Genomic DNA, 72,089 nt, shown 5'->3' with positions numbered 1-72,089 from the left:
CCTCCCTAAATTTTTCAAAGGTTATTTTGCTCCTTTGACCAACTGCAGCAAGAAATAAAACAGTCTCAGCAATATGCTGGTATGCAGACATTAAAAACAATGGTGGGGAGGCTCCCAAAAAGAAAGCAGCACCCCCCAGAACAAAGGTCAGTCAAAAAATTAGAATGAGTATGTAAAGAGGGCTTGTCCCACCTCCCACCCTAGCAGTCTCTTAACCTTTCCAGAAAGTCAGATTCTCAATTTCTCTGTCTTTGGTAATAGGTTGTTTCAAACAAATGGGTTATGAGACTGACTCAGTGGGAAGAGATCCCTCCTTTGCATGGAATTATTCCACATCCCCAGACCAAACCCCCTCTGTTCCCTCCTTTCCTGCAGCACATGCTTTATCGGGGGAGGGGGGTAATAGAACTAGTTCCTTTTTCTCAGTGGAGAAAAGGTTTTTATTCAAGAATGTTTCTAATGCCAAAAAAACAAAAAAGCCTGAAGATGAGTTATGGACCTTTTTCTTAAACTAGTTTGTGATAATGCCCAAGTTCAAGATCCTTTCACAACACAATCTCTAACCCCTTCTTCCCCTGTTGAGTTATTTTGGTAACCTTAGATTTAAAGGACCCTAATCATCACATTCCTATCCATTAAAGCTTCAGATGTTTCTTAAGGTTTTATGCATCTGGATCACATTATCCGTTCTCTGCTTTACCCTTTGGGCTAGCCACTACCCCAAGAGTGTTCACAAAGTGTCTAATTCCAGTTATAGCACATTGCAGGCTACATGGTATCCACATTTTCCATATTTAGGTGTCTTGCTTATCTATGCAGACACTTTTTCAAAGTATCAGGGACCTCTCTCTTTGGTGAGAGATCTCATGTGCAGGCTGGGATTCCAAGAGAACCTCAGTACAAAAGGGTTTTCCTCCACAGGAAAAAATATATATACATTTAGATATAGTCCATTTTTCCCCAATCCCTCTGGTGTTACACATACAGTCATTATGGATTAGGTATTAGCAATGCCTTCTGTGACTGTTGGGGTCACCTTAATGGGCAAGTAAGGGATTACCTCAGGATTCTGAGTCTTATTGCATCTTTGATTCTCATGATACCTCTGGCAAGACTCCACATGAGAAAGATACAATGTTATCTGAAGTCTCTTTGGTCTCAGCACCAATACCCATTATATTTTCAGATTCCAGTTCTGGGATGTGTGAGAAGAGAAATCACTTGGTGGAGACATCAAGTACCCTGAATCCAGATCTCTCCCTCTCCCTTTCTGCTCCAAAACAATCAGTCACTACAATTACCTTGCACTTTGCTAGGGAGAATAAAAGTGCAAGGCATCTGGGACAACAAACAGAGATGTAAGCACATAAATGTAAAACAGAAGTTTGCCATTATGAAGGCACTCAACTCTCTAAATCATCTTTGGTCCCCAGGACCAGTTCAAGTTGTTACTGACAATACCACAGTGATGTGGAACATAAAAAAGCAAGGGAAAACCAGGTTTTATCCCCTTTGCAGACTAGAAATGTTATCATGGGAAATAGCTTTGCAGCAGAATCTCACTCTACATCCTACATTCTGTCATAGCAATTTGTGTGGCAGACAAGCTGGGCCGGCAAGGCAGACCTTCATGAAAGGATATTACATCATCGGTCTTCCAAGACCTGATCCATCTGTAGGGAGTTCCTCAAATAGACCGTTTTGCCTTCCCAATGAACAATCAGCTGCTCCAAGACATCATGCAAGAAGGCCTGGAAGACAAGTGCCTTTTCCTTTCCTTGGGCAGGAATATTCCTGTATGCTTTTCTACCCTTTCTGCTATTTAAGGTAATTCTGAAGATTTAGAAGGAATCCCCCAAGATAATTCTGGTGACTCCCTTCTGGCCTAGGCAACAGTGTTTATCCCTTCTTTTGGAATTGGCCAGAGGCAGTTCATAGGTTCATAGGTTCATAGGTTCATACTAGGCTATCTGCCCTAGGGCATTTATAAGTCTAGCCAGAATGTGTTTGGCTTTCGCCACCCATTTTAAATTTATTTTGCTATGCCCTTTTTCGAGGTTAGTATACTGTGCCTCTGTCTAACAGTGACACAGAAGTGATACCCGGGGTAAACCTATGATCTCCCATCCACTCATCAAGATTCCTCTTGAAGAGAGTCAATGAGGGACTCTGCCTAACCTGGACTGGGATTTTATTCCAGAGTGAAGGGAGCCTCTGGGTTATGAATCTGTCCCTCCAGCATGTCCTATTTATTTCAGTGCTGAGGTTCAAGTCTCGAGCACGTAGCTCAATGGGATTTGGATTTTCTGAGGTGCAGCATGTCCATTAATTCCGGGTTGGACATGGCTTTATACGTCAGGCACAGATCGCCTCTGAACAGGCGGTATGCCACTGAGTAGAGCTGGAGTTTCTTTAACCGGGCAGCATATGGCATCTGTTTGAGCCCTTTGATCCACTTGGCGAGGTACTTTTGGGGTCTTTCCAGTTGCTGCAGGTGTCTGGTAAGGTACATCCCAAAAGGGGCATTGTACTCAATTATGGGCCTGATGAGGGATGAGTAAAGAGGCACGATGACCTCCCCTGATCTAGATGTGAATCCCTTCATGATTAGGTGGGCTATATAAAATGTTTTTCTAACCACTTTGGCCACGTGGTTGTCAAATGAGAGATTGCTATCAACTTGGGTCCCCAGGTCCCTAATTACTTCTTCTGTACTTAATGGATTACCACCTATGTGGTAATTTGTGGGCACTTTGTTTTTGCCAAAGGGGATGACTATACACTTTTGGCATTTAGCTTGAGGCCATGGCTCTGGCACCAGTTGTCTGTTTCTATGAGGCCCTTTTGGAGGATGCTTGTGTCGGCTGGAGAGTCGATTATGGCCCAGTTTGCAGTCATCTGCGAACTTGGTCAGCCACAGTCCTTCCGTGTTGGCCTGTACCTCCGAGAAATATATACCGAACAAGAGAGGTCCCAGGACTGAGCCTTGTGGGACACCACTTGTAACTGGTTTGGAGTCTGACATGGCTCCAGCAATTCTAACCATGCGGGTTCTGTCCTTGAGCCAGTTTGCAATCCATCTAGTGACATAGGGGTTTATATTTAAGCTGGTGAGCTTATCTATAATGCCCGAGTGGGGTATTGTATCGAAGGCTTTTGCGAGGTCCAGGTAGGCTGTGTGGACCACCTTCCCCTCGTCAATGGCCTTGGTGACTGTTTCAAAGAAATCAACCAGGTTTAAGAGGCAGGATCTGCCCTTAACAAAGCCTAACTGGGTAGGATCCAGTGTTTGTAGGTCCCCAATATCTTTATTTATGAGGTCCATGATGATCCTTTCCATAGCTTTGCAGACCAAGCTAGCCAGGCTTATGGGGCGATAGTTTCCAGGATCCGTTGAGGCACCACCTTTATGGAGAGGGACCACTGTTGCTGTACGCCACTCTTTGGGCACATATCCTGTAGTAAGGCTGAGATTGAACAGTAGTTTTATGTTTGGGTTTAGCTCTTCTTGGAGTTCATGTAGGACGCAGCCCGGGACACCATCTGGTCCCATTGATGCTGCGTTTTTTGCTTTGGAGAGGGCGGCTCTTACCTGGGCATCTGAGATGTCAGGGGGGCAGCACTCTGCTGGGATAGATATTTGCCCTTTTGGTGGGGGGGGGGGGAGAAGTTTGCGCTGAACCTGTCAGCTAGGATGTTGGCAATGTCTGTGGGTTTGGTGTATTTTTTGTCATTTTGGACTAATTCTGAGCATATCTGGGAATTACCACCCAGGTTCCTAACATAACTAAAGAAAGCCTTGTGATTATCCTTAGTGTCCTGTGCAATTTTTCTCTCGAAGATGGCCTTAGACAATTTTATGTGTGCCCGTAGTTTTTTGCTAATACTGATCAGTGATGCCTTCCCTTTTTGGGATTTTGCTCTATCATTTAGTAGCTTCCTCCTTCTATTGTATAGTTTGTTTATGGCTGGGGTCCACCAGCCAGGACGTCTGCCTTTGGAGGATTGGGTCTTGGTTTTATTTGGGATCGCATGATCCATGCATTCCTGAAGGTGTTCATAGAATGCGTTTATAAAGGATTCTGCAGTCTGGGCTGTATTTTCCACAGGCCCGGGGGCTTTGAAGGATTCCACCTCAGTTTTTAGGAGTGTGAAATTTGCTTTAGAGAAGTTTCCAACTGTGGTTTTCTGTGCAGGGGTGGGGTTGGGATGTGAATATCCAGTGAGATTAGTTTATGGTCTGATCTTACCAGTGAGGGATACACTTCTGGTCTGGAGCATAGAGTCCCCATGTTGGTGATGATCAGGTCCAGTATGTTTTCCCCTCTTGTGGGAGTGGTAACAAGTTGTTCCATAGCATTTGAGTTTATAAATTCTAGGAACCTTTGGGCTAGGGTGTTGGAGCTAGAGTAATGCTCCCAGTCTATGTTAGGGTAGTTGAAGTCACCCAATATAATGGTGTTTGGAGAGACCTTCATATTTTCCAGTGTTCTCAGGAAGGCCGAGTGGGGTTCCTGGGTTTGTGAGGGTGGTCTGTAGCAGGCTATAAACTGGAAGGCAGTTTTACCCACTGTTAGTTGCACATGGATAGTCTCTGATGCTTCGTGCTTTGCCACCAACCTGGAGGGGTGGGTATCTTTGATGAATATCGATACTCCCCCTCCTTTTGTGGTTCGGTCCAAGTTTTGGGTCCGAAAAGCATGGTATAAGGTATAACCTGGTAGTGCTGGGGTGCTCTCGGGAGCCCTGAACCAGGTTTCTGTTACTGCACAGATATCAATGTTCTCCATGCTAAGGAGAGTTTCGAGTGCGTGCATCTTGAGGTTTAGACTTCTGGCATTGAGTAGCATTACTCTTAGTTTCTTATCCCTTGTGATACCTATGGAGGTGGGTTTGTCTTTTGAGCCTTGCCTAAAAAAGGCACTATGGGGGTAGCAAGAGCCTTTGCCAATATCCGAAAGCCCAGGGGTGACAGGTGCAAGCCGTCCCTAGCGAAGCATCGTGGCTTGTCGAGCATATCATCCCAAGCTGACAGGCATTGGATCCCCTTTGAATGACACCAGTACTTAAGCCAATTGTTGAAATTGATCATCTTGTCTTCATACTGTGGCATCATTCTTGGTGAGGGTAAGATGCTACTCAAGGTCAGGGTCATACCGGCCTGGGCTACATGCTCAGAGAGCTCCTTTATGTCTCTTTTCATGTAGTCCAGGGAGGTATGTCTCAGGTCATTCACACCAGCATGGACAATGACTGAGTCATATTTGTACTTGCCTTGGAGTGACCTGAGTGCTTGTGTTATGTGGCAGATCCTAGCGGCTGACAGGCTGCTCACCGTGACCCTCTCCTTGTTCAGCCTGGTGAGCGGGACGTCAGTGTGCCTGACGATAGAGTCACCTATTACAAGTGTTTCAGGTGTGTTGTTTAGTCTTAAGGGCTGTGACTGTTTGGCGCACTGGCTTTGTGAGATATGTGTTGCACGTGTTTTGTTTTGGGGTAGCGGCTGCTTGGGTGTCTGCTTCGGAGGTCTCTGCTGCTTCAGCAGATCTTTATTTAGAGCCTCCGAGTATGTTTTTGTGTGATTATGTGTTTGGTTTGCTGTCGTGGTAGGTCTATGTGAGACTGGAATTGTAGTGAGTGTGGTTTCCTTCTCCTCCTGACTGGTTATGCCAGTACTGAGTTGAGAGAGCTTAGCCTCCAGTTTGGCTATATGGTTGCATCTCTCACATGTGTTAGAATTTGTTGGGAGGAGGAGAGGGTTGTCTGTGTACATGAGGCAGTTGTAACATTGCCTCAAGATTCCCAGATTCACCAGCTGGACAGGAGAGGAGATTGACAACTGACCTTTGGACATGCTAGAATAATATTGGGAATTCCTTAATAATTGAAAACCAGGGCCAGTGGGGAGTGAGGGTGTAGTGCTTTTAATTTTTAGTGCTGACTTATATAATTGCTTTAGTGAGCAAGTGCCAGGTAACTTAAGTGCAATGTGTTACAGGTAACTTAAATGCAAAAACGACAAACAGTAACTTTCTTTCAAGTGAAACAAGGAAATAAGTACAGTAAGCAATGCAGATATTACTAGTGATCCACAGAAGTGCTGAGAAGCCGCGTATTAGGTGGAATTAGCGTTCCAGGGAACTAACAAGCAACAAACAACAAGCATATAAACAAAGCTAGATTCAGCAGGCCTGGATCTAGTCTATGCTACAGCAAACAAGGTGTACCAATTTCAGTAAGATACAGTTCAAATATTCAGGCACTATAAACCTTTAACCAGAAATTCCCAGCTCAGAAGGGCAGAGTCCAGCCTCTTCTCCCACAAGAGTGCAGACCACAAACCTTCTTAATGTAAAATAACTGGCCTGAAGCCCAAGTGCTTAAACCAGAACTAATACACTTTAAGAATAACAGACACTGGGCTGTCAATCAGCAGTTCCCAACTTAGAAGGATGAAAGCTATCTGTCCTGCCACCACAGTGCATGCCACAAACCTTCCTAATGTAAAACAACTGGTCTGAAGCCCAAGTGCTTAATCCAAAAGACTTAAAATGATAGCTACACTTTAATCAAGTTACTACCAAGCAGTAATAAATACAATTGAATACTTTAGAGAATGCCTGGATTAGTGCTTAAGTTACACAAACAAAGCTAGATCCAGCAGGCCCGAATCCAGTCTATGCCACAGCAAACAAGGCGCACCAACTTCCCAAGTTTCCTCACAGACTGGATCTAGTCACCCAAGAACAGAGATGAAAGAGTTAATTGGAAACATATTTTTGTTGGATTGCAATGAGTTGGCAGACTTTAAAAATTAATAACCAAAACACCACAAGGACTTGTGCCCAAGGACAGATCCAAAGAATAATATCCAAAAAATAGTCAATAAAACAAACTTTTCCAGAAAATAATTTTATTAGTCAATAAAACGATCTTCAGTCTTTTGGATATTATTCTTCGGATCTGGGGACCTTTTGGATATTATTCTTTGGATCTGGCCTTGGGCATGAGGCCTTGTGGTGTTTTATTTTTTGGTTATAAGTTTTAATTTCACTAAGGGCTGCTAGTGCTGCTTCTGCATTGGTTATTTAGACTTTAAAAATTCCATGCAGACTACTATATCAGAAATACTGCTTGAGCAAATTGGTATAACTATGGAAATTATTATTTTTTATCTATGATACAGAATCAGAATTGCCTAAATATAGTAAGGCCTTCCTGAGTTTAATTCTGGTAGCTGCCAAAAAAAGCATTTAGTAGAAGATGGAAATTCAAAGCCTAAACCAGCTGTACTAGAAGTAGTGAATATAGTAACAGAGATAAAGCAACTGGAAGTGGGAACTTTTGAAAAGGGTAGGAACAAATGACAAGGAAAAAATAGGAATGGTTGGAACAATACATGCAGAATAATGTTTTGAAGGAGGATTGAGGGGTGCATAGAAAGTTACTGTTATATTTTTGAATGGGAGAGGGCAGCCACTTTTTGCAGATATGCTTTATGTATTCTTGTAAGCATTTGTCTTCTCACTTTATTGGGAAATATTATTTTTTCAGCTTTGAACATTCAGCCTTGGCCACAACTTCTTTCATCCTTGAAAGAAAATAATACTGACTTTTTTTCCTTAGTTAAGATGTTTATTCACATCATCATTGATCCAAAGGTTGGAAAAAATATAAAATGCACCTCAGCATATCTAGAACTCCCCTGGGTCCCATGGGCATAGTGTCCTTGGACCCCCATCTTAATCATTTCAATTCATTCTTGGTCAAGCTTACTGTTCAGCTTAAAGCAAGCTATGAAATTACAAGAAAGAAGTCTTTCTGATGGTGTGATCAAGGTGTGTGTGTGTGTGTGTGTGTGTGTGTGTGTGTGTGTGTGTGTGTGTGTGTGTGTGTGTGTGTGTGTGTGGGTGTGCAGTGCAAGGAAGATAAGCAAGAATTATCACCGTGGACTAAATGTAATAACTAGTAGAAGTCCTCATACGCCTTTGATGTCTACATGACATTTATTTGCAGTATAACATCTGCATTTTCAAATGGGTAGAACATGAAAATAAACTGAGGGGGGTGAGTGCACCAAGAAGTTAGATTATGTAGTACTGAATGGCTACTGATATTCATAAAAAGTCAAAAACAGATAGGGCTCACCACGGCTGATAAAAAACTCCTTTATTACTGCAGTACAAGTAAGTGCTTTCACGTTCTCTCAATGCTTCATCAGATTTCAAATCTTTGAAATCTGATGAAGCGTTGAGAGAACGTGAAAGCGCTTACTTGTACTGCAGTAATAAAGGAGTTTTTTTATCAGCCGTGGTGAGCCCTATCTGTTTTTGACTTTTTACTAGTATTGGATCTGAAAGGGCTCCTTATCCAGGACTGTTTGCTGTGTTTTTCCTACTGATATTCATGTTTGGTCAACAGTAGCTCCTCCATGTGTTTGTTCTGGATCTGCCACTGCTTTTCACACTTCATACTTCAGAGTTGATAGCAGCTCGGAGGACATGGCTAGGTTTTACATTTTTAACAAAAAATAATCTTCAAAACCATAACTTTTATAATAAGAAATAGAAGATGAAGAAAATTCAGCAAGAAAACAGAGTTTTGAAGACTTTCTATTTATTTAATCATGTCAGAAGTTAATCTAAATAAGTGTAGTCATGAGTCCCCTTAAAGCTTCCTCACAGGAAAATGGAATTAAGAAGGAAATACAGACTCTTGTTGTTAGTATGCAGGAGATATCAGTCAAAACAGACAAACCTGAAAACAAAACCGATACAATAAAACAAGAAAATAAGAGACAAATAGATTTACTGAATGAAATAATAAAAAAAACATTCAGATCAAATCACTTCCATAGAGGAATCACTAAACAAGATGGATGGCAGATTAAATGAAAATCAAACCCAGGTGAAATTCCTGTTGAAACAAAACACTACTCTTTTGTACAGAATAAATGATCTTGAAAGCAGGTCAAGATGAAACAATATAATAATCTATGGTGTTCCTGAAAAAGAAGAAGGAAATAACATGATACAATTCCTGGATACTTGGTTACCAAAAATCCTGAATCTGACTGAAGCACTTTCTTTTGGAATTGAAAGAGCACATAGATCTCTTTCAAATGCTGCAGTAACAAAAATTCATATTCACTGGGATCAATTATTGTCAGATTTCTTTCTACATAGGATAAAGACTTGATACTGAAAACAGCATGGTCAAACTCTCCAATAAATTTAATGACAAAACAATACGATTTGACATTGCCTATACTTCTGCAGTAATAGCTAATAGGAAAGCCTGTGTGCCATTAATTAAAAGACATTAGAAATCAAACATTAAAGCTGAAATCTTATTTCCTGCAATAATAATGATATTTTTACCTGAAGGGCAAACGATATTCAACTCATTGGATGAAGCACTGGACTGTGCTCAGAAGAATAAACTCCTAGATAACCAAGAAGAAATGGACTGGTGCTTAGTAAGTTTAAAAAGATATGTGGTCAAGAATGGATGGTCAACAAAAGGAAATAACAGCAAAAAAATTAAAGAAAAATAATAATGAACCTTTTCTTTTTCATTAGACCTGTTCTTATTATTTCTAACAATGTCAGCATAATATATAAAAAAAACACAGCTTCAACTGTTACTGAATTGTCACAATATTTTTAAGGTAAAACCTTTTCATTTATCTAAGTTGTAGAAATAACAGTTGAAATAGATATAATGGCATTCATCTCAGTACTATGTGTATTTATAATATATTAGTACTTGCTAGAAATGCATAGTAATGTAGAATGTATATCTTATATCTTTATATATATTCATATAAGCGTATTAGAGGCAGAAAAAATATTATTTATCTAAGTATCGGCATGTTAAAGTGTTTTCAATAATTTGGGAAAAAACAGGCAGCAGTGAATTTTATTCTAGATATAAAACAGTGCTTATATGTGTGATATGGTATGGCTGTTACTTAGCAGTCTTTTTTTTTTGTTGTTGTTTTTATTTATTATTTTCTTCTTTTCTTTTTATTTTTTTCACTAAGTAAATATGCAAATAATGTAGGTTTTATGTTATAAATTGACTTATAGGTATTGTAGAATGTTTGTAATATGTTGGTGAGCATTTTGTTGTCTTCACTGTCTCTGTGAATGGTTTGCTGTGTCCATTGGTATTTTTGAAAGTTTAACTCGCAGGCTAATAGTCATGAGTGTTTTTTCAGTTAAATATAATCTTTTAGCAACATGTCCTGCATCTAAGGATAAAATTCTTACCTGTTTAATGACTGATTCACGAGCCATTCTTCATAAGTAAAAGGGAAACTGCAACTGTATGAACACCCAGAAGCACCAGAAAGCTGAGGATGACCTCTGACCTTAAAACTACAGCTTCTAAATGGAATACTGCACTGGAACGATGAGAAATAGACTTGTAGTAAAATTAAACTGTTCCTTAATTAAATACTAGTAATTTAATTGTAATATCTTTATTACAATACTAGAATTAAAAGAATTCAAAACTATAAAAGTCATGTAAATGTATAATTAATAGATGATAGAAGAAAATGGCACATCTGTACAGCTAGTACTGTGTTAAACTATAGTAAGAATATTTAAAGGGAAACTCACAATTTATAAGTCTAATATGAATTGCAATATTATTCTGTCAATATTCCTCTTACCTAAGGAGAGTATTAGTTATGATTAATACACATAATTAAAGGTATGCTAATTACAAGTTCAATATGGACAAAACATATAATTATTAGAAGTTATATTTGCATTTATAGATGTCTTTGAAGCAATGCAATATGCAGTTTAAAGGCAAAGCATATTGTTAGCAAGCATTAAGAGAAAATTGTTATGAATGTGATATATGAAAGTTAACAAAATGAATATTTATAATACCTTAATGTTTTGATGAAATGGCACATATATTTTGAAATCAACAAGCTTACTTTGTCATACTTTATAATGAAAGACATACCTTTTAACTATAGAGGTTTTTGCAGAATATCTGGATTTTGGCCTCAGAGTTTTAATCCATTTTTCATTAACCTGTAGTTTTATGACAAATTAGTGTTAAACTATTACAAAGCAAAGTTAGAAAATGATGACAGTTGCATGTGTTTTGGACTTTGTGTACTTTGGATGATTTATGCTGGTGTGAAGCTTGTTGTTATACTGACTTTCTAGGAATGTGGTAGCAGTGATAAGACAGTGATCCTACTGTTGGGCCTTTGTCTGACCCTTGTTTGTGGCTTTGTTCAGATTTCTTGTTCTAAGAGGCTGGCATGTATGGGGAATGTTGATAATATGTTACAAGGAAACCACATACTAACTGATCTCTAATATAAACTAAATGTTAGCTAGCTGTTATCAGGTATATACACAGAATCTGAGTAGGATGACAAATTTAAAATGGTAATGCATGTCACTAACCTTAATTAAAATATAAATATAGAAATAAAATACTAATCCATAGATTAGGTAATATTTGGTTTATTAAACAGATGGATGACATTAATGATATAAGATATAACTAGCAGATATGTGATAGAATTATAAGATGAACATGATCTACATACATATTAAGAAATACTAGAAACTAATGGTTTGAAGCACTTAAAATGATTTAGGACATTGATTATTAGATATAAATAGTCTGTATTTTATTTTTTTCAGTGAATTCTGAATATATGGACATTTTTGTGTAACTAGTTATGTATAAATTCTTAGTAATAGGAAGTGACATGAAATAATATAAATTATTAAATAGTTATTATAAAAGGCAAAAGCAGAAGAATAGATGGGGAATTTTAAAAGGATGGTAGAAGGTGGTTTGAATGACTATGTCATCAAACCAGGAATGACACATTCCATGTTAGGGATTGTAATTATTTTTATTTTATTATTGTAAAATAAATATACATTTTTGTCCATAACAACAAATCTTGATTTTATATACAGTAAAACATATCAAAGTCTTTATTTAACTTTGCTAGACCCACTACATTTTAAAATGACTATATATAAATGTATTTCATTGAATGTGAATGGTTTAAATAATCCTATGAAAAGAGGGGTTTTATTCAAATATATTAAAATGAATAAAGGAAATATATATATATATATATATATATATATATATATATATATATATATATATTTTTTTTTTTTTTTACAAGAATCACATTTATTAAAGAAAGATACAAACAAATTGATTTCTAAGGAATACTCAATAATTGTAGATTCACATTACATAGTTAAAGGAGAGGCACTATAATATTTTTGAAAAAATCACAGACTATGCCTAAAGTAATTGATTTTTATACTGATAAAAGTGGTATGATTGGGTTAGTAGTCCTTTAAATTAATAAAAGGTCTACACCTTTGTTAATATATACTGGATCCCTGGAATTGGTGCCAAATGAGTGATAAAATACCTAGCGATTACAACATTACATGCAAAAGGTGAAATCTTATTGGCTGGAAATTTTAATTGCATATTATCACAAAAAGACACCACTATGGACAAGAAACCTAAAATAACAGCTACTGCCAAACATCTAAATAATTTTACAAGCTTAATGAATCTTAGAGATATCCAACAATTGAAAGTGACAAACTCATTGAGTTATACTCACTATTTATATAGATTTGGCACACAAACAAATATTGATAACATGTTTGTATCCAATGGGCTATATTCCAGCGTTGATGAATTATCAATATCATGTTGTCCTTTGACCATAACACCATTACTTTTAAAAATCAATTTAAAACCCAATGAATTAATATTTTTGCAAAGAATTCCAACATACATTGTTAAAATTAAAGGATTTAAAGAATGGTTTCTAAAGGAATTAAAATTATTTATAGATACTAATAATAATGGAGAGGTTTCTGATGTTATTTTTTGGGATGCATTAAAAGCCTATACATATGGTAGAATAAAAAGCTGGTATTTATTAAAAAAGAAAGAATGGAATAATTAATTAAATATCCTTCAGGCAAGAATAGATATACTAAAGCTAAACTTGAAATTATCTGATACAGCTATAACTACTGAACTTTAAATCATTAAATCAAAAATACACACACATTTTAAATCATAAAATGTCAATAAATGCATAGAAACTAAAATTAAAAACTTATACTATAAATCCTAAAAATCTACATAGATTAGCAATCAGATCAAAAGCATTAAATGATATAAATCATATTAGAGAAATTGAATATAATATAGACAATACATTTAAAAAATGAATAGGTTTAATAGATATTTTAGAAGTCATTAGGAGACATTATAAAAAATCAATAACAGAAATGTAATGTTAGATAATAGTAATGTAACAGATAATTTCTTAAAGGAGAATATGAAACAAAAAGTAACAAAAGAACAAAATGATAGACTAGATAAACCCATGGCTATTAGAAACCTAAAGGGGCAAATAAAGAATCTGAAAAACAATAAAGCTCCTGGTATGGATGGCTTGATATCAAAAATATACAAAATAATCCCAGACAATATATTAAACATTTTAGAAATTTTAGTAAATATATTTAATGAAGTTTGAACTTCAGTAAACATCCCCCCTCATGGAAATATTCAATGGTATCACCAATCCTGAAACCAGATAAAGACCCTAAATTATGTACTTCTTGTTGCCCTACTTGTCTATTAAATGTCAATTATAAAATGTGATGGCCATAATGGCAAAAAGATTGAATACTGTAATACCAAACCTAATTAATGAAGATCAAACTGGTTTCAAAATAAGAAGAAAAGTACAAGATAATGTTATCAGACTTTAATCTTTAATAGGCATTGCTAATAAAAATTAAAAAAAAGAATTATCAATATTAAGTTTAGATATCAACAAAGCTTTGGATTATTTCATTTGGACATATATACAAAAAGTGCTTAAAGAATACAATTTTCCTCAAGATTTATCGAAATAATAATGACATTTTATCACAATACTTTTTCCTTTGTTAAAATTATATCTTGTATGCCTCAATCTTTTAAAGTGTTTAAAGGAACAAAGCAAGGACGCCCTCTTTCCCCATTGTTGTTAGCTTTATCATTAGATCCATTTGCTGTATTTATCAGGTAAAATGAAATAAAAGGCTTTCATAATTATAACTCTAAAATATAGCTATTTGTGGATGATATTCAGTTGACCAGTAGTAATATTGAATCCTCACTAGGACACACTATTGGCTCGATAAAATGTTTTGAGAAAATATCTGGCTTAAAATCTAATCATAATAAAACTGAAACAATATTAATAAATAATAAATAACCCCTAATTTACAGAGCTTCAAGTAATTTAAATGGGAAAATAAACAGCTTAAGTACCTAGAAATTAATGTAAAAACTACATTGAAAGAAAGAATACCATTAAATTATAATAATATAGTTAATATATTAAAGCTTATTGAAATCTGGAACAAAATGTATTTTTTTAAGGAAGACAGGCTTATATTAATAAAAATGATAATATTACCAAAATTATTATACCTTGCTCAGACATTGATTTTACCACCACCTAAATCATTAAAAGAATAAATTTTATATTATTAAAATTTTTGGGGCAGCCTAAAAAAAAAAGCAAGAACATATTTGGATTGGCAGATAAGGAATTGGGATAAGAATGGTATTAGATTCCATAATATCAATTTGTATATTAAACCTGTCATTTTAAACATTGCGAGTCCTTGGCTAAATCCACCATATAGTTCAAAATGGAAATTGGTGCATGAAGCAATTCTAAGGTCTAATGCTACATTTAGAATAAATTTTGATTTCCCAACAAATATAAGTAAAACATACTGGGTTGTTAAAGACTATTGTATGAATAACAGAAATACGAATGTGTATACTTTTGCTATTAAGCATATATTAGATACTTTTAAAACAGTAATGGATAGTAATTATGTGATTAAGAATTTGCATTTCCTATTGCTCATACTATTGGATGTTTGTGTCACTGAATACAGATATAATAACTAATCTTGAGGAAAATATTTCAAAATACTGGTTTCAGTTCTTGGATGGAGATAAAACAAGTAACTTAGAAAGGCTCCTAGAAAGATATAATATAAATAAAAAAGTGTTTTGGGTATCCAGGCTTTTAAGGAATTTGTTGATAATAAATTACAAATTACATTTTTCAAGAATACTAACTCTACTTCCAAAATATTCAAATTTTTCATTCCGATTAATAGTGAAGTATATAAAATAAATCATACTTATCAATAATTTACAAAATATTAAGCTGTGACTATATGGCTTTTGAAGTGTCTCATTGGAATTATTCTACAAAAATAAACAAAGATGTATTTTCAGAAGTTAATAAAAAATATTTAAAATCTGCAGGTAATTCCACATCATCTAATTATTGAAGAATTTTTACTTGGTGTTTTTTACACAGACATTTTTTAATGCCACATAAAGTAAACCTTTTTAGTAAAAATGAAAATTTTAGATGCTGGAGGTGTAATAACCAATTAATGGTGGATTGGGAACACATGATTTTGGAATGTCAAATGGTTGTTCCATTTTGGGAAGAATTTAAAAATGTTACTAAAGCCTTATGGTCAGACAATTGTAATATAACAAATTATTTGATTCTATTTAATGTTCTAATTCCACATCCTATTACTAGAATTCAAGTACCTCTCTTATGATCTATCCTGGCTATTGCCAGAAAGGTAATTAAAATGAACTGGGGAAAATAATAATGTCCCTCTTTTTAGGATTTTATCTATCTAGCAAAAAGTGTATGTAACAAAAAACTACAACCTATATGTATATATATATATATATATATATATATATATATATATATATATATATATATATATATATATATATGTATATATAAATATATATATATATATATATATATATATATATATATATACTATGAAATGTCATTCATAAGAAATTATCTTGGCAAAAACTTAAAGGCTAATTAGAAAAATATTAATGTTATTGTTTGAAATCAATAATTGTTATGGCTGTGTAAATAGTTTTAATTTTTTATTTGTTGGTTGAATTTGGAATTTTATATTTTGCATTTTCTTTTTCTACTTTATTTAAATTTAAAATTTAATAAAAAGGTTTTGAAAAAAAGTTGATAGCTTCACAGAAAAACATTTAGTGTGCAGAGTGCAACTTTTCTACATTGTTTTCAAAACATTTATATTTTATATAGTTCCATAGTCAGTAGATAAGTAAAATACAAGATTTATACTTTTTTTTTTGCATCTTAAGCTTTGCTAGATTTTTACTAAAACGGAAATTTGCAGTTCTATATGCAGTTCTTAACAAGAATCATGAAACAGTACAGTACCAGTGTATAGTTATGTCTTAAAAGGTTATTCCTGCAGGTTTTATGCTTTTAGTACTTTAGTGAAGCACCACTCTACCATGGGTGTCTCAAAAATCTATAGAAAAAATATTGAAAAAAAATCTTGGGTTGCAGTTCACAAAATATAGTTGAGTAACTTTAATAACATTTGGTTCACTGATGTCATAAATGGAAAGTAGCTACCTTTTGCAGTACATTAGGAATCAGACAACTGCTATTTTCAGATCTAAGCAAAATGTATTTTCCACACCAAAAGAGAGATTTCTCTTATCCTTTGTAAAATCAACTTCTGTAGAAGAAGTGAACATTCTTGCATCATGTATACATGACACAGTATCATAACAATGTTATGTTGAAGGTCTGATTTGAAACTAGTAAAAATTGCCTGACTTGTAAATCTTCATTTAAAATATCAAATGGAAGATCTTAATTTGAGTATTAAGGACCTTCCAAAAAACAAGCTTAGTCAGTTATTGTCCTTCTTTATCTGACCACTGGGGAGCAGAACACCATGAATAATGTAATGACATTTGTCAGTGGAAATTCCTTAGGTCAGATTGATGCCTGAATCGCATAGGGTTCAGTTCATGTGTACTGTGGTCATGATCAGATTCTGTGCTTTATCAGCATTACATTAGAAGAGAAAGTTCACATAGTGACCATATTTGTCATTTGTGGCATTACTCATAGTGATGGCAGAACACCATACATTAATACGGGGGACCTGCAAATCTGAGGAAGATGTGAAATGTATCCCATAAGTGGCATTGGCATAAGTTGAAAAGATCCAGAGCAATGCATGTTTCTGTGAGACATTAGCTTACACAGGCCCATGTTGTTGAGACTACTGGTACAAAATAAAGCACCACAGATTTGTCATATAATTATTTTGTCTCTTTAAAAAGATCCACTAGATGGCAACCAACTGCCTATCTAATGTTTTATAATGCAGCGAGTGAACACGACTCAAACCAGGAAAAACAAAGTATTTAATAGTAAAAACTACAATCAAGAACACTCAATACATCTAGTTAAGTGCGTTCATCTGCACAAGCAGACTTCTTCAGAACAATTCAATCTTTAGATACGCTTCATTTTTAAAAACTTTTTGGCGCCAAAGCAGCCATCAATTCAGAATTAAAGTGCTGGTGTAACAAAATGTAACAAAATGTACAAAATGTACAAAAGTACCTGTTACTAAATAATGTTACCTAAGAAAACTTATAAACACTGTATTCAAGAAATTACAACCAACCTAACAATACATATATCTACCTATTGCTATTTTATGTTTTTTTTAATTATATATTTACACATGATAACTTAAAAAATCTTTTAAAAACGTTGATGATGGTAATAAATAATATGATGTGCATACAAGAATTATATCAAATTTAAACATCTTTAAATGGTTTAAAAACACTTTACATCAATTGCAAGAAAGGTTTAATAGTAATAAAGTCATTAATTCCAGGCTCCCTGGTAGCATCTGTCAAAATTTGTCATACACTCTCTCTTTTCCCTAGGAGCACTTTGTAGTTACCTCCACGGGGTGATATAATCACTTGATCAGTTATGGCAAACTTAAATACATGTGTGTCCCCGCATTTGTTAATATGTCGATACAGTGCATTATTCATATCCTTAACCCTGATTTTGTATAAATGATCATATATTTGCTTTCTAAATTGCCTTTCGGTCTTTCCTATATAAAATGCAGTGCATGACATACACTTTGCCATACAAATAGCATTCTTGCTATTGCAATTACCTGCTCTGAATTTGACATATGTCTTATTAACATCATTCAATCTGCATCCTTCCATTTCACATATAGCATAACATTGTTTACAAAACCCACATTTTTAGTAGTTCTCCTATATATAGGTAGATATGTATGCACATCATATTCCCCAGGATTCACAAATCCTCCGTGTAAGACTAAATAAGTCTTACTCGGAAACTGCAGTTGAATGGTATGACGTCAGCATGCCATGCATATTCATGAGGGCATGCTGACTCTACTCCAAGTCTAACATGGACCATGCAGGAAGGCAGGGGGTGTGACTGACTGCTGAGCAGTCCAAAGGTCCATGCCTCTGCAAGTGTCTGAATTGTGAAATGTCAACACACATGAGCGAGTCCGCTAAAATGTCTACATACCCAGCACTACACTCCCTCACATTGTAAACCCCCAGTACAGTTATGAAATGTAAAACTTTTATTTTTTTTATGATTCCTGATATAGCTGCCCGTATTTGCGCATGTGTGCGCGGGTGTGCCCATTGCTTAGCCACAGTTAGCAATTCCGACATCAAAGAGCATAATAAGAAATGTTTATGCAAATTAAGCCAAATAGCAATAGCGTAGTGGTAGAGCCTTTGCACAAAGAGGAGGCATTCACGGTTTGAGTCCCACCACCCCCCCTTTCTATGTTATGTTTAAATCAGTATATGAAATAATTCCTGACATATATGAATAAAATTTTACTAAAATGCATTGAAATGGCCTATGTATCAGTGAACAAAATGTATATATATAAATATAAGAAGGATCCTGACATATAATTGCCCATAGCTAAGCAGCGCTTTACCCAGCACAATATAGTTGCCCGTAGTTAAGCAGCGCTTTACCCAGCGCAATATGGTTGCCCATAGCCAAGGAACACTTTAACCAGTGCAATATAGTTGTCCATAACTAAGCAGTGCTTTACCTAGCGCAATAGGTTTGCACGGAGCTGCACACTGCGCTAACTACCGCACCATAGGGCAACGTGGGGCAACATAGAGCAAAGTCGCCTAAACACAGCCACACCCCCTAGCCTGTCTGGACAGTAATAAAATAAAAAGCAATAACAAGGTTTGAACCCGGGACACTGTGCACTATAATCGAAGTACTGAACAACTAAGCCATGACAGCTCAGGATAAACACGCAGTATTAACATACATATACTTATAAATGGAAGATTAGCCATTGCTAAGCATGTCTGCAATCAGCTGAGAAATTTCAAAAACGGCCAATCACAAAAAAGTGTGGCAAAATGTGGCATATTTAAGCTCCATAGGTGGGAATACTCACCATAACTGATTGTAGCTCCCATCTGCAGTCAGAATGGCTGGTGCTGGAGAGGGTAGTTGCTTTCGAGCGCAACGCTGGGGCATCGAGGAGTCAAAATACATGGTTTGGCTCCTTGTCCACCATCATGAGTCAAGACTCCTGCAGGGCCAGTTCCAAGGGATGGAGTACAAAGCAGAGGCTTGGAACCGGTTAGCTCATGATCTCACCAGTGCCACAGGCGTCCCTCGGACTGGTGAGCAGGTCCGTCACCACCATGCAGACCTGAAGAGATGGAAGCAGGACCTACTGAACCAATGGATACAGGAGGCCCGTGACATGCAAGATGCCCCACTACTGAGCAGGTAGCCATGGAATGAAGTATGTAAGACATGGTAATTTAGTCTATATAATGGATAGGTATGTCTCAATATCCCTTCATTTATTTCACAGCTGCAGGTGTCCGTGCTGCGAATCAGCAAGCCTATGCAGATAGGCTGCTAAGGCTGCGCACCAGGCAGGTTAGTAATTATTCTGCATGTATTGTTATATAAAATAGGTGAGAGAGCCTGAAAAAAAGTGTTGTAGCCCAATAATAAAGCCATAAAATGCCCTGAATAATTTCTTTGCATGTACTGTTATATAAAATAAGTCAGAGTGCCAGAAAAAGAGTGTAGTAACCCATTAATAAAGGTAAAATAAGTCCGGAATAATATCTCTGCATGTACTGTTATATAACATAAGTGAGCGAGCCTGAAAAAGAGTGTTGTAACCTATTAATAAAGGTATAATACATCTTGAATAAGTCTTTTGTATGCACTGTAATATCAAATAAATGTGTGTAATGTAATTAATAAAGGTATAATACTTGGAGTGTGTCTGTGTCACTTACTTTGAAATGTTGTTGTACCCTTGCATTATATAAATAGTACTGTTGTATTAAGTGTTGTCAACCCACAGTTGGGCAGTCCCATATAAAGTGGATGAAGGAAGTGCCAGTAGTTGTGAAGCATATATATACAGTCCTCAACAGTTGGTTATTGGCTGGCATGCATAGGTAAATCTGGCACATGAGTAGCTTGTTAATGTGTTCCCCAGAAATGTGAGTGTGCTACATGAAATGTAGGTTTCTGTAGAAATATAACTGAAAATGTCAACTGAACACATCCAGATATGTAGATATATAAATATAAATAAAATATATAAGTATGAAGCAGTAACATCTGCATCTTGGACAGTTAGTATGTCAGATATAGGTCAGGTATCTAATGAATTAGCGAAACACATTACACAACCTAATGCACGTTGCCTAGTGTAATAATACATGTAGGGGATATACACCTGCAGTCAATAGGAATGTAGTGTAGACTAAAAGTACTTATAAGATGTTAATGGCGGTATCTTTTTACACCCTACTGTATGTGCATAAACAATGCAATTCCACACCTCAGTGGGTATGTCTAATCTCACAACATTTGTTGGGACATATGTCCTATTGTTCTATAAATATCTGCATGGACTTTGATGCATGTGCCCTGTTCAAACACCACAATCTTGGTGGCCTGTTGCCACCAATCATCCCTGCATGCTGTTGGAATGTCCACTGTCGTTCAATATATGCATGTGTTATGCTTGCTGTTCAACTGTTGGAACCATGGTGTGTTGGGTTAATGGGAATATTACTGCATGCTGTTACAACTAATTTGGAATGCTGTTGTCTATGTTGTAATTAAATACACCTAAACACAGAACATATAGGGGAAGGCTGGTCCCAGCAAACCCACCTGTCCCTCCTCAGCTGGAGATTGCACCTGGCACCAGCAGGTCCGGTGCCCAGCCCGGGCTCCCCTCCTCCATTGGTCCTGTGCCACCTTCAGGTGGAAGCACTGCAGGGGATGGGGCTCACCCCCCCCGTGCAAGCATGGGAGGTGAAGGGCCATCTGTCACCCTCTGAAGGGTCCGGGCTGTGGTGCATAGGGAGATCCAGCGTTCAGTCGCTGATCCCCTACGCCAGCTCGAGGTGAGAGTGGCGTGACTCATGGGTGAGCCTGCCCCTCCTACGCAGCCCCCAGCAAAGCCACCCTCGGGGCTGTGAAGGTGCAGTGATGACTGCCCATGGGTGGGGATCTCAGTTCCACTGTTACCATCTGTGGGCTCATGGGCTTGCGATTTCCAAACATCCATCCCCGTCAATTGTGTACACCCACCCCATGTGTCATATTCCGCCCCTGTATGCATCTTGTTTGTCTTGACTGTTTACCTCCCCAACCTACCTCCCCAAATATACCTACTTCCTCTACCTCACATTCCACTCTCACCTGAAAAAAAAAAGAAAAAAAAAAAGGGCAATCTGTTCCCACAAAACAATTACGCCCCATACATAGCTGCCCATTCCGCACACATGCCGCTGGACATGTAAACTGATAATTATAATTGGCAGTACAACATACTCTGTTGTCCTCATCCCTCTCTCAGGGGGGGAAGGTTTCAAATTTCACTCCAAATTTCTAACATATGCACAGCTGTTGCTGGTAAAGAAATGGGCAGCTATGGACCTTCCCTATATCCATCCTGCACATCCCGAGCTGGTTTTCCTACTGTCTTTCCCTCTTTGTGCCCCCTTTTTCACCACTTTCCTATCTCCCCATTTTCTTTTCTTTCAAAGAAATTAGCGTGGGGGTTAGCAGGAGTAAGCACTTTTAAGCAGTAGTTAACGAGTGTGTGCTTGTGTGCGCTTAGTTAAGTATTGCTAAGCGTTGCGCAAACCCACTTACAACTGCTTAAAAGTGTCGTAGTCACTCTGTATTTCAGGGCCCTTGTTCTGCTCAGCAGCAAAATAAAACACCTCTGTCAGTCTCGAACTCCAGACCTTGGACACACTAGACTGCATGAAGTACTACTAAGCCACAGCAGACATGCAATAACTTGGTGCTGAAATAAATATATCATGCATTACAATGAGTGAATGTAAAGGAAAAATAGGAAGGCCATAACACAAAGCTTGTTCTGTGGATCTTTACCAGCAATTGTTGTGGAATTGCATTACATGAGTGTGATAAGAGAAGCAGCCATTCTAGCAGCAAATAATGTTACAGAGGCGCTTTACAACCCCCACACAGTATCATAGCAGGACAAACACTGGCATATCTGATTATGGCAGAGGCCATACTTCCTAACTGACTACTTTTCAGGGATGTCCCTGATTGTGAAACATATTTTAGCTGTGTCCCTCTGAATCCCTCTGAAAAGTACTGATGTCAGTCAGAAAGGTGGGGTATTACACAATGAATATTGACAATAATAACAGTAGACACCGCTTGTACTTCATAAAAGTTGTACTAATCCATATGCACTGCTTCACTCAAGTCTACACTTACTGTCTCTATTATTTGTACGGTGTACCTCACTTTTAACTACCTATCCCTGACTCCATGCAAATATGTATCTGAGTGTTTCATAGGACTGGCAGAGGCCAAACACGCAGGCATATCAGCTATTCTGCTGTTACACACTCTGCACATAGCTTTGGGAGGACTTCCACAAGCATACCCTTATGTAGGAGTACAACAGAGAAATACCAAAGGATGTAGCCATGTACTGGTAGCAACTGACTGTAACATGTGCCAGTGCTGAAAACACATGTGGGTTGCACAGACAAAGAATAACAGTCTAACATCTGGCTACCATCTGGATAGGTTCACAGTTGGGAACTATGCAGACAGACCACCTGCCTTGATAAACTAACAGGTACACACCAATCCTTTAAGTCCAGTAAGATGACATTCACACAATAATACATAATGCTCTCTGTATGTCTGCATCCCCCCCACAATTAAAATATACTTGTGTGTTCAGGGTCTACCAAGGATGTAGGTAGGCATACTCAGTATTGGAATTGTCCAGTTTTCCTGAAAATCCTAAGCTAATGTCAACAATAAAAAACACAAACCCTGCAGAAGTGAGTACATTAATATTCACAGTATAACAGTTCACAAACAGTTCATGTGCCAAAAGAATACTTCTCAATAACTACTTTTGTATGGCAGTTAATTATATAAGTAGAAAAGAAACTACATACTCACATATATCTTGTGTAAGCATTTGTAGTGGTGAGTTAGACTCTACACTGATAGCTCTGTACTGGAAGTGGCAACAGTCAGGCCTGAGTACAACATGTACATCACTGCCTACCCCTCTAGCTTCAGATATAAGAAGTATACCAACCTTCTGACTTACACAACAGTGTCCACAGCAAACAAGCATGGGCCCCACTCTGGAAATCTGAAAGGGCTACGCCTACATACCTTAGCAATTTATAGCATTGGGTTGCTATGACAGTGAGTACTGCAATTACCACACAGCAAGCTGTATGCATTTACCAAATGCTGGGCACCAATTGGTGCAGAGGGCATCACATGCACATGCGCAGATACCTATAAAAGCAGACTGTACTTGCTATCCCCACATGCAATCATTACATTGCACATGTTAGAGACTATATAAATCCTGGGGAGGAGTGAAATAAAATTATTACTTAATAAAAAAATTTAATTAAGTAAAAAAAAATATACACTTAATTACTAACCAAAAATATTAATTAAGAAAAAAATACTTAATTAATAACCAAAAATAAAAATTAAGAAAAAAAAAACTTTACTAAATAAAAGTTGTCAAAGCATTCACAGACAGACATGAAAGTCACAAACAGGTATGTAACAGATATGTAGTTACCGGCAAGTAGTAGATGTTTATGAAGAGTACTGTACATACTCTGAAACATGCATATGTGGCAGCAGTAGGTATGTATGCACTGATGCCATGCATAACTACTGCCATGGACAAATTAGTGTGTAGCTGTGTGCAGTGGGACATAACTGTGACATATGTAGCTCAGCATTAAATGTCAAACATCTGATCATGGTATCTATGTTCTGTACAGTACTGTGTATAATGGCAGTTTGGGGGAGTAGTGCAAACAGCTATATAAACTTGGATGTGACAGAGTAAGACATGCATGATAGTCATATAATGTGTAACTTAGCATTGGCAAATGCTGTACCAGGCAAGTATAGTAATGTAGCATTTGCAGCTATATATACTCCCTGTAATATTATTGTATGCACACATGTGACAACTGTTCATGTTGTAATAAGGCCCAACAGGTCATCTGTGAGGTGTATGGACTTACAACAGTGTGGACCTTGTGTGTGTATGGCACACACATATGGAGAGATAGTTATGTGTCAGATATATTAGCATCTTAAGATGTGCATAGAGCAAGGGACATACTGCAACTGTTTGTAAAGGGTGGACATATATATGTTGGTGCAGGTTGTTGTGTGCATATTTTTATGTAGGTTGTAGTGTGTGGCAAACAAGACAGCATACAGTGCTGGCATATGACATGTGGTGTTTAAACGCTGTGGGTATGATTTGTTAGGTTTTTAGTCTTCCAGACAGGGGGTCCTGCTAAAGATACATGGGCTGAGAATACCTTCCATGCATTCTGCACAAGACTGTGCAATATTATTACATAATTGTTTACCTCTCAACCTTTACATAATTGATATTCCCACCATGAAAGGTGGACTGTATATGTGCCTATATGTATATCTATATGTACACCAATGGATGTTTATATGTACACTCAAGCTCAATGTTGTAAATGTATCGCCATCCCTTTTGTTAAAAACCCTGTACCCATGAACTACCACATAGGTGGTAGTCTACTTAACACCAAAACTGTGATACGAGACCACGGGACACAGGTGGAGAGTAATGTCCCTTTTGATAATCACAGTGCCACACTAGTCATGTAAACTGTGTACGGTCCACATGTCATCAGAAAAGGTGTGTCATCCATGGAAAAAGAGGTCAGTGTTCCACTCTACTCATCAGTCATAAAACCCATCATAGAGTACAAAGGCATAGAGTACAATGGCCCTTTTGGTATGTACCTCAGAAGACATCTACAGCAACTTTATATGCCAGACACATACCTCACAAAGAGTATTACCAGACTTAAACAGATGCCCTATGCAGACTGTCTTACAAAACTACAGCTACACTGTGTCGCATACCGCCTACCCAGAGGCAACCTCTGCCTAACATACAAAGCTATGCCAAACCCACAGGTGTTGGACATGCTCCATATAAACAGATTAAAATCCATACAAGCTACACACTGTACTGATCTAAAATTTGTAATGTCAAAAAGCAGAACATGCTGGAGTGGTACATTCTCATCTCAGACACATACCATACTATGGAACTAACTACTTATCAATATTAAATAAAGGTCCTCATTAGCAGTCGTCATGAATAATCATGATGACTGGATGTGAGATAGGAAATACAACCCGGGAATCACCTCTGTGGCTCTGCATGACAGGGGCACATGAACTTAAATTACATGGGTGTTGAAGGGCAGGGTACCGTATGGCTGGGCTTCCATAGGCCCTACGTCTAATAGCCTATTAGCTACCTAGGACCCGATACACACACGCATGTACTTGTTGCATTACTTGCTATGTAAGGTTGACTGAGTGTGATGGTGAATGTGTAGGTGAATGTGTCAAAGTTGTGTATATGTGTGATAACCTAGTGGGAAACTGTTTATATCATGGTATGTAGTGTTTTAGCTCTGATCCCAGCAAAAGTTATGTATGCTATTGCTAGGCAGGAAAGGCAGTATGGCATATGGTGTGACATAGTCCCATGGTGTTGACTGGAGTGTGCCATTGTAGGCTAAAGCAGTACATGTATGCTTATTGATTGTTAACACTAGTGAATACAAATCCCATATGAACTGTAGTACTACCTGAAGCTGCAGGCCTAAACAGCACAGTATGGTGTATATCCACATTGCTTGGAAACACTATTTTGTTTGTTACCTGTAGTCCTCACACATTACATACCTCAGGCATAAGGTTTTGTAAGTGCTGACACACAGTACTGTATGGTACACAGGTAAAACTCATCTGGGTTGCCATACCTTTGTGTCTTGTAGGTATGTCTGATGTGTGTGTGGGTATGCCTGTAACATGGCCTCAGTCATATGTGTGTCACAGGATATAAGTGCATATCTAGCAACATGTATAGTGTAGTACAGCAGTATGCCACCTATATTGATGAATGTGCACATATGTTACTTAGGGGTTTGCTATCAACAAGTAGCATGGTGTACTGGTAGTACTGTAACTGTACTTTACATTCATTTCAATGGATGACATATGTCTGTATGCATTAGCTTCATATATACCTCCTGTGGCTAGGTGGTGCATTGTGTCACATACAGTGTGCCATGTACTGCTGTATAGTCTTACATACTGGTTTCTCTTTGTTGCTGTGCAGAACATGGTTTAATATATAGAACGTGCCAGGCACTGTCAGGCAGTTGTGGGCTGAGCACTGTTATGCGGTATTAAAAGTGTGTATCTACTGACAGCCAATAGGTTGCTATATATGGCATTTCATTGATATCTGTACTTTAGAATGTTAAGTGTGCCACATGACTTGCTCACAATTATTGTTTTATTGCCTTCCAGGGACATGTCTTACCATCGAAACCCTGCATATTCCCCTGAAGAGGAAGAAATCATAATATCCACTCTACTACAACATTACACCCTGCTGTTCTCCAGAACCAGCCAGGACCAGCATGAGCACACTGCACTGTGGCAAGATGTTGTCTGTTGGGTAAATGACGTAGGCATGCATAACCAGACTTATGAGCAGGTACGCCATCACTGAATTGATTTAATTAGACATGTCCGGCAGCATGCCCCCAATGTCCACACACAACAGCTTGCCACAGGTGGTGGTGCAGCATTACATCCGCCCCTCACCAGAGTGGAGGAGCTGCTCCTCAGCGTGGTGGTTCCTGGCCAACCACTACAACAGACATGTGTCATCATGGAGGCCGGAGTCACCCAGCATGTTGACTCAGAGCGTGCAGGTAACATGGCATATCTGTAGACTACTGTTAGCTCGATTGTTAGAACATGCATATGTCAGATGTGTACTGTGTATTTAGAAGATGTGGAGCCTGGTGTTGTGCAATACTGATAATTTGGAACATAATATGTATGCCTTTGACTGTCAACCGTTGTACTACTGTAAAATTGCAAACTCACAGCAGCAATGCCATAGTTGTTGACACTGACAAACTGTCTCATATATCCTTGTAGGTCCCTCTGGTGTGACAGCAAGACAGCAGACCCATGCTGGTGAGTGTTCTACATTTAATATAGCAAATAATATGTGCATGTCATAGGTGAGTTGTAGGCCATATACACATGTAAAACACCTACACATAATGCATGCTGTGCATGTATTCTGTGGGACTATGCACATCCTAGTAACATGAGTAGCTGCCTCAAGCACACACAATACACAGAGCATCCCAAACAATTCTGGTACACTGTAGTGGACATTGTATAGGCAGAGTCAATGCACATGCACACAACATACACCACTTTGTCATACTCAGTACGTGTTCATATGATACACATGGCGTATTTAGACACCTGCTGTAAGGTCAGACTCCAGTACCCCAAATGTCATCCACACAGCACACATACTATACCTGAGGGGTAGAGGTCTATCATGGGGCAGTGCAACACTCTTCAACACACAACACATCCATGTTAGGCAATGCTCCCTATTGAACACCTTACATACCCATGTAACAACTGCCTGTGAAATGGTTAATGTAGCCACAGTGCTGCAGTTCAGGTACAGCAAGATATTTAACAGTGTGGCACACATTAGTGGCCTTGAGTGACCACATGATGTTGCCTGATGATGGCACATGGTACTACACTACATCCAGTTACAGTAACTACAGTACTACACATAGCATTCATTGCTATACACCTGAAGGTTGTGTGCATCCAGCCATGGCATGTATACCTGTGAGTGATGGTGCTCAGGACATTGGAAAGCATTTAATACTTTCACAGCAATGTTGTGTCCATGTACACATTCTGTTCCAGGGTGAGGCCAATCATTGAACAATACACATGCATCAAAGACATGTATACTGTTATTAACAAGGACTCTCTACACTCACACTGCATGCTGTTGAGCAATATACATCCTGCATGCTGATACGTGTGATAGGACTCTGGCTTGTGATACTGTACTCCACCATCAACCACTAATTAGTATGTTCTGGATTGCTGTTGGTGTGTGTGTGTGTGTGTGTGTGTGTGTGTGTGTGTGTGTGTGTGTGTGTGTGTGTGTGTGTGTGTGCGTTTGTGTGTGTGTGTGTCTACTTTAGTGAGGTGTGTATTTGTGTTCATGTGTTCATGTGTGCATGTGTTCATGTGTGCATGTGTGTATGTGTTCACGTGTTCATGTGTTCATGTGTTCATGTGTGCATGTGTGCATGTGTTCACGTGTTCACGTGTTCATGTGTGCATGTGTGCATGTGTTCACATGTTCATGTCTTCATGTGTGCATGTGTGCATGTGTGCTAACATCATGTACAGATTGTAAAGTGTGTTTCCTGTCTTCCTCTCACAGGTGCTGAGGTTGGGTTGTTTGAGTGCAGCAGGGAACCTGAAGTCACTGCCACAAATAGTGGAACTGATGATACATGTGTTGTGGCACAGGCAGGTTTGACAGGATCTGTCATTGGGCCGCCAATCGACAGTACACTGCTTTCCACCCCATCTATGCGCACATTCATACTGCCAATACATCCCTCATCACCAATGGCCTTAGCTGAGGGACAGCATACAGTAGGCATTGACCAGGATAGTGTGGTATCTATGCAACATGCATCCCCTCACAGCAGCCATATCCAGATTCTTGGAACGGTACCACATAGACAGATGTCCAGGGGTTCTCGTGGGAACATTGCTGGTCATAATGCCCCTGGCAGATGTGCCCCCACAGGTCTTACAACCTCAGGTATTTTCCGGGCTGTAATGCAGGCACAGGCACGTATGTAACGGTACACCAAACAGAGACTAAGGGCGCAGGGGGCCCATAACACCGCTATCAATTACAGTATCCGTGACCTTGCCGGTGCCATCCGTAATTACACCGAGGTTATTGATAGACATTGGGAAGAGACATTAGATGTCCTCCGCAATGTCATGTCCATGTGCCAGGACAGTGCGGGACGGTTGAGACATCGACATGGACATATGCCAATAACATCATCCGCTGGCATATCCACAAAGGCTGTTGTACACCTATAATGAATGTCCATTATTGACAGACTGTGTTGTGTTTGAACATGTCTGAAATATACCCCAGGCATGAACCCTCACTCACACTATTCTATACACAGATACCTGAAGTGTGCAATGCACATACTGTTGTTATACTGATATGTCATACAGTAGTAAAAGCAAAACCCACACCACATTGACCAACAGTGTCACACACACTCAGCAATTATAGGATTCAAACCCCTGCCTACCTATATTATGACACTAGAGAAGTACGTATTAACATGATGCGCTATATGCTTTACTGGGAGCTTTTATTTCCACTGCTATATTTGTAGGATGCTGACATCATCAGACTTGCCAAAGATGAATATACCACTTTTAAGGTGTTTTCCTAGTCTCCAAAAAGGACACTCCTCTCAAAGGAAATCACACAGAACCCCCCCCCCCTCCACACACACTCAGCAATTGCAGGATTCAACCCCATACTTAACTAGGTTATGATACTAGAGAAGTACGCATTAAAATGATGCGCTATATGCTTTACTGGGAATTTTCTTTTCCATTTCTATATTTGTAGGATGCCGACATCATCAGACTTGCCAAAGATGAATATACCACTTTTAAGGTGTTTTCCTAGTCTCCAAAAAGGGCACTCCTCTCAAAGGAGATCACACAGAAACACACACACCCCCACACTCAGCAATTGCAGGATTCAAACCCCTACCTATCTATGTTATGATACTAGAGAAGTATGCATTAACACAACATGCTACATGCTTTACTGGGAGTTTTCATTTCCACTGCTATATGTGTAGGATGCTGACATCATCAGACTTGCCAAAGATGAATATACCACTTTTAAGGCATTTTCCTAGTCTTCAAAAAGGGCACTCCTCTCAAAGGAAATCACACAGCAACACCCCCCCCCCACACACACACACACACACACTCAGCAATTGCAGGATACAAACCCCTACCTATGTTATGACACTAGAGAGATACACATTAACACAACACGCTATATGCTTTACTGGGAGTTTTCATTTCTCCTGCTATATTTGTGGGATGCTGACATCATCAGATTAGACATGGTAATGTGTGTGCACTTTGTTTTATGCAATCCCAGGACTGAGTCATGGGGGACAGCGGGTGTTACCAGCTTGAACAGGACTCCACAATTCTTACCTTGTGTGCTCTATCTGTGGCCCAGTTGCCAATCCATCAGATGACAGTACATACTTATGCACAGGTTGTTGATTTTGTGGATACGACATGTGTCTGGGATGTTGGAAAAGGGCTATTCAAAGTCTATGTGGGACGTGTGTAACTCATTTCATTGATGTATGTCCTGGGTGACTACCTTGCAAACAGTCTAGCAGGTTTGGGAACCATGATCTGCCCATGACCAAACCAAAGGTGGTAGGGTTGTGTGTTTGTAGGCTTCCAATAGCTCTGTTTATGACTTCAATCATGATGGACTCCATGGCCTTGCAGATCAGACTTCATAGGCTTATAAGACTATAGTTCCCATGGTCTGTTGTGCACCAACACTTGTGGAGTGTGCCAAATGTTGCTGTAACCCATTCAACAGTTTCATAGCCTGTAGAGAGGGTGAGGCTCAACAGACTGTTCAGATGCAGGGTCTGTTTGTTCTGCAGTTCAGTTATGACACATATAGGGAAACAATGTAATCCCATTGATGCCATGTTTTCAGCTTTGGAAGGAGCTGTTTACCCATTCTACATGTGATATCTCCTGGTATGATGATAGGGCCTTGTGTCAGTGGGAGGTGGGTATGTATGTATGGGCCTGTCTGACAGGATGTTGGCATTGTCAGTCATTTACAGTTGGCCCTGACTCAGGATATATATGAGTGTACATTGCTATTTATGACATAGCTGAAAGAAGTGTCATGGTTCTGTATGGACTCCTTCGCAGATAATTTTTCCATAACTTGGATTGCATAATGTTTGGAGTGCACATTGTTTATTGGTGATACTGATTGCAGGTTTTTAATCTTCTTTGCTTTTCTACTTTCTACGAGCAACCTACGTATCTGTAGTACATATTTGATTATGGCAGGGTTCCAATATATTATATATGTTGTCTGTTTTCATATAACTGTGTGTACAAGGCAGGATTGGTGAATAGTGAGAGGTTCCTGAGTTAACACAGGCAACTGCCAGATATGTGTGGCCCACTGCTGTACTCAGATATGGCCTAAGTGTGTGAGCATGCCCAGTTTGAACTTTCAGTATGTTGTTGCCTGACATTTGCCTCATTTATTCAAGTGTCTGAGCATGCCCAGTGTGACCTTTCAGCATGTTGCTGTCTGAGGTTCACTACATTTGTTGATGTGTGTGAACACGCCCAATATTAACATTTATACTATATGTGTGTTGACAATCAAGTTGTATTTTTACTGCAGGGCTCACCTTTGTGTCATAAATCTACAGGGATTATGCTGTGCCTGCAGGGTTTCCATGAGACACTTTGCATAGACCTATCAACATTTCTTCATACAGGCTGACCAGTGAAATACTGTCATGGTTTAGTGGTTCAGTACTGTGACTATAGTGCACAGTATCCTGGGTTTGAGGACTGTCACTGCATTTTTTTTTCATACAGGGCAGACCAGACTGCTTAAGAACCAGTAAAGCAAATATGAGCATGTTTACCTGCTTTTGCTCAACTATGCCCAACTTTGCCTGAACTTCTCCAACATTGCTCAACGTTAACCAACATTGCTGAACGTTGCCCAATATTGCTCAACATTGCCCAAAGTTGTGCTAGTTAGTGCGTGCAATTTTGTTTACATATACTAAATAGTGGTAATAGCTGTTTAGCACTACTTTATATTGCTTAAAACATGGCAATCATGCCTCAGGTGGTGCTGCAGGGCTGCCTATGTAGGATGCACATAGTACACTCTCTATACATGTTTGAAAACAGGTAGTGTCAAGTTAGGCATCCCTTTTACTATATGTGCGAGTCAGAGAGAGGTATCATTTCCAGGGTTCCTACTGAGCCAGTGTATGTGCTATGCATTGCCTCTTTGCCAAGGCCAAGGCATACTGGGCATGCCTCCTTCTGCCTACTGGGGCAGGCTCAGGTTGTTCCTCCTCCAAGTCATGCTCTGCCTGTGATGGCCTTGGAAATGGTGGGGGGCTGTTTGGCCCAGGCCTAGCTGGTCCTGCTGCAGCTGTTTTCGCAGGATCATATTATGTAGCATAGCACATACCATGACAACTTGGGTACATGTAGTTGGTGAGTAGTGCAAGGCTCCACCAGATGTGTCCAGGCACCGGAACCGTGACTTGAGCAGCCCAAACACATGCTCGATTACATTTCGTGTTTGTGCGTGTGCCTCATTATGGCATTCCTGTTCGGGTGTGTGTGCATTTCTGATGGGTGTCATCAGCCACGGCTCCAGTGCGTATCCAGCATCCCCCACTAGGTGACTATGAGGGATGTCCCCATTGGCAAATGTCTGGTACAGTTGTGTCAGATGCCAGATATGGGAATCGTGGTAGCTTCCAGGGCAGCCAGCACACACATTCAGTATTATCACACACAAACTGGCAGTTGATGGAGGGGAAGCCCTTGCGGTTAAAGTAGGCCCTACTCTGCTCACCAGCTGGTGCTTTGATGCGTATGTGCGTGCAGTCTATTGCACCCACTACCTCAGGGTATTCCACTATTTGCTGGAAAAGACGCATATTGCTGGCCAATACCTCACGGGAATTGGGAAAATATACATGATCACCGACTTGTGCTGACATGGCATTCAGGAACTGGTGCAGTACCCTGGATGCTGATGCCTGTGAAATCCACATCATATCACCGGTTGGTCTCTGGAAGGCACCTGTTGCTAGTATTCTTAGGCCAACACATACCTTGGTTTCCACTGCGATGGGTTCCCCTCTGTTGGTTCTGTGTGTGAGGTGTGGCCTGCACAGCTCAACAATTTGCTGCATGAGGTCTCTGTCCACTCTATAGCGCTCCACTATCTCCAGCTCATGTAGCCCCTGGTAGGTTACCCTGGGCCTGTACACTCTTCTCCATCTCCTCACTGTGGGTTGCTCAGCAGCATTCGCATTGTCACCACCCTCAGCATGTTGCATATGTCGCCTTATAACAGCAATGGCAGCCCCTAACATATTTTTTGTCTCAGTAAAGCTTTCTAAGTTTTCACTTCTCTTAGTATATTCCAATGTTGCAGTGTCTCTGAGAAAAGCATGGTGGAATGTTGTTTGCAGAGTTTTAAGTGCTGGGCTGGGCTAGTGTACTGCCTGTGTAATTGCCTGATTCTGATTGTTTTCACCTGCTAGCTCTGCTAGTTCTCCTTGGTTAACTTCCTACTATTTGTTGTGCTTCCTTTTCCCTTTCTGTTTCCACAGGGGGCAGTGCCACGCAAACACGCGCACACCAGCTCACACATGCACACACATGCTTACACAGGCTTACACGGGTTTCCACAACTGAACACTTGTTTACTCCTGCTTAAACACGCACACACAGGTGCAAATGCGCTTACACAGATTTCAACACCCTTACACTTGCTTACTTCAACTTAAACGCATGCACACGCATGCACACAGTCTTACTCGGATTTACAGGCACACACCCACGCACAAACACGTTGCAGGCACTTTTACAAGAAACTTTAGTGATATCCATGGCATACACCTTTAATTTCTTGCCTTTAGCTAGGATACCTGTTGACACACCTCTTCCAGTGATGAGTAACTGACAGCAAACACATGCCACTCTGCTCCAATGGGCTTACATTCTTTCATGCATACTCCCCTCATGATGTCACCTATCTTCTACTCTGATACTCCCCTTATCCTACTCTTACAATCCACAGACTTGGCTCATATGCCATGTAAAATTGGGATTCACTATCCTTACCCTCATTTGCATAGGATTGCCTACTAATGCTTGGTTACATTTCTTAGACTGATCTTCCCCCCTTAGCAACCTCTACTCAGTAGCTATGTTGTCTTCTGCCTGCCATTCACTTGCATGGTAGATTAATATTTTGAATTAAATCCCTATTTGTGGCTTTTATGTTTTGTTTTTCTGGTTTTTAGTGTGCTGCACATTTGCGCGGCGCTGTGCTATGCTTAAACATCGGAGATCGAGGAAAAAAATTATTATTTTTTATTATTTTGCAACACATAAAAATGCCAATGGCCATATATTTGGCCGTTGGCATGCTTCCTCAACTGGATGCATCCTTTATTTGGAGCTGTCATGGCTCTGTTTTGCTATTTGCAGAACGGTACTCAGTTGCCAACCGAGTACATTTCTGCAAATAACACTACTCTTGCTCAGACAGGTTAGTGTTTCCTGGATCGCAAATTTACCTCATTTGTATAGCTTTCAGCTGCAAATGAGGTAATTTGCATAAACCAACCATGTCCGTGCAAGAGTCATTTTAGGAGCTCTCTTGCACTCCCCTGCCAGCTGTTCCTGGATCGCTCGGCAGAAAAGTTGGCTGCATGGAGTCTTACTCTACTCTTAGACTCCGTTCAAGCCTTTGTGAATCCGGCCCATTATTTATTACCATCATCAACGTTTTTAAAAGACTTTTTAAGTTATTATATGTAAATATATAATTAAAAAAAAAAAAACATAAAATAGCAATAGGTAGATATATGTATTGTTAGGTTGGTTGTAATTTCTTGAAAACAGTGTTTATGAGTTTTCTTAGGTAACGTTATTTAGTAACAGGTACTTTTGTACATTTTGTACATTTTGTTACATTTTGTTACACCAGCACTTTAATTCTGAATTGATGGCTGCTTTGGCGCCAAAAAGTTTTTAAAAATGAAGAGTATCTAAAGATTGAATTGTTCTGAAGAAGTCTGCTTGTGCAGATGAAAGCACTTAACTAGATGTATTGAGTGTTCTTGATTGTAGTTTTTACTATTAAATACTTTGCTTTTCCTGGTTCAAGTCGTGTTCACTCGCTGCATTATAAAACATTACATAGCCAGTTGGTTGCCGTCTAGTGGATCATTTTTAAGGTGTTGTCTCTTTAAAATGGCAATGCTGTGCCAAGGTACTGATAAGACCCTTAAGGCTACTGCAAATCAACACCCTTGTTTATCAGAGAAGTGGTCTGATCTACGTTAATTTAAATCATGCCATCTACCATGAAGTAGCAACATAGTTGTCAAACAGGATCTCTGTACTCAACTGTACTGTTCTTGGTCAAAGAGGGATAATGTCCCAACTGTGACTCAGGATTACCTAGCAGCACAAGCATTGTTGGAGGTGTTTACGGGGGTTGGAGTGAGCAGCTAGTTCCTCACTGGTCATCATGGAGGGTAAGGGGAGGCAGGCTAACCCACTGCAGTGACATTACCAACTAGAGAGAGAGAGAAAGGTGCATGTAATGCACTATAGATGCTGGAGATGTATGCTTGGATTTGCCAGGCCACGTCTACATGGCAGCCTTCAGGGAGCATGTGCAGTGATGTGCACATTCACAGGCCCTGACATATGCAGATGTGCATGTCTGTTAATGGGCATGATTAAGGAAAGGGCTGAAAATCAAAAGTCACTTCATGGCTGCCTGCAGAACAGCCACATTACAGCTGGCCCTAACCTTGCTGATGAGGATGATTGTGGTCAGGCTAGATAGTCAGATGCAGGGGATGAAAATAGATATAAAAACTGTACCTGAAGACTCAGTGTCTATCAACTATCATTTCATTAGCTATTCATTACTAGCATACTTTGTGTCACAAAGGAACGAAAGTCCTCCATGGTGCTAGTAGTGAGAAACAGCACAGCTGTAAAACAACTGCTGTGATGCCTCATCAGAGAATTTACTGCTATAAGTCAGAATGGTAACAGAATAGTACGTTTGTCACCCTGGAATGATATTAGAGAATATTCTGCTACTACTAGGAAAAACATAGCTGCCTATAGGGTACTGTGTCATGCAGAAACTGTACTGTTAAAGGTCACAGTGGTTCCATAGGGAAGAGAATGACTTTACTGAACTGAATTTGGCAGAATCATGGTTACCCAGATGCATAACAACAAGTGTAATTTCCTTCTTACCTATAAAGTAAAGGGGATCTAGATTCTAGAGCACTATATGTTTCTACAGGGGATTATCAGCAATGACAAAGACCCTCATCAGAGACATTGATGTAGGTCTGAATTCTACTGAGGGTGTCTTCACTCAGATGTTCTGCTCATTCACAAATAGTATTGCTGTATGACAGCATAGAACCATCACACATTACCATCATGGAGTAAGGGTGCCTGCACACAAATATTCAGCTCATTCACAGATAACATTGCTATATTTCAGCACAGGACCATCACACATTGCTGTCATGGAGTAAAGGTGCCTTCACACAGATGTTCTGCTCACTTACAGATAGCATTCCCGTTAATCAGTATAAGATCATCACACATTACTATTATAAATTAAGGGTGCCTTCATACAGACGTTCTGCTCATGTACAGGTAGCATTGCAGCATGTCAGCAGACGACCAACACACATTACCATCATGGAGTAGGGGTGCCTTCACACAGATGTCCTGCTCATTCACAGATAACACTGCTGTATGTCAGCATAGCATAGGACCATCAGACATTACTACTATGAAGTAAGGGTGCCTTCACACAGATGTTCTGCTCACTCACTGATAGCATTGCTATATGTCAACATCGGATTGTCACACATTACCATCATGGAATAAGGGTGCCTTCACACACATGTTCTGCTCACTCACTGATAGCATTCCTGTTACTCAGTAGAGGATCATCACACATTACTATCATGAATTAAGGGTGCCTTCACACAGACATTCTGCGCATTCACAGGCAGCATTGCAGCATGTCAGCAGAGGACCAACACACATTACCATCATGGCGTAGAGGTACCTTCACACAGATAACACTACTGTATGTCAGCATAGCATAGGACCATCACACATTGCTACAATGGAGTAAGGGTGCCTTCACACAGATGTTCTGCTCACTCACTGATAACATTGCTATATGTCAGCATAGGATCATCACACATTACCATCATGGAGTAAGGGTGCCTTCACACTGATGTTCTGCTCTCTCACTGATAATATTGCTGTATAGCAGCATGACACAGAACCACCATGTGCAGCCATCATGATCACATTAGCTTTCAAGGTGCACATTCTATGGTCAAGCCAGAAAAAAGATGGCCAGCACTGAAAGCATGGAATTATCAACCATTTAATGTGGTAACACCATCCACGGTAATGTGCAAAGCACAAGCCCCATAAAATCAGACCGGTTTCAGCAAAGACACTTGCCTTCCTCAGTGATAACAACTTTATAGGCAAACACTTGCCAAAATATATACACACAGAAACAAGCACAAATGTTTTTTATTTGTTAAATTATAAATTCTCATTTAAACCTGGGGAGAACAACCCCCCCAACCTAAGTATCCAACTTTTCTCCTTTTTGTTAAGTAAATCATGCCAACCCATTTTATTAACCCTGTCTCCTTCTATTCTGTCAATAATAATAAATCTAAACTGTATTGCAGAATGTTTAATAGAGTGTTTGTATAAGGCACTCTCAGAGTTGGTATATATAGTTAGGGAGGGGCAAAGGCCCCCACCTGGGTGGATTTGAAATACAGCCATGTATAAGACAGGGAAGTGTTGGATGACTAGGTACTTTCCCCTCCTCACATGTTCTATATAGAGAATGCTCGATGATGGAACGTTCACTGAATTGGGTTCGAGGTTTAGCTGTTCAATGTTTAGTCCATTTGTTGGCTGAACCATGACCCATTATTTAGGTATAAAGACCCGGTTTGAAAAGATGTGTCATTTATATTGTGAAATGGTTGAATGGACTATGTTATTAGGTAACTTTTACTCCAGATAAGATGTGCATATCCAGTTAAACCTAATGATTACATTGTCTTTCCAGAAATGTTTCAAAACCGGCTAAACCAGATAGCTGCTTTTCCCTGCTTCATAGTAGTAATAATCCTTTCTGAAAGATGATTTATTGTTATGAAGTAACAAGTAAGTAGTACTGTGCCATACTTGTACAACTGAGAGGACCAATACTGTACTGTACTCTTACCAGTGAAGTGAGCAGTACTGGGCTATACTCATGCCATTGAGCATAGCAGTACTGCATTGTACTTCCACCACTGGAAGGAGCAGAACTGAACTGAAGCAGTATAAATGAATGGAATAGTACTGTACTATACTCATTGCACCAAGAAATGCAGCACTACAGTATATTGATCCAACTGAGAGAAGCAGAGCTGTACTGCACTGTAGTGTTTAGACTAAAGCAGTAATTCACTCTGCTCATACTACTGAGAGAAGTAGTGTTTTGCTATATTCATACCACTGAAAGAAGTAGTAATGTGCTATATTCATCCCACCGAGAGAAGTACTACTGTGCTATATTCATACCACTGGGAGATGAAGTACTGTGCTATATTCATACCATTGAGAGAAGTAGTACAGTGAAATAATCATATCACTGACAGAGGTATTACTGTTCTATATTCATGCCACTGAGAGATGTAATACTGCATTATATTCATACCACTGAGAGAAGTAATACTGGGCTATATTCATACCACTGAGAGATGTAGTATTGCACTATATTCGTACTACTGAGTGAAGTAGTACTGTGATATATTCATACCACTGAGAGTAGTAGTACAATGCTATATTCGTACCACCAAGAGAAGTATGCTGTGCTATATTCATACCACTGAAAGTAGCAAGACCGTGCTATATTCGTACCACTGTGAGAAGTAGTACTGTAAGGTGTAATACTGTAGTATACTCATTTTTGTTTGCCTTCCCCATACTGACCGTCAAACCCTTTTTCCCCAGACACTCTATTGACTGGATTACTCTATGGGGCAAGAACCCTATGAACCTGTCAGGCAGTTGAGCAGAGGATTAAAACTCTGAGCCATTAATGACTTGCTTCCTGAATTCAAGGTACAGGATTTGATTCCTATCACCTCAATTTGCCTACTGTGTGATTCTGAGCAAGCAACTTAACCAGACAATGCTCCTTGGTCACCCCTGAAAATGATTAATCTGTTGAGTGGGCATACATGGTTAAATGTCTAAAATAACATTTAAAAAAAAAATCATTCCTTTAATGTTAGAGTCAAGTGAGATGGAGGTGGAAGCTATGATCCATGTGATAAGGAATCAGAGTTTTCTTATAAAACCTTAGCTTCATCTTTACATGCTTGTAGTAGCAAAGAGTTGACATGTAATAGGTCTTCACAATGTAGAACAAGTCTCCATGTGTATGTAATCAGATGAATCTGAACCCTTACAAAGAGCACCTGTGTGTGATGCAGAGTCTCTACCCGACATTCAACCACAGAAAGCGCACCCAGGCACAGGCTTCCTTTCCCTGATCCTTAAGAGAGATGAGTCTGCTAAATCATGTTATTCAGCTGGCTCCAACAGATGCTGCAGCTGCTAATCAGACTTGGTTTCATAAGTTCATAAATACTTCTTTTAATGTCAGGCAATATATTCCCAAGACATTAATAGCCTTTTTTTATTATAAGTACAAATAATCCAGAGCTCTTGTATTTTATCCATAGGGGACAAAGGTGCTAAACCACAGGTGAATTTGTAGTTTCCCATCCATTCATTCAGATCATGTCTGAACAGAGTAAGAGATGTACTTTGCTTTATGTGGAGAGGAAGCTGATTCCAGAGAAGTGGTATTCTCTATGATGCATATCTATCCCTCCAACCTGTTCTGTTTATGTTGCAGAAGAGCATAAGATCTCTTGGGTGGGTGTTTATGCCAGCACTGCACTTCCAGATCTGCAGTAGGTCTGAAAGGATGGGGTCAGCTGAGGCTCTGTAAGTGAGGCAGATATTACTCCAAAGTAGCCTATAAAGAGAAGAGAGAGATGGCTTTAGTGATGGTCAGTGTAGCTTTTAGGCTTCAGGCCCTTGATTGTCTTGTTGACAAAGTGCTGTAGTCATTCAAGTTGTGTCAAGTGTTTGGTCACCTACATACCAAAGGGGCATTATACTCAATGATTGGCCTAACAAGTGCCAAGTGCAGTGAGATGATCACATCCCTAGACCTGTATGCCATACCCTTACTGATAAGCTGTGCACTGAAGAAGGACATTTCTACAATAATGCATACATAATGATCAAAGGACATTTCCTTGTCTACATAGTTTCCATGGTCCCAAACTACTGGATCAAGTTTCAGGAGTGTTGTCAATTTAATACTTACTTGGGACATTATGTTTGCTGAGGATAGTTTATATATATATTTTTTGGTACATAAATTAAACCACTGTTTTAACACCAGCTATTTGTTTTGGAGAGGCTGTCATGCAAGATCTTATTATCTTCTGAAGAGTTTATGGTGGCACCAAGTTTACAGTCATCTGCAAATGTTAATAAAAATAAAAATAATAAACAAAAGCACTAATCCACCATTTTTGTACAGTTTTGCATTTTACTGCACATTTGCTGACTGTTCTACCTGTTGGAGTCTCTGTGGCCTGTGGGTTTCTTATTTTTATTAGTTTTTTGTTTTTTGGTTTCAAGAGTTCATCTTCAAATGTTGTCAGCCACAAATTCTTAACATTAGCTTTGACCTCACAGAAGTAAGTGATAAAGAGTAGTGGCTCATGGACTGAACCCTGGGGTGCAACATTAGTGACAGGTCTTTTGAAGGAGATTTGGGTTCTATTAGTGAGGCAGTTTATGCCCAATGAGCTACATAATGATTTACATTTAGCTGGGTGAGTTTATCAACTATACCCAAGTGTGGTCTGGTGTTAAATGCCTTTGTGAGGTTGAGATATGTGATGTGTATTGATTTTCCCTCATCCGTTGCTTCAGTAACCCCTTTGAAAATGTCAACTAAATTAAGTAGACTTGATCTACCCCAGATAAAACTGAACTGGCTAGGGTCAAGAGTTTGTTTATTGCTGCTTTACTTATTTATTAATTCCATAATGATCCTTTCCATAGCCTTGCGGATGTGGCTGGTCAGACTTATGGGTATATATTTATCTGGGTCCTTTGATGCCCCAACTTTGTATAGGGGAATGATTGTTGCAGTCCTCCTTTCATCTGGCACAAAGCCTGTTTATACGCTGATGCTGAGCAGCCCCTGTAAGGAACTTGACAGGTCCTATTTCAGGCTGGCCAGTAAGCATCCTGGTATGTTATCTGGCCCCATAGAGGCATGCCATTGGCATTAGACAGTGCTTTGAGGACTTGTTCTTGGGAGATTTGAGGGTGTGTGTGGATGCTGGTATGTCAGCTAACAATTTGTGTGTAGGAGGGGGTGAAGTTAGAGCTAAATTTATCACTAGTAGATTGGCTATGTCATCTGGGTCTGAGTATGTGATACTATTTACTGTTATTTTAGCTCTGTGCAGTGCTGAGCATTGTTTCTAAGGTTTCTAATATAGTTAACGAAAGCTTTGTGATTGTCATTAACCAGGGTGGCTATTTTTACATTTTATGGTTGATTTGTTCAGGGACCAGAGCTCCTTGTTAGGTTTATCAGTAGTGTTTTTGATAACTAGAGACTTATATTTATTTTTACATGCAATAAGCTTTTACTTAGATTGTACAGCCTGCTTATATTCAGGTTCCACCATATGGGTTTATTTTTAAATTTGGTGTTGTATTTAATTTGGAGGGACACATAGGCATCTATTCAGCTATTTACATGTGCATAGTATTTGGCAGTAAAGGATGCTGCATATGCACAGGGGTCTTAAGATAGGAAGTAATGTTGAATTTAGCCAGGTTATCACTCAGTTTTAGTTGATTAGCTTTATTATAATTTATGAATGCCAAGTTATTAGAGCATGCTTCTGGATTCAGCCTTACGGTGAATGTGACTGATTTATGTTCCAATTTAACTAGCAAAAGAAGTTACATCAGGTAAGGAACAGAGCTGTCCCATATTTGTTAGAACCAAGTCCAAGATACTATCACCCCTAGTTGGGTTTCAGACTAACTGAACTAAACTCACATTAGATGAAGGGTAGTTGAAGTCCCCTAGAAAAATGACGTTTGTCTAAATGAACAGGGACCCCATACTAGTCAGGTAAGAAGTATGGGCCCGAGGGAACACAAATGGTGCCCTATAGTTAGCTATGATAAGATAACAGGTTTTGTGAATGATAAGTTTGACATGGAGGCATTTCAGGTTGTTATCCTGTGCAATGAGTCTGGAGGTGAAATTTTGTTTTACGGATGTAGATACAACACTGCCTTAAGTGCCTTTATCTAGTGTGGTGAGTCTGAACACATAGTAGGCATTGAACGCTTGTACTGTTGGGTGCTGTTAATGGTCTTAAACTAGAACTTCATGATGATGTGTATATTGATGCATGGCAAGATAAGGAGGGCCTGTAGGGAGTGGAGTGTTTGTTATGGCTCCTAGACATTTGCAGCAATACCTTTATATTATTTGAATTATGTTTTGTTATGTTACATGGATGTTAATCAGGACTTTATTCTTCTGTGCTAGTGGAGTTGTCACAGTACTGCACTATACTCATATTACTGAGAGGAACAGTACTATACTATACTATACTATACTATACTATACTATACTATACTATACTGTACTATACTATACTATACTGTATTATACTGTACTATACTGTACTACAGTATACTACAACATTGAGAGAAATAATATTGTACTATACTCATATCACTGAGAGGAGCAGTGCTGTACTATACTCACATAGGTTCATAGGTTCATAGGCTGGTACTAGGCTAACTGCCTTTGCAGGCCATTCTAAGCCTAGCCACTTACCCCATGTGAGAATCAAACCCTGCACCTTCTATTTGTAAGGCAAACACCTTAACCATTATACCATCCTCCCACCCTTTTAAAAGGGCCTTTGGGTGTCAGGAAGGAAGACTCTTACTTGGCACTTGTATACTTGGTGACAGCTTTGGTGCCCTCGGACACAGCATGTTTAGCCAGCTCACCAGGCAACAAAAGCCGAACCGCTGTCTGAATCTCCTGCGAACTGATCGTCGAGCGCTTGTTGTAGTGAGCTAGACGAGAAGCTTCTCCTGCAATCCGCTCAAAAATATCATTCACAAAAGAATTCATGATGTTCATGGCTTTAGAAGATATCCCAGTATCAGGATGAACCTGCTTCAAAACCTTATATACGTAAATAGAATAGCTTTCTTTGCGACTCCTACAGCGCTTCTTTCCATCTTTCTTGGCTGGCTTCTTCACAACCTTCTTTGAACCCTTTTTAGGGGCAGCGGGTTTTGCTAAGAAGGGCAGAACCATACTATACTCATACCACTGAAACAAGCAGTACTGTGCTATACTGACAACACAGAGAGGAGCAGTACCATACTGTACTGTACTATACTTGTACCACTGAGAGGAGCACTACTGCAATATCCTCATACCACTGAGAGGAACAGAACTGTACTATACTCGTACTGCTGAGAGAAACAGTACTGTATTACACTCATACCAATGAGAAAAGCAGAATCGTACTATACTCATATCAGTGAAATGAGCAGTACTATACTATTTTGACAACACAGAGAGAAGCAGTGCTGTACTGTACCATACTTGTACTATTGACAGGAGTAGTACCATATAATTCTTGCACGACTTAAAGGAGCAGTAGTGTACCATACTTTACCACTCAGAGGAGCAGTACTGTACAATACTTATACTATTGAAAGGAGCAGCACTATACTATACTCATACCACTGAGAGGATCAGTACTTTAATATACCTGCAGTATTGAGAGGAGCAGTACTGCACTATACTCACACCACTGAGAGCAACAGTATTTTACTATACTCATACCACTGAGAAAAACAGTACTGCACTATACTTATACCAATATGAGGAGCAGTACTGTACCTCACTTGTACCACTGAGAGGAGCAGTAGTGTACTATATTTGTACCAATGAAAGAAGCAGTACTGTAATATACTCATACCACTGAGAAGAATATTACTGTATAATACTCATACCACTGAGAGAAACAGCATTGTACTATACACATGCCACACAGAGGAGCAGTACTGTACAATACTTGTACCACTCAAAGGAGCAGTACTGTACCATACTTGCACTATTGAAAGGAGTAGAACTGTACAATATTTGTACCACTGAAAGGAAAGGTACTATACTATACTCATACCATTGACTGGAACAGTAGTACAGGACTGTACAATACTATACATGTACCACTAAGAGGAGCAGTAATGTGCTATACTTGTAGTACTGAGGGGGCAGTACTGCACTATAATCATGCTACTGAGTGGAACAGTACTGCACTATACTCATAAAAAGAAGAGAAACAGTACTGTAATATACTCATACTAATGACAGGAGCAGTACTGCACCATACTTGTACCATTGAGTGAAGCAGTGCTGTATAACACTTGTACCACTGAAAGGAGCAGTACTGTACCATACTTGCACCATCGAGAGTAGAACTGTACAATATTTGTACCACTGAAAGGAAAGTTACTATACTATACTCATACCATTGACTGGAGCAGTAGCACATGACTGTACAATACTATACATGTACCACTAAGAAGAACAGTACTGTGCTATACTTGTAGTACTGAGGGGGCAGTACTGCACTATAATCATGCTACTGAGAGGAACAGCACTGCACTATACTCATACCAAGAAGAGAAACAGTACTGTAATATACTCATACCAATGACAGGAGCAGTACTGCACCATACTTGCACCATTGAGTAAAGCAGTGCTGTATAACACTTGTACCACTGAAAGGGGCAGTACTATACTATACTAATACCACTGGGCCCAAGGTAACACAAATGGTGTCCTATAGTTAGCTATGATAGGATAACAGGTTTTGTGAATGATAAGTTGGACATGGAGGTGTTTCAGGTTGTTATCCTGTGTAATGAGTCTGGAGATGAAATTTTGTTTTATGGATGTAGGTAGAACACTGCTTTAAGTGCCTTCATCCAATGTGATGATTCTGAACACATAGTAGGCATTGAACACTTGCACTGTTGGGGTGCTGTTAATGGTCTTAAGATAGATCTTCATGATGATGTGAATATTGATGCATGGCAGGATAAGGAGGGCCTGCAGGGTGTGGAGTGTTTTGTTATGGCTCCTAGACATTTGCAGCAATACCTTTATATTATTTGAATTATGTTTTGTTATGTTACATGGATGTTAATCAGGGCTTTATTCTTCTGTGCTAGTGGAGTTGTCACAGAACTGTGGAGGAACAGTACTATACTATACTATACTATACTATACTATACTATACTATACTATACTATACTCACAACATTGAGAGAAATAATATTGTACTATACTCATATCACTGAGAGGAGCAGTACTGTACTATACTCACACCACTGAGAGGAAGAGTATTGTACTATACTCGTACCAATGAGAAGAGCAGAATTGTACTATACTCATACCAGTGAAATGAGCAGTACTATAGTATTCTGACAACACAGAGAGGAGCACTGCTGTACTGTACTGTACTGTACCATACTTGTACCATTGACAGGAGTAGTACTAAAGAATTCCTGCACCACTGAAAGGAGCAGTACTGTACCATACTTTACCACTCAGAGGAGCAGTATTGTACAATACCTGTACTATTGAAAGGAGCAGCACTATAATATACTATACTCATACCACTGAGAGGATCAGTACTGTAATATACCTGCAGTATTGAGAGGAGCAGTACTGCACTATACTCACACCACTGAGAGGAACAGTATCGTACTATACTCATACCACTGAGAAAAACAGTACTGTACTATACTCATACCAATATGAGGAGCAGTACTGTACCTCACTTGTACCACTGAGAATATTGTCGCCAACTTTTCAAATGCCCAAAGTAGGGCATTTTTGGTACAAAAATCAGATTTTGCAGGGCAAAACATACCCACGGCCAGTACAAAGAACGGAACTTCACTTTTTTGCCTAAGTAAAAGCTTATTCTTGTAGCATTTTAGTTGCTTATTCTGTTTCTTATAACATGTAGGCATTTCAGATACAGAAAAATGTTTTATGCAACTATTACATAAAATTAACTTTGTTCTAAAATCTCAGGACATTTGCCATTTTTTCAGTTTTTTTTGCAGGACACAACTGCCCAAAGAGGGACTGTCCCTCACAAAGTGGGACAGGTGGTAACTGTAAGAGGAGCAGTAGTGTACTATATTTGTACCACTGAAAGAAGCAGTATTGTAATATACTCATAGCACTGAGAAGAACACTACTGTACAATACTCATACCACTGAGAGAAACAGCACTGTACTATACTCATACCACTGACAGGAGCAGTACTGTACAATACTTGTACCACTCAAAGGAGCAGTACAGTACTATACTTGCACCATTGAGAGGAGCAGAACTGTACAATACTTGTACCACTGAAAGTAGAAGTACTATACTATACTATACTCATACCATTGACTGGAGCAGTAATACAGAACTGTACAGTACTATGCATGTACCACTAAGAGGAGCAGTACTATGCTATGCTTGTAGTACTGAGAGGGGCAGTACTGCACTATACTCACGCTACTGAGAGGAACAGCACTACACTATACTCATACCAAGGAGAGAAACCGTACTGCAGTATAGTCATACCAATGACAGGAGCAGTACTGCACATACTTGCACCATTGAGTGAAGCTGTGCTGTATAACACTTGCACCACTGAAATGAACAGTATTATACTATACTAATACCACTGAGAGGAGCAGTACTGTACTGTACTATACTCGTACCAGTGAGAGGAGCAGTGCTGAACAGTACTGTACCCATACCATGAAAAAGTGGGATGAGGTGGCCTGAGGACAAACACAGCAGATCTAGCCATCCTCACTCACCTCTAAAGATGTTTCTGTGGTTAGAAAATAGATGCTTCAAAAACAAAACAAAAACAAAGGCAAAAAGTACAAATTACTTCTACACAAATGTATGATTGAATTTCTCATGTTAATCAGGTTTCTGTCATCTCCTTTATAGCACGAGCTAGATTTGTAAAATATCATGCCATCAGCATAGACACTCAGAGAACTAGCAGGGATTTGAAGAGGAAGCTAACTGATGAATAATGAAAAGAGGATAGGGTAAGGACTGTACTCTGAGGGACTCCTTGTTTGAGTTGGGGGTCATATTCTCACTACAGGTATGAATTTGGACACATTATTAATATCTGTTGATAAGGTAGCCTTTTACCCAGTTTGTAGGGTCCAGAGTACAGTCACAATGTCCCTGTCTGCGAGATCTCTTGCTGGTGTGGGACGAGCATGGTGTATTTTTGTAGGTAGATGGATGTTTGTAAGCAGGCAAATTTTTAAAGACTTTCACCTGGTTTGAAAGGACAGATTTAGGTTTGAAGATGGAAGGATAGTTTAATTTGGAAATTTTTGGTATGGGTGTAAACTGAGTATTTTTCTGTACGCGAGGTATTCTGTTTTGGCAGAGTGAGACATTGTAAATGTATTGCAATAACTGAATTAGAAGATCTTTGTACACACATTATCTGGCTGTATTTCAGGAAATTGCCTTTCCAGAACTAACTTGCAGTTGTATATTTGTGTGTCAGTGCTATCAATGCCTTGAAATGATGCTTACCTCTAAGCATGCTGTAAATCCTAACTTAATGCTTTGTTTCTGAGTACGTATAGATTGCCTGTAGTGATTTTCTGAATAAACTGCACACTTGTGCACAAACTCAAGTACACACACACACACACACACACACACACACACACACACACACACACACACGCACACGCACACGCACACGCACACACGCACACACGTACACACGCATACACACACACAGACAAGCCTGCATTGTGTAATTTAGTTTTCTATGAATGTTTTCACTAATCTTTAAAATTCTTCTATCTGCTGTCTTCTTTACTTCAGGTAACTGACTTGCTAAAAATTACATTAATAATTAAAAAAGACAAGTTACTTTAGGCCTGGATCTGATTTAATGAAGCATGCAAACCGTTTTGGCTGGAAACCCTGCCTTTTAAGTAGGAATTCTTCTTCTGTAGCTTAATGCTGACTTGTTGCCATGGAAATTATATTATGCATGAACTCCAATGAGACATTGTTGGCTCAGAGTGAGGATAACTATAAAGTATTCCACAATAAATAGCAGAAGGTTTGTTTATGGGTACAATTTCAACAATGGCAGAGCAAAGTAATGTAACTGTCCCTTTTAAGTATATTCAGCTACCAACCCCATCAACTTTAAGGACACCTGTCTCGGTTATTAGATCTAAAACTTTCTCTGAAGCATTACCTTTTCCCTTTAGCTTTTGTTAACCTAATATACTTTGCCTCATAATACATTTACAAGTATCAACAAAGCATATGAATGTTCCCTGTGTTAGCTCATTCCCTTACCTGAGCACCTTCTCAGCCCATAAGATCACAGTTGGTATTTATAGCTATTACACCGTTTGGATTTTAGTTGTACATAGTTGTGGTTTCTACTTTCTCATGTGGTTGTAATTATTGTTATTTCTCTATTAACTCTTAGTTATAAGCACTGTTGGACCTGTATATCATCTTCACTATGATATGTTGTTTGGACAATATGCTGTTATTGTTTTTTTATGGTTCCTATATCTGTAAATTTTAATTTTTACTTATAAATTGAAATCCTTTTAACAAAGTTTGAAAAAACAGTGGCACAATAACAAAATTAAATATTGCATAACACAGAGGTTTATGATAAAGACTCCAATGACATCCAAGAATATAATGCATTTGAGGCAATCATGCTGAGAACCCATAACCACTGAGTTATGATTAGAGAGACCTGATTATACCTGTTCGTAATACATGGAGCTTTAACTGCTCTGATGTATTATTACTTAAAACGCTGTGTTTTATAGCTTTAAAAGCAATTAAACTCTTAGTGCTACCAAACAGACAGCAGCCAGAAGTCAAGTGTCCCTCTAATGAATGAACCGCTTTAAGCATTATTAAACATTATTAGACACTTCACTACTGTGATGGGTGTGAGTGTGTGTGTGTGTGTGTGTGTGTGTGTGTGTGTGTGTGTGTGTGTGTGTGTGTGTATGTGTGTGTGTGTGTGTGTCTCTGAAAGCAAAGTCTATACCAGCTTTTAAATCTGTTTTAGCTTCTTTCCCTGTTTGCCACTGATAATTCTCTGCTACAAAACTAAATTGATGAGAGGTGTTTAACAAACCTTTGTTAAGCATTTTTCTTATACAAAAAAAGTGCTTAACAAAGTTGTCTTCTTCAGTATGTATTATTTTAAACTATGCTTAGACATGAAGGTAATATTTATGTTTTAGCCTCTCCTCTCAGCCTCTCCATAGGCTACGCGCCCATAGAATGGCACACAGCAACGGTTATTCCACTCCACAAAGGAGGGTCCACAACTGACCCTGGTAACTATCGCCCCATAAGCTTGACTAGCCTGGTCTGCAAGGCTATGGACTGCATCATCATGGAACTCATTAACAAAGATATTGAGAACCTCCAAACACTTGACCCAACCCAGTTCGGCTTTGTTAAGGGCAGATCATGCCTATTAAACCTGGTTGACTTCTTCGAGACAGTCACCAAGGCCATAGATGAGGGAAAGGGGATTCACACAGCCTACCTTGACTTTGCCAAGGCTTTCAACACCATTCCCCACTCAGGTATTACAGAAAAACTCACCAGCCTGAACATAAACCCCTACGTCACGAGATGGGTTGCCAACTGGCTTACAGACAGAACACACACAGTAAGAATAGTGGGCTCCAGGTTCTACTCTAAACAGTCACAAGTGGTGTCCCACAAGGCTCGGTCCTGGGACCCCTACTGTTCGGCATATACTTCTCAGAAGTACAGGCAAACACAGGAGGACTATGGCTAACCAAGTTTGCCAATGACTGCAAACTGGGAGCCATAATTGACTCTCCGGATGACACGGACATCCTCCAAAAGGGCTTACTGAAACGGACACCTGGTATCAAAGTCATGGCCTCAAGCTAAATGCCAAAAAATGCATAGTCATCCCATTTGGGAAAAACAAAACACCCACGAATTACCACATAGGTGGCAGCCCCCTTAAAACAGAAGAGGTAATAAGAGATCTGGGGACCCAGGTAGATAGTAATCTCTCCTTTGACAATCATATTGCCAAAGTAGTTAGGAAATCCTTCTATGTGGCCCATCTAATTACTAAAGGGTTCACATCTAGAAATAAAGAGGTTATAGTGCCCCTCTATTTGTCACTCATCAGACCCATCATAGAGTACAATGCCCCATTTGGGATGTACCTCACAAGACACATCCAACAGCTGGAAAGACCACAAAAGTACCTCACCAAGAGGATTACTGGCCTCAAACATATGTCTTATGCAGCCCGACTGAAAAAACTCCGGCTGTACTCAGTGGCATATCGCTTACTCAGAGGTGATCTCTGCCTGACTTATAAAGTCATGTCCAACTCAGAATTGATCGACATGCTCCACTTAAAGAAATACAAGTCCCTGCGAGCCATGCGCTCTAGTGAGCTAAATCTCACCACAACAATAAATAGAACATGCTGGAGGGATAGATTCCTATCACAGATACTCCCCATGCTTTGGAACAAAATTCCAAACTACATTAGGCAGAGCCCCTCACTAACGCTCAAGAGAAACCTTGATGAGTGGATGTGTAACAGAAAATACACCCCTGGGATCACTTCATTGGCTCTGCTTGAGAGAAGGATCAGTTAATTAATCAATGGGGTGGCGAAAGCCGACACACTCTGGCTAGGCTTATAAATGCCCTCAGGCAGATAGCCTAGTACCTACCTATGAACCTATGTATTTATTTATTTATTGATTGACATTTGATTACCGGGAAAGTCTGACTAGGTAGGTACCCATTTTCAGTGGAGGCCTGGGGAGAAAAGCTTCAAAGTATTACTAAAACATTTTAAGAAGAATAAGTTTACAATCTTCAAAAATAATACAAAAACATCTACAGTTTAAATAATTATACCAAATTGTACATAATGTGAAAACATTAATTAAGAACAGATTCAACTTATATAACAATGATTTAATATTTATAGACATTTTAGCCAGTTTACAGAGAAATTAAAGGTAAGCTATTATAGCAAACAGGAACTGCAATATGAAGTCAGAAGAAAAACAGGTTTCAACTGTGTCCCTCTTGGGCAGGGGCAATTGGTGCTGAATGTGGTAACAAGAGTAAGTTTGACTAGGCTTGTACGGGTCCTCATGCCATTAGCCTAGTAACTTCCTATGATCCTATATTTAGAAAGAGCCTCAAAGGAGAGAAAATGATTGAAGTAAGAAAGTGAGTGAAGCAGGGAGAGTAAGGACGTGGAAGGTATGAATAGGTGCCTGTTCATATTTAGGGATATACATTTATCCTGGGGTTGAGCAGGAACAGACCCAGATTTTGGCTAGAAAGTCTTTCAGAATGGTTTTAAAGAACTGGAGGGAGGGTACTGACCTGATGGGTACAGCAAGAAGTTCCAGGCATTCACAAAATGGTACGACTACAGACGATGCCCAGTAGATTTAATAGGTTTGTGGACAAGGAGGGGTTTCTGGTCATTGGATTGTAATGACTGATTCAGAACATAGCTGTATAGAATGGTATTTAGTGCTGGATGCTGGATAATTTTGTAGGTGGTAAGAGGCTGTGTATACATTTGTTGATGGGGGTGGTTCTAACCAATTTAGGCTTTTTAGTGCTATACAATAGTGGGTTCTGAAAGGGGTAGTTGATGCAAATTTAGCCACTTTATTATAGGATTGTTCAGGTTTTGATTTTTGTGATGCTTGGTGGTTAGTAAGGATGGGAGCATCTAATAATTCTATGTACTCTAACAAGTATTGTTCACAAGAGGGTTTTTAATTTACAGCTAGTCACTCCTGTAAGTCTAGCTGCTATTTTTGTTTGAATTTGTTTCAGCATTCTTTTTGTTAAAAGCCATGCAACTAAAAAAAAAAGTCAACAGCAGACCTGGATGCAAAATTTACACCAAACAGAGTTATAACCTGAGAAGCTTTGTTAATAATAATTAGAAGCTAGAGATGAATTACAATTTATTTATCTACTTATGTATGTTTGCATGCATGTATGTTTTTATTTATTTATTTATTAATGTACACTTGTCAGCTGGGGTAAAACATTGATCTCTATGGACAGTTTACAGGCATACCTCTCAACCTGGAAACATCAAAAATGTGGACAAAGGCCCATGAAAACTAGGTACAAATCTGTAAGCTGATTAACATAAAATGTGCATACATAATTGTGTAACCCCACCCACATAGGTGGAATTGTGGGATAGCAACTTTCAAATGCAAACTAAAAAACAGACAACCAAAATATGGCCCCAGAGTCCACCTGCAGCCATTCCAATGTCCAATTATTTGTCTGTTTCACCCCATTTACCATAAACACTGTAATGTGCATACTGCTTTACTTCTACAATGATTATTTGGATTTCATTTAAAACTTTTATTTTATATAGGTTCATAGGTTTATAAGTTGGTACTAGGCTATCAGTTCTAGGGCCTATACAAGCCTAGCCATAACAATTCCCTGGCTATTTCTTCCCACAATATTTACTTCCCTGGACCCCTGTCTAGCAGGGTGACTGACATGATCCCCGGGGTGAATTTCCTATCTCCCATCCAATCGTCAAGATTTCTTTTGAAGAGGTCCAAAGAGGCATTCTGCTTGACATGTATGGGCAGTCTATTCCAAAGTCTGGGGAGTCTCTGGGTCAGGAACCTATCCTGCCAGCATGTTTTGTATACATTTTATAGCACAAAAACTAATAGACATCTGCTGAACAAAGCAATACAGTCTCACAATGAAAATAGACTTAGCATTAAAACTTCTCTGCCCTTGAAATTCACATTCATTGAAACAGCATTGAAACCCACATTCAAAGAAAATGCATCTGGCCAGTGGTGGATAAAGATTACCTTTGGGCTGTTTTCAAATCATAGTCTCCTTGCACACAAAACATACATGTGTTCTTTGATACGCCTTCCTGACTGTATTAAATTATATTCCTTGTATAATACGGCACACTTATTAGAGTGTGTTTTAAATATATTGTTTTGAACATTTTTACAGTAAGCAATGAAACAAAATGCATGATCCAGTAATGACAAAACTGACAAGTTCAGAACATTTCCATCATAAAAGTCTACACTAACCTCTACACTCCACCAGTATCAGTAAATATGAACAATCTATGCATAAGTAAAAGTCATCTAAATAATTACACTTTAAAGAGATCTGTAACTAATGAAGAGGCTGATGCTAGCAAACAACTTTATATTTCATTGTTTCATCTACAAGTAAAGTGCCTGTTGTCCTTGAAGAAAAAATTGCCTATGTTACATACAAAAATGATAAACTAGTAATATTTCAATAGGGAATGGATGGTAAACTGATAACAGGCTCATGGTTACTAGGTATCTCCGCCAAAGGAGGACATTCTCAGGAGTGCAGCATCCACCCCCTTTAAAAGTACAACACAGTACAGTATCAGCAATTCATCTACATAATGTAGGAGTAGAACCCACAGCCTTCTACAGCAAAAGCAAGTACACTACCTGTTGTGCTACTAAAATTTCAAGTCAACTTTGCATAAGCAGCACTAAACTTATCTTTCCCTGAAGAACTGCGCAGCACAAGAAATTAAGAAAAAGAAAAAATTTATTCGGGGTGGAGGGGGGGGCAAAGGCCCAAAACTGGGGACACATTTTAAGCATTGCTTGTATGATCTTAGAAAGTTGCTAGAATAAAATTTGTGTTACTGTGTGTTTCCTGAAAGAGAGGAAGACTGAAACCTAAATGGCTATCATTATTTAGTGAATTCAGCTCTTACTTATTTGCCAGAAAACCACAAATTTTGTTTTATTTAACATTTGTTTATAGGGAAAGTCCAACTTGGAACAAGGCCAGTTTTCAGCAGAGGCCTGGGGGGAAATGCTCCAGACGCATGTCTTTGTATCATGGGAGGAAACGGGAGCACCCAGAGGAAGCCTACACAAATGCAGGGAAGACATGCAGACTCCACACAAAAGGCACTTTAGCCAAGTATTGAACCAGAGAACCTCTTGCTGTAAGGCAACAACACTACCACTGTACCATCCAAATTTTAAGAGGAACAGAACAAAAATATGAGCCAAACATTCCTGACATTCTGTGAAAATCTGTACGGTTGAGAGCTATAACTCCTAACCTCAGAAGTGGTGGTATGGGTAGAGAACTCAGGATCTTGCTCCTCCTTCCTAAGGTACAAGGTTTGAGCCTAAGTACCTCTAACCACCAGGTATAAAGGGGGCACTAGGAAATTTGTGGCACCCCATTATTTGGACCTCAAAACTGGTAAGGCTGAGGAATTTGGTATGGTTGAGAGGTATGTTTACAGGTGATTATATAATAATGCACATTTATATTACAGCATACAATATGCCAAGAAAATAACAGAGGATCAGTAGCCATATAAAAGTCAAAGTGCAGCTTGCATTATAGCATACAAAGTGCAAAGAAAATAAGAGAATCAGTGCACATATTCTATAAAATTCAAACTGAAACAATAATCTTAGGGACGGAGATTAGAAATTGCCATTAGTAGAGCAATTAAGAGATAAAGAACTAACAGCACAAAAAGGGAGAGTAAGGGGTGTGGGAGAAATTAATTAAGTAGTAAGAGGTAAAGAGATACCGTAACCCAAAGTGAGAGTAATGGTTGGTTCAAGTCTTCACTGCCTGGACCAGTCAGATCACTATATTTCAGATACTGCTCTTCCATAGAACTACACTGAATTTTTGTTAGATCCCCATCCAGTTCAGTCCTCTCACACAGTCACTGAATATGTGCTTAAAGTTATCACAGGTATTTGTAAATATTTATGAGGTTTTATTCTTGGCTATTATATCCTTCTGGGTAGGTTCATTATCAAGGAAGGGTATTTTATTGTTTATTTATTGCCTGTTGTTTTTATCTTGTTTATTAAAATTACATCAATATCTGTATTATTGTTATATAAATGGATGGAATCTTATGTGTAAGTTTTGAACTTATTGTAATTATTTTAACTCTAATTACTTCTATGTATCCTAATTATGTGTGGAGTTTTTCTCACTGGGCCTTTGCTGAAAATGGGCTCTACCCAGTTAGACTTTCAGGGTAAACAAATGTAAAATAAATAAATAAAATAAATTTATATTATGAATATTTTAAACAGCTGTGCCCCATAGGAAGAAGTGCAGGCAACCCCCAGAAACAAACCTAGATGGTGGAATCATAATATCAACAAGCTTTGCAATAAAAGGAAGAGAATTTTGACCAAAAGGAAGAAGAGAAATTTTCAGAATGTTAGAATCCTCATCACTGAAATAAACCAACTCAGGAGCTTAATAAAATCCACCAAAGCCAAGTGTGAGGCTAAAATAGCTTACCAAGCCAAAGAAAATCACAAAGCCTTTTTCAGTTATGTTCATAATTTCAAAAGCACAACATAGCAATGCACTGAGCTGATTGTTAATAATGTTACCTACACTGAGGCTGAAGATATAGCCAGCCTACTGGCCAATAAATTCAGCTCTAACTTTACCCCTCTCTCCCCTCTGTCTGTCCCTCAGGATACACCTGAAATTAGCTTGCCTCCAGGTATCACACAAGACCAAGTCCTAAAAGCATTATCAAAAGCTAAAAATACTGCATCATCTGGTCCTAACAACATCTTTGAACGTGTTTTAAATTGCATGAAGCAAGATTAAGCCACACCATTAACAACACTGCTCAGTTTCAGACTCCATACAGGTTTTGTAACAAGTGAATGGAAAACAGCTACAGTCAATCTCTGCATAAAGGATGTGCTTCTAAAGTCCCAAGAAATTACAGACACATAGGTCTGACTAGTCTAATATGCAAAGCCATAGAAAGACTATTAATGGAACTAATCAATAAGAACATAGGGAACTTGCAAACATTGGACCCATCTCAGTTTGGATTCATTGAGGCCCGATCATGTTTACTCAACCAGGTGGACTTTTTTGAAAAGTCACCAAAGCAATGGATAAAGTTAAAATTGTATGCACTGCATACCTAGACATGGCAAATGCTTTAGACACAGCTAAACAAAATGGCAATAAACCTCTATGTCACCCATTGGATTGACAACTGGCTCACAGATGGCATGCAGCGAATCAAAATAGGGAAAGTTACCTCCACAAAAAGACCGGTCATCAGTGAAGTCCCCCAGGGCTCTGTGTTAAGACCTCTCCAGTTTGGGATCTACTTCTGTGAAGTAAAATCCAATACTAAAGGGCTCTGGGTGACATTGTTTACAGGTGACTGCAAGCTAGGAGCAGTCATAGAATCCCAAAATGGTTTAGCCATCCTACTGGAACGTTTGTCCCACATAAATAACTAATGCCAAAATCATGGCCTGAAACTAAATGCCAAAACATGAATTATTATATCCTTCGGGAAATCATCTATGCCAGAGAACTACCATGTTGACACTACACTACTAAAAAATTCACACAATTGTTTGGGATTTGGGATCTTATGTGCACAGTGACCTAACTTTCGACCAACACGTGTCCATTTACATAAAAAAGTATTTCTGTATTTCACAGCTTATAAACAAAGAGATTATGTCTAGATCTATAGATGTTATTGTCCCCCTTTCCTTACCCCTCATTAGACCAGTAATTGAGTATAATGCCCCAATTGGCACATATCTGTCCAGACACAATCAATAACTGGAATACACAGAGAGGTACAGTACTAAAAGGATACAAAGTCTAAACATGTCCTACATGGACCAACTCAAAGCCTTGTCACTATATTCAGTTTCCTACAGATTGCTAAGAGGTGACTGTGTCTGGCATACAAGGCATCCTCCAACCCAGTACTTTTGGATTTACTGCACATTAGCAAGTCAGTTGACATCAAAAATACATGGTCTAGTGATATAAACCTCTTCTGCAACATCAACAGAATGTTTTGGAGGTACAGGTATATCTCACAGAGAATACAACTGCTCTGGAGCAGACTCTCCATCCACATTAAACAAAGCACATCCCTGTCCATATTCAAGCACAACTTGGATCTATGAATGGGGAACAGAAAATTTACACTCGGACTGGCCCCTGTACTATTAATGAGCAGAGGCAGCTCCAAAATGCTTTATCTCATGCATGGGTCCCCTCAGATTATCTATGGTGTAATCACAGTTATTCTCATTAAAGGTAATATATAATCATTGACCATGGGATGGGTAAGGCCAATCTATAGCCAAATGGGATAGGTTATTTTGAGTACCAAATGGGAAATTAGGTAGGCTTAAAATGGCCCACAAGGGCAGCTAACCTAGTACTTATCTATGAACCTCTATTCCAGGTATGGTAATGAGAGCTAGAGCTTGTAAATGCCTTACTTATTAATCAACCCATGGACTGTGCAAAGCTTCACCTGTCAATATCATGCAAGAGGTCATAGAAGAAAACTGCTGGGGTGGAAGGTGAAGATACCTGTTGAAAACTAGTTTTATGATCTCATCAAATTGTGTTAAGGGTTGTTATAAAGTGATATGATGTCTCATTAACCTTGGTGGTATTTTATTTATTTATTTATTTGTTTGTTTATTTATTTACCCTAAAACTCTCAGCAAATTGTAGTTTCTGAAAAAACGAGGTATGATCAATGTTTCTTCATATCTTAGATGAAAAGTGAATACCTGACTGGTTAGACACTTTGTTTAATATGCAGGGAAAAAATGCTTTTACTTTCCTTTTGTTATTAGCTACACAGTAAAACAGTGCTTTTTCTTTAAAATGAAGACATGAAAAATTCAATGTAAATGATGCTTCCCTGGTCTGGCACTGCTTCATTCAAATCTTGTGGATTTCTAGGCACGATAGTTGTGGTATGCTGTCTGTGTGCTATGAAAGAGACCAAGTCAAACTGCAGACTGAATTATGGGTTTGGGTACATGCCATGACCTCCAAGTTGTCCTCTGTGGTGAGTATCATATTCAAAAAATGCTTTCTGGGAGCCTCTTTGAAAAATCATTATATTTTCATTTTCAGACATTGGCAGCTTGGGTATGTTTGTCATTGTGTCTGTATGTTAGCACACTGAAAACACTATGATGCAAGATGTTAAAACAATAATATATGCCTTGACACTTAAATGTGTCCAGTAACCCTTAGGGTATATACTGGTGTGACATTTTAGATGGTGCTGTGGTTCTGACATCACAAGTATGGAATGCAGGCTTCACAGGCTAGAAAAACAACACTGTTACTCTAGCTGTGACCTCATGCATCAAACAAAAAAAAAAACACTTCTGTTTTTCCCATTATTAGTACAGCACTGTGTGTCCAGCCAATATCTGAAATACACTAACAGTTTGTATGTGGTCTGGCTTAATGTTATATACAAAATCAACAAACCATCTTGCCATGTCATTTTTTTTTTTTTTTTTTGTGCTTCCAGGTTGGTGTGTCTGGATATAAACCTTCTTATATGTCCTCTGCTGCTGAATTAATCACTTTTAAAAAAAATAATTTCCAGATCCTATTTTACATTGTTGTTTGTTAAGTGAGGCACTTGAGACACTCCCCATAAGTCGTTTTTCCTCTCGTAGTTTAGTCATTTCCCGAATCATAGAGCAGTAGTTTCTTGCCTCACACTAGGAAATGGCTCTCAGGTACAGGGCTGAGAGGTGCTGTACTGTCTGAGCATGCTCCCTTCTGAAAGGTATACGGATTTTTTTTTGTGTGTGTGTGTAGCAGAAAGAGTGTATTCTGATCACGTGACCATTCTAAGATGCATGATCACAAGAATGGGAAAAGGCAAAAGTTTTATTAATAACTACAAATAAAAAGGTGTTGTGAGTGAAAATTCGCTTGACAAGGTTGCCCTTGTGACATCATTTATCTGCTGTAAATCAAAAATGTACTCAGAATTTGACTGTATTGAAAGCAAAACTATTAGAAGATTTTCTGTTAATAATTTAATTGGTGTAGGGAAAAAGGTTGTAGGCCAATTAACATATTCACAGTATATTCAAAATGGGCCGGATTCACGAAACCTCTGTGTAAGATTTAATATGTCTTACTCGGAGGCTGCAGTTGAACGGTATGACATCAGCATGCCATGACTATTCATGAGGGCACACTGACTCATCCGTAACTCTTACACGGACTGAGTAGGCAAGTAGGGGGCATGTCCGACTGCCGAGCAGTCTAAAAGTCCATGCCCCTGCAAGGTTTTAAAAAGCATAATGTCAACAGACAAGAGCGAGTCCGCTCAAATGTACATGCACCCAACACCACACTCCCTGACACTGTAAACCCCCATCAGAGTTATAAAATGGAAAATATTATTATTTTTTTTAAATCCACGATATAGCTGCCCGTATTTGCACTTGTTTGCGCGGGTGTGCCCATTGCTTAACCACAGTTAGCAATCGTGACATTGAAGAGTATATAAGAACTACTTATGCAAATGAATCCAAATAGCAATAGCGTAATGGTAGAGCGTATGCACAAAGAGAAGGCATTCACGGTTCGAGTCTCACCACTCCCCTTCTTATTTATGTTTTAAATCAGTATTTGAAATAATACCAGACAAATATGATTGAAAGTTATTAAAAGCAGTGACATGGCCAATGTATCAACGAACAAAATATATATTTTTAAAAGACCCAGATATATAATAGCCTGCCGTTAAGCAATGTTTTACACAGCTAAACAGTGGTGCCCATAGTTTAATAGCGCTATACCCATCTAAAAGAGGTGCCCATAATTTAATAGCGCTTCACCCAGCTAAACAGAGTTGCCCATAGTGTAATAGTGCTTTACCCAGCTAAACAGAGTTGCCCATAGTGTAATAGCGCTTTACCCAGCGCAACAGAGTTGCCCAACATTTAAAACCGCTTTACCCAGCGCAATGTGTTTGTGCGGACGTGCGCGCCGCGCCAACCAGGGCACCGTAGGGCACAGGGGAGCAACAGAGAGCTAAGTTGCTTAAACACAGCCACACCCCCTAGCCTGTCTAGACAGTATTAAAATAAACGAACGACAAGGTTTGAACCCAGGACCCTTTGTATTATAATCAAAGTACAGAACCACTAAGCCATGACAACATAGGTGAAGCAGCCACTATTAACATACATAAACTTAGGAATGGTAGTTTAACCATTACTAAGCAGGTCTGCAGTCAGCCGAGAATTTTACAAAACGGCCAATCACAAAAAAGTGCGGGGAAATGCAGTGTATTTAAGCCCCACAGGCGGGAATACATGCCATAACTGATTGTAGCTCACATCTGCGGTCAGAATGTCTGGTGTTGGAGAGGGAGTGTGCTTCCGAGCGCAGAGATGGGGCACCAAGGAGTCCAAATACATGGTTTGGCTCCTAGTCCACCGTCACGAGGCAAGACTCCTGCAGGGCCAGTTCCAAGGGACGGAGTACAAGGCAGAGGCTTGGAACTGGTTAGCTCGTGACCTCACCAGTGCCACAGGCGTTCCCCAGACTGGTGAGCAGGTCCGTCACCACCATGCAGACCTGAAGAGACAAAAGGAGAACTACTTGAACCAGTGGATACAGGAGGCCCGTGGGATGCGGGATACCCCACAACTGAGTATGTAGCCATGGAATGCAGTATGTAAGGATTTAAAATGGAGTATGTATAACGGATAGGAATGTCTCAATATCCCTTCATTTACTTTACAGCTGCAGGTGACTGTGTTATGAATCAGCAAGCCTATGAAGATAGGCTGCTAAGGCTGTGCCGCCAGGCAGGTTAGTGATTATTCTGCATGTATTGTTATATAAAATATGGGAGAGAGCATGAAAGAAAGTGTTGTAGTCCAATAATACAGCCATAAAATGGACTGAATAAGTCCTCTGCATGTACTGTCAGATAAAAATGTTAGAGAGGCAGAAAAAGAGTGTAGTAACTCATTAAGAAAAGTAACAAATGTCTGGAATAATATCTCTGCAGGCACTATCATATAAAAGAATATGTGAGTGAGCCTGAAAAAAGAGTGTGCTAACCTATTAATAAAGGTATAATATATCGTGAACATGTCTGCCATATATACCGTTAAAACAAATAAAGGAGTGAGCCTGTGGAAAAGTGTGTAATGTCATTAATAAAGGTCTAAAACCCAGAGTGTGTCTGTTTCACTTAGTATGAAATGTTGTTGTACCCTTGCATTATACAAATAGTAATGTGTTAGAAAGTGCTGGCAACCCAGAGTTCTGCAGTCCCATCTAAAGTGGGTGATGGAAGTGCTAGTAGCTGTGAAGTAAATATACAGTCCTCAACAGTCAGTTACTGGCTGGCATGCATAAGTAAATCTGGCACACGAGTAGCATGCTAATATGTTCCCCAGAAAAGTAAGTGTGCTTCAATAAATGCAGGGTTCTGTACAATTTGAAGTGAAAATGTCATGTGAAAACATCCAGATATGTAGATAAATATAAATGCAACCATGAAATATGTAGCAGTAACATCTGCATCCTGGACAGTTAGTATGTGAGATATAGGTCAAGTATAGATTGAACTAGCCAAACCCACTACACAACCTAATGCATGGTGGCAAGTGTAATAATACATGTAGGGAATATACACCTGCAGTCACTAGGAATGTAGTGTAGAGTAAAAGTGTTTATAAGATGTTAACAGAGGTTTTTTCTACACCCTACTGTTTGTGCATAAACCATGCAATTCCACACCTCAATGGGTATGTGTAATCTTAAATATTTGTTGGGATATATGTCCAATTGTTCTATAAATATTTGCACTCATGTTGATGCATGTGCCCTGTTCAAACACCACATTCATGGTGGCCTGTTGCTACCAATCATCCCTGCATGCAGTTGGAATAACCACTGTTGTTCAATATATGCATGTGTTATGTTTGCTGTTCAATTGTTGGAACTGTGGTGTGTTGGGTTAATGGGAATATTACTGCATGCTGTTACAACTAATCTGGAATGCTGTTTTTTATGTTGTAATGAAACACACCTAATCACAGAACGTATGGGAAGGCCGGTCCCAGTGGACCCACCTGTCCCTCCTCAGTTGGCGAGTGCACCTGGCACCAGTGGCTCTGGTGCCCAGCCCGGACTCCCCTCCTCCATTGGTCCTGTGCCACCTTTGGGTGGAAGCGCTGCAGGGGATGGGGCTCATCCCCCCGTGCAAGCATGGGCGGAGAAGGGCCACCCGTCACCCTTCGAAGGGTCCGGGCTGTGGTGAGTAGGGAGATCCAGCGTTCAGTCACTGATCCCCTACACCAGCCTGAGGCGAGCGTGGCATGTCTCTCGGGTGAGCCTGCCCATCCTACTCAGCCCCCAGCACAGCCACCCCCGGGGCTGTGAAGGTGCAGTGGTGACTGCCCATGGGTGGGGATCTCAGTTCCACTGTTACCATCTGTGGGCTCATGGGCTTGCGATTTCCAAACATCCTTCTCCGTCAATTGTGTTCACCCACCCCATGTGTCAAACTCCGCCCCTGTATGCATCTTGTTTGCCTTGTCTGTTTACCTCCCCAACCTACCTCCCCAAATATACCTACTTCCTCTACCTCACATTCCACTCTCACCTGAAAAAAAAAAAAAAAGGGCAATCTGTTCCCACAAAAAAATTACACCCCATACATAGCTGCCCAATTCGCACACATGTCCAGTGGACATGTAAACTGATAATTCTAATTGGCAGTGCAACATATTTTGTTGTCCTCACCCCTCTCTCAGGGGTGGAAGGTTTCAAATTTCACACCAAATTTCATACATATGCACAGCTGTTGCTGGTAAAGAAATGGGCAGCTATGGACCTTCCCTACACCCATCCTGCAAATCCCGAGCTGGTTTCCCTACTGTCTTTCCCTCTTTGTGCCCCATTTTTCACCACTTTCCTATCTCCCCATTTTCTTTTCTTTAAAAGAAATTAGTGCGGGGGTTAGCGGGAGTAAGCACTTTTAAGCAGTAGTTAGGGGGGTGCGCGGGTGTGAGCTTGTGTGCGCTTAGCTAAGCATTGTTAAGCGTCACGCAAACCCGCACAAACCCGCTTACAACTGCTTAAAAGTGCCTTAGTCACTCTGTATGACAAGGCCCTTGTACTGCTCAGCAGCAAAATAAAAAACCTTGTCAGTCTATAACCCAGGACCTTGAACTCACCAGTCTGCATGAAGTACCACTACACCACAGCAGATATACAATACAATTTATCATGCATTACCATGAGTGAATGTAAAGGGAAAATAGCAATGGCATAACGCAAATCTTGTTCTGTGGGCCTTAACCCGCAGGTGTTGTTGAATTGCATGACATGACTGTGAAAAGAGAATCAGCCATGCTAGTAGGGAATAAGGTTACAGTAGCAGCTTACAAACCCCACACAGTATCAGGGCAGGATAAACACTGGCATATTTGCATAGGTCACAGGCCAGACCTCCCAACAGTGACTGCTCTACAGTGATGACCCTGATTTGTAAAAAAATGTTAGCTGTGCCCCTCTGACTCCCTGTGAAATGTACTAATAGTAGGCAGAATGGTGTTGAATCTCACTTAATAACAAATGTCAATAAGTGAGAATAGACACCGCTTGCACGTCAGAAAATGTGTAGTAACAGAAATGCTCTGAATCACCCAAAGTCTGAACTGCAAAATGTCTGAACTATATGACAGGTGTATCCCAGTTATATGTACCTTACCCTGAGGCTGTTCAAATGTATACATGAGAGTATCTGAGGCCTGGAAGAGTCAGAAACACACAGGCATATCAGCTTGTCTGCTGTTACACACTCTGCAAATAGCTGTAGAATGAATCCCACAAGCATGCCCTTATGTAGAAGTACAACACAGAAATAGCAAAGGATGTAGCCATGTACTGCTAGCAACCACTTGTGACAATGCCATTGTTCAGGTGCTGAAAAGACTGCTGTGGTGCACAGTCAAAGAATACTAGGCTGACCTCTGTCTACCATCTGGATATGTCCACAGGTGGGAGCTACTCAGACAGACTACAAGCCTTCATAGACTTACAGGTACACAGCAACTCTGCATGTTCAGTAAGATAAACATCACACGATAATAAATAATGCACACTGCAGTTCTGCACTCCTACCCAAAGATACTATATACCCGTGTAGTCAGGCACAACCAAGGGTGTAGGTAGGCATACACAGTACAGAAATATGTCTAGTCGTCCTGAGCAGACTGTGCTAATGCCAACACAAACCACAAACTTTTCAGATGTGAGTAACGTACTAATGACAGTATAGCAGTTCACAAACAGTGCATGTGCCTGATATTCATAATTGGTAGCACAACATACTTAGATGTCCCCACCACTCTCTCAGGGGTGGAAGGTTTCAAATATCCCACCTAATGTATTGCATATGCACAGCTGTTGCTAGTAAAGAAATGGGCAGCTATGGACCTTCTCCACACCCATCGTGCATATCCCAAGCTAGTTTCCCTACTGTCTTCCCCTCTTTGAGCACCCTTTATCACCACATTCCTATCTCCCCATTTACTTTTCTGTCAAAGACATGAGCGCAGGGGTTAGCGGGAGTGAGCACTTGTAAACAGTAGTAAGCGGGTTTGCACCAGTGTGCGCATGTGTGCGGCTAGCTTAGCATTGTTAAGATATGATAAACTACGCCAAGCTTAGCTAACTATTGCTAACATAAAATAAGCTAAGCCAAGCTTAGCTTAGTATTGCTAAAATACACTAAGCTAAGCTAAGCGGTGCTTAGCATTGCTAAGCGTCGTGCAAACCCGTGCCAACTCGCTTACAACTGCTTAAAAGTGCCTGTGTCACTCTGTATGACAAGGCCCTTGTATTGCTCAGCAGCAAAACACCCTTGTCAGTCTCAAACCCCACACCTTGGACTCACCAGTCTGCATGATGTACCATGAAGCCACAGCAGATATACAATAACTATTGCTGAAAGAAATATAACATGCATTACAAGGAGTGAATGTAAACGGAAAATAGGAAAGCCATAGGAATACATTGCAATAAAGAAATATAACATGCATTACAAGGAGTGAATGTAAAGTGAAAATAGGAAAGCCATAGGAATACATTGCAATAACTACTGTTGTATGCCAGTTAATTCCCTAATTCCAAAAGAAAGTACTTACTCCCATGTATCCAGTGTTAGCATTAGGAGGTGTGAGTAAACTTACACACTGAGAAGAGTGTACTGGAAGAAGCAACAGTCAGGTTTCAGTACAACATGCATTTCACTGGCTACAACCCAGCTTCAGATATGAGACATATACCAACCTTCTGACTGACACAACAGTGTCCACAGCAAACAAGCATGGTCCCCACCTTGCAAAACTGAAAGGCCTATGCCTACCTAACCTATCATCTTATAGCAGTGTCCTGAAATCACAGTGAGAACTGCAACTACCACACAGCAGGCTGCATGCAATTACTAAATGGTGGGCACCAACTGGTGCAGAGGCCATCACATGCACATGTGCAGATATCTACAAAAGCAGCTTGTACTTGCTGTCCACACATGCAATAATATCATTGCAGCAACTGGAGAGAGAGAGAGAGAGAGAGAGAGCGAGCAAGAGAGACAGACAGACAAACAAACAAACAAACAGAGGCAGTTGGAGATCAACCCAATAAATAACAACAAACAGAGGCAGTTGGAGACACCAACCCAAAAAAAAAACAGAGGTATTTGGAGACACCAACCAAAACAAAAGAAAAACAACAAACAGAGGCAGTTGGAGACACCAACCAACCAAAACAAAAAAAAAAAAAAAAACAAACACAGGCAGTGGAAGACACCAACCTAAACAAATAAAAAAAAAAACATCAACAGGTACAACAGACTGAGGTGAGAAATACAAAGGTAAGGTATGTAACACAGATGTATTTGCTGGCATCCAAATGATGTGTCTGAAGGGTACTCTACATTCTGTGAACACTCCTTATGTGGTAGCAGTCCGTATCTATATGTATATGCAGATGTGCATAGGGCAAGGGACACACTGCAACTGTTAGTGAAGGCTGGACATATATATGTATTTGAAGGTTGCTATGTGCACATATCTATGTAGGTTGTAGTGTGTGGCATTGAAAACAGCAAGCAGTGCAGGTATATGAAATGTGGTGGTTAAATGCTGTGGGACTGAGTTACAGCCAGTGAGGTCTGCTACGGCTATACGGCCTGACAGCAAAATGCATTCTGCACAACACTGTGCAATATTATTACATAATTGTATTTCTCACAACTGTTCCATAATTGATATTCCCACCATGAAAGGTGGGCAGTATATGTGCATATATGTGCATGTATATGTACAGCAGTGGCTGTTTACAAGTATGTGTATATATATATATGTATATATATATATATATATATATATATATATATATATATATATATATATATGTATATATATATATATATATATATATATATATATATATATATATGTATATATATATATGTGTGTGTATATACATATATACATATATAGATATATATAGATATATAGATATGTTGCCATATTGATATATACATATATAGATATATATAGATGTATATATACATATATAGAGATATATAGATATATACATATATATGGATATCTATGGATATATATAGATATGTATATATATATATATATATATATATATATATATATATATATATATATATATATATAGATATGCATATATAGAGTGATATATAAATATATATGTATATAAATATTTATATATATTTTTATATATATATATATATATATATATATATATATATATATATATATAGTGAGAAAGGGAGACACAGGGTCAGACGTATTGCAACAGGTGCCTGGTGACCAAGGCATGGACTGAACACCAGTGTTGATACTGCAGTGCCATACCCAATTCCAAAACACTTTACCCACTAACTACCAGATAGGTGGTTGCCTGACTAACACTGAAGGTGTCAGAAGGGAACATGGGACACAGGTGGACAGTAGCCTCCCCTTTGATATTCACAGTGCCACACTAGTCTTGTAATCTGTCTACGTGGTATGTGTAATCACAAACGATTTGTCATGTACGGAAATATAGGTCAGTGTTCCCCTGTACTCATCACAATGCCCATGTGGTATGTACCTCACATGACAACTACAGCAAGTGGAAAGGCCACAGATATACCTCATAAAGGGTAATACTGCCCTGAAACACAGACTGACTCACATAACCACAGCTACAGCGCATTGTATACCGGCCACCCAGAGGTTACCTCTGCCAAACATACAGAGGTATGCCACATCCATAGCAGTCAGACAACCACCATGTCAACACCTCACAATCCCACCGGGCTACATGACCTAGGTCCCTAGTCCCCGCAACCTCACTAAACAGCACATGCTGGAGGGATAGGCTCCTATTGGCAAATATGCCATACTCTGGAGTAAACCACCCAGCATGAACAAACAAGGCTCCTCAGTAGCAGATGTCAGACATACCCCTGATGATTGTCTGGGGGATAGGTAACACGCCCTGGGAATCACCTCTGTGTATCCGGTTGACAGGAGGAAGTGAAATCTAATTACATGTGTGTCACAGGCCAGGGTAGCATATGGCTAGGCTGCTGTAGGCCCTAGGGACAATAGCGTATTACCTACTTATGACACAATGCACACAGACATGTACACAGTGCAATACCTGCTATGTGAGGTGGAATGAGTGTGACAGTGAATGTGTGCAAGGTCTGTGATGGTGTGATAGCTAAGTGTGAGGTTGTTTCTGTCATGGTCGCTTGTGTCCTAAGTGTGAGGCCAGAGAAAGATGTGTCAGTTATTGGGATGCAGACATAGTAGGATGGTATATGTTGTGACATAGTTCCTTGTGTACGACTGTGGTGTCCCATCATAGGCTGAAGCAATACATGTATGCTCAGTAAGTGGTACTGCTGGTGAATCCAGCCGACATTTGAACTGTTGTACCACCTGAAGCTGTAGGCCTAAACAGCACAGTATGGTGTATGTTCACATTCCCTGGTAACACTGTCTTGTGTGTTTCCTCTAGTCTGCACAGATTACATTCCTCAGGCATAGGTATCTGTACGTAGGGGCACACAGTACTGTAAGGTACATAACAAATGCTCATCTGTGTTAGCATACATTTGTGTGTTGTATGAATGTCTGATGTGTGTGTAATGATGCCTGTACCATGTCCGCAATCACATGTGTGATGCAGGGTTTGTGTGTGCACCCAGCAACATGTATACTCTGTTACAGCAGTATGCCAGCTATATTAACAACTGTGCACATATGTTAGGTAGGGGTATGGCATCAATGACTAGGGTGGGTTACTGATTATGAAGCCTAAAAAACGAGGTCCTTGTCGGTGAAGAAACTCAACAGTCCAAATTCCTTAACGCAGTTTATTCATAAAGTAAAAGAAACAAAGCGTTTTCACCACAGCAATCTGTGGCTTCTTCAGAGGAAGTATGAAAAAACAGAACACACACCCACTAGTTATAACGGAACATTCAGGAAGTGACATCTTCCTGTTTCCTGACATACATCAATGAAATATTTTTTATGTTTTTATACAAGGGTGTGAACATCGACTCATTACACGTTGTTTCTAATATAAAAATGTAAAATATATGTATAAAAATTATACAATAAAAATATATGTTATTAAAAAATATATATTATTAAAAAATATATATTATTAAAAACAGTGGATATATGCAGAGAAAGGGCCAGCCAACCTGGTTTTTACGATATGCAAGTTTTAAAATGCTACAGCACTTAGCTTTTGGTATGTAAAATTACCTTTGATTTATTTCAATTCAAAAAACCTTAAAAAAGGTAATATTGTTCATTTCTAGCACTAGGTGAATCTCATGTGTAGTAGCTCAACCAACACCATCCAGAAGGAAAGAAAAACATAGTCAATTTCTGTACTACTTTACCTTGTTATTCAAAATTGCAAACATAAAATAAGCAAAATGTTTGACCTGAAATTATTTTATGACTGATCTATCTAAGGTAGCTCCTGAGTTTTAACACCGGGGCAATGTTGCAGTTGCTGTTTAAGCCAGGATGCCTAAACGCATCAAGGCGTAACTGCCATTCTAACTCCTTGTTCTCCAAGATTAGGGAGAAAGGACCTCCCCTCATTTTCAGTTGTACTTGGTCAATGGCCATGAACTCAAAGCTATGGCCTGGGTTAGAACCTATATGTTTTGCTAGTGCGTTGTCGCTCTTATCATTTTTGATGGCATAAAAGTGTTCATACATTCGGTCTCGGACTCTCCGGTCCGTTTTTCCGATGTAGAACGCTTGGCAACATACACACATAGCAATATATATAACAGATTTACTTTCACAATTGAGGGTAACATGAATGTAATACTTTTTATCCCTCACCGTGAATGTTTCACCTGTTCTAACATTATTACACTGTTTGCAAAAACCACATTTGTGCATACCTCTCTTTTTATAGAAGGTATTTTTCGGTACATCTCTCTGTAATAATTCTTTAAGGTTGCAAGATCTCTTGAAAATAAACCTAGGTCTATTGCCTAGTTTTTCAACCAAGGAGGAATTTGAAGAAATAAAGTGCCAGTTTTTATGTATAATGGCCAAAATCCCTCTAGTGTTTCTACTAAAGGTTGTAATGAAACTCAATGCGAAATCACATTCCTCACCTACAATTATAGATGGCATTCTCACTCCCTCATTCAAATTGGTCTCATTTGCTGTTACTGTGGAGGTGGAATCAGTGTATGTCAACTCCTGTTGTTTTAATAACGGTTTATAAAAACCATTCGTTCTCTTAAGCGTCACTTCTTCAATGAGATCTGATAACAATTGAACAGGATATCCACGATTACAAAACATTTCTCTTAGTAATTCACATTCTTTAGTGAAATCAGCCAAAGTACTGCACATTCTTCCTGCTCTCACCAGCTGTCCTTTAACTATAGAACGTTTCTGTTGGTATGGGTGAGAGCTGGAGAAATGCAAAAAAGAATTGCAGTACGTTGGCTTTCTAAAAATAGTTGACGTCAGTCCCCCACTTAGAGGGTCCTTAACTAACCTGACGTCAAGATAGTCGATCTCACTTGTTGAAAATTTGGAAGTGAATCTCAAAAATTCAGTTGTTGAATTTAGAATTTCAACAAAGGTTGCAGCTTCTATTTCAGTGCCCCTGAACAAGATGAAAATGTCGTCCAGGAACCTGGTATACAATATTACTGATTCCATAATCGCAGGTATTTTACTTAATATGTTAGTCTCCCAATATCCCATAACGTAGTTTGCTACACCTGCCCCACAAGGGGAACCCATCGCTACCCCGCATCTTTGGAGGTAAAAATCCCCATTAAAGGTGAAATAGTTAGAGGTTAAAACGATGTCAAGAATTTCCGTCACTAGGTCTATTTCCACCCTTGAAGCCCCAAAGTTTTGTAACATGGAGCCTGTCCACTCTACGGCTTCCTGGTGGGGTATACAGGTGTAAAGGTCTACCACGTCTATGGTTAGAAAGTTGTTTTCTCTATTATAAGGGATACCATTGATGCCTTCAAGGAAAGACCAAGAGTCTTTACATATACTGGGGATGGCCTTAATATATTTATCCAAGATGTTAGTGATAAGTTTAGAGCAGGGGTATGTGATAGACAACCTTCCATCTATCAAGGCCCTCATAGGTGGATTACTGGTACTCTTATGAATCTTAGGGATTCCAAACATGACAGGTATTTTTGGACAATTAATGTCGATGTAGTTGTACAAGTCTATGTCAATTTTTCCGGCAAGGAATAAATCCCTAAAGTAACCCCTTATTCTCTGAGTTTGACCATTCACCTCATTTCTGGAGGACTTAATGTAAGCATCAGTGTCTAACACATTAGCCATCTTCTCATTGTATGTGACGTTGTCAAATAGAACAAGGCCCCCTCCCTTGTCAGGTTTTATTAATCTTACAGGTAAGCGGCAAAACTCTTCCAGTAGTTTAAGTTGCTCCTTGGAAATATTTGAGTTACTCTTATTAACCCTGTCATTACCATTTTTGGCTAGGTGCCTAAGATCCACTTCACAAATGTTCTCAAAAAGCTGTAATTCTGTGTGCAATGGTGGATTAAACACACTAGCTAATTTCAAAGTTGGTAGTCCCTCACCAGATCGTACTAAATTGTCATTATTCCCGGTATTTTGTTGATTGAATAATAACTTTAAATTCATTTTCCTCACAAAACATTTTAACTCTATGATCTCCTTGGCAATACTCCCATGTTTGCTTGGGACAAAGGAATTTCCAAAAGCTAACAATTCAATTAATTGTTCATCAAGAGTTACGTCAGAGAAATTGTA

At 39.3% G+C, this 72,089-nt stretch overlaps 1 protein-coding gene across 1 annotated transcript; it reads right to left on the bottom strand.

Moving 5' to 3' along the window:
- Nucleotides 1-43,548: 43,548 nt before the first annotated feature.
- On the bottom strand, nucleotides 43,549-43,961 carry LOC122793691 (histone H2B type 1-L-like). Its single transcript, XM_044061911.1, has one exon. It carries the CDS (start codon nucleotides 43,959-43,961, stop codon nucleotides 43,578-43,580), a length of 384 nt encoding a protein of 127 aa, XP_043917846.1. The 3' UTR covers nucleotides 43,549-43,577.
- Nucleotides 43,962-72,089: the final 28,128 nt, after the last annotated feature.

The sequence above is a fragment of the Protopterus annectens genome, chromosome 2.part0, assembly GCF_019279795.1.
Source record: "Protopterus annectens isolate FY-2018-M chromosome 2.part0, PAN1.0, whole genome shotgun sequence".
Lineage (NCBI taxonomy): Eukaryota > Metazoa > Chordata > Ceratodontiformes > Protopteridae > Protopterus > Protopterus annectens.
This window is presented reverse-complemented; position numbering and strand designations above follow the sequence as displayed.

Excerpts from the sequence above, each read along its gene's own strand:
- LOC122793691 (XM_044061911.1), bottom strand. The coding sequence starts at position 43,961 with ATGGTTCTGCCCTTCTTAGCAAAACCCGCTGCCCCTAAAAAGGGTTCA.